Here is a 65137-nt window from a genome sequence, read left to right on the forward strand (position 1 = left end):
GTTATTCTCTTCAGCTTCAAGAGATACTTAATTTTTCTTCAGGAGTAAAAAAACCTGTACTTTGTTCCATATGTGCAGCTCTTACTGCAGTGTCGAGGCCTTCAGTCATATAAAATTTAGCCCAAGGTGTATTCTGCCACCAGGAGATGACATGTCTTTTCGTTTTCACAGTAACATGCAGCCTGTTGCAAGATGAAATATTTCTGACACAAAATTTTTTTGAATGAAGCAAGGATATGTTTTGAATTCTGTTCAGCACTGAACATAGCATTCCTTACAACCCATTTAGGCTCTCAAACTTAAAGAATGAGTAGGTTTTGCATAGCTTTGGGCACAAGGGTAAATTTCATGCAGCCTGACTGTCCTCCAACTCAGCTTTGTCCCTGGATCATTTCTGTTCACAACCAGAAGTGGTTTCTCTTCATGCCTTTATGAGGATCCTCCCTGTTAGTATCATTACCTGTCTCATAGGTGAGGATGTACCCTTTTGACACTGACTGTGTTCACGCTCCTTTAATGCCCTGTGTAAAAATGCATGTATATATCTGCATATATATTTTATAACTTCAAAATTACAAGACAAATCCATAGTTCTGTTGCAAAGTAAAGGAAGGTAAAACTAGTATTTCTAGTAATTTCTGTAGTCTGATCCAACCCATTTCTCTGTGAAAGTGTCTCTGCCCTATTGGGGAGCCCTGTGGACAGCAGAGACCCTGTGCAGACGCGTGAAGCTGTCTGATGCATCTGCAACTTTTCTTGCTGGAACTAATGGCAATGCAGCAAACCTGGCAATCAGGGTAGGTGGATTATCAGTTGCTTAGTCTTGCCTCCACTGAAGGCAGAACCAAAATTAATTTCGATATAATTATTTTTCCCTTATCTGTGTTTCTGCCTATGGACCCACATAGACTGTTCAGGTTTACGCAGGCAAATGGTCCAACATCAACAATATATAAATTAAAGCCAGAAGGGGCCATCCTCTAGTTTGACCTTTTCATACAGTAAGTCATAGGATTTTGCTGACTTCATGTATGTCTGATCTAGAGCAACATTTTTGGAAAAGTGATCAATCCCAATTTTCAAATATTCATCGAGAAGGACTCCACTGTAACCCCTAGGGAGCCATTCCTACGGGTAATTCCTTCAACTTCCACCTATTGGATCCTCATTACTTGTGGTTTTTTCGGCATAATGAAAAAAGTAGAAGGAACTGTCAAAGAACCCCCATTATGACATTTTCTGAGGTATTAAAAAATGATGATCTAATCTCTCTAAAATGTCCTTCTTGGAAAATTGAGAGATTAAGCTTTTATCAGTTTGGCAGCTTTTAGTCCACATAATACATGCCACGTTGATATCGTGTGCTTATATTTTGTTTAAAATGTCATGCAGTCTTAAGTCAACTTGCTTACATAAGTCTGCTGTTATTACATCAACACTAGTCTTTTTATCATCCAAATATATAATCCCGTGAAAAAATTTCTTTCAGCTGTTTCACCAAATCTGTTTTCTATAAATCCACATTGATATTCGAAGACTGCATTAACTTCTGTCGTTCTGTATTAACTGAGTGTATGTCACATGCATTCTTATTTTTCTGGGGATCAATGTCAAGCTGACAAGCTTGTAAGTGCACAGGTCACACTAGTTCAGCACTATTTCTCTGAATATCAAGACCTTTTAAAAGAACCTAGGTCTTTTAATGTCCACATTTCTTAAGGACTGAATCAAAAACCTCAGCATGAATGATCCAAAAAACACCTGGGCTGCACTCACATGTGCAGTTTAGGCAGATATGCTTAAATAAATATTTAACTTCAGTAACTGCTGATTGGCATTGTCACTTCTTTCTCTGTTGAAATGGAAGTATTTTGTCATCATTTGATACCAATACATTTTGTTACCCAAAGAAGAATGGAAACATTTATTGAACACTTTTGCCTAGTTTTCATAATTGCCCAGGACTAACATTTATATACAGTACAGGAATTTAATTATTTGTAAAGTTTGTGTTATACCTGAGATGCTTAAAACCCAGCATATTATTCCTAAGTCTGAAGCTCATGGAAGTTTCTTTGTGGCTTTGCTTTCCTCTTTAATTTTCTTAAATTTCTGTTTTTTAATGTGAATACGCTGATTTGCGTTGCTAACATTATCTCTGCTTTACTTTCTCTTTAAGCCAGGCTGATTTTCTTATCAGCTAGGCCTTATTTTTCATTAGGGCATTGGCCATTTGGGCACCTAGGGAAGTGTTCTAAACTCCTGTCAATGGTCATTCATGTCTTTCTACTTAAATTCGTTCTCATAACCAATTTAGTGCATAACAATCTTTGGCTTTGTGAAACTAGCCCTTTCAAGATTCCAAGTTTAGTGGTCAAGACATTGGTATATGAACTGTAATCAATGCACAAACACTTTTTCTGGAGCAGCCACTTCAATTGGAGCAACCTTTTCTATAATCAGCTTTATCTTTGGTGTCAAGATGAAGCCTAATATAGATTTTTTTTTCCACATTTTCCGTGAGTTAGCGAAGTGAGATACATATTTTTAGAAATTTTAGACATCACTTAGTACTGGCAGCATAAAAAATTGAGTGCATGTCACTCAAATCAAAGGGAATATGAATTTCTAATTAAAAACTATTTGTTTCAGAGCCATCACAGCTACAAGGACAGGTAGTGTCATTTTTTAACACAAAGTGTGGAATTTATGCGACCAAATATAATATTGACCCTGTAGATGCTTGCATCTGCTCTACTTACTGCCATCTTGCCTCCTTTGTAGCCAGCAAACGGGCACATTCAGTCCACACTCTTTTCATCCTAAATATGAAGTGGGTGAGGGGAATCATGCCTTAAAAGCAGCTGTGTCTCTGCCCTTGGCCACCAAATGAGCTGAATTCAGCACAGAGGAATTTCACCTAGAGCATTATTCCCTGTTTGGAGATCTTGGCCCATTCCACCAAACCATGGCAGGTTTTTGTTTACAGTGCAGGTGCTTACCATGGAAATACACTGGTATAACTGTACTGTACCAGGAGGGATTTTTGTTGCTTCAACTTTACCAGGATTGCTGAAGCACTAATTTCTGCACATGCACTGAAGATTTGACAATTTGTACTCCAGCACATGATGAAGTTCAGACTTCTCCCAACACTGTAACTAACTACACCAGCATGGCCTGATATTTACTGGAGTTTTAGTTACTGGAGTTTTAGGCTATGTCTTCACTGCTAATTAAGAAGAATAAAATAGAAGACGTTAATGAACAAAGACAATCTACCATTATACATGTGAATCCTCAGCCCCTACCCTTCTTTCTGGGCAAAGGACTGGTTTTAACTAGAATTAATTAAATAACTCTATCTGAAATTTCTGTGAAGAGAAGTTAGTCTGCAGTTTTTGTTGTCTAATCAGGTTGAGACAGAGTTAGGCTCTTCTAATTATCTTCCACGGTAAAGATAATTGTTTCATTAGGAGAGGGTCCCTGTATGCAGCTGGTTTGCAAGGCAGAGGGCTGGGTGGGATGTGTCTGCTTTCTCCACTAGAAAAAGTAGCAAGAAGATGCCACTGTCATCAGAAAAAGCAACACTATGGATATAAGGTGTGAGTAATCTGTATTACTGATACAGAATCTGTTCAGATTAACAGATAGGTGATCACACATTTCCATGGGCTTTATAACAGTTGATGAGCGTTGTAGGGCTTGAAAGGCCTCCAGAATCTATATCTTGACTTCATATTATTAAGAGGCTTTGAGTGAACTTCTCATCTCTGTATCTGAGTAAATCTACTAAATCTAAAGAGATACACAGTACATTTTAACCTAAAGGTGGTCCTACTACTAAAGAGATACACAGTACATTTTACACGATGCTCCATTTGGTGTGGTTAAAAACTGTGCTTGTTTCATGCTCATTACTTCGCTCTGCTGAACTGGCTATCCAAAGGTACAAGGCTGAGTCACTCCAGCCTTTCCTTTGCTCAAAGGGAATTTTCTTTTCCTAATCCTTTTGTATGTGGTGCTTTTCAATGCACTGCATGGTTATCCCTAGTGTTCATGCACACGGGTCTGGAAAAAGTCCCACTGTTAATTGTTAAAAACAAAGTTACAGTTAATTTTAATATTTCAGCTTCCCATATTGGCTGTTACCAGACAATAAAATCCCTCTTGTTCCTTTCACCTACTCTGACAAAGCGGGCTTTCATGTAACACCCAGAGCAGTAAATGGGTTAGACTTGCCTTCCAAAATCCACAGCCCTGTAGGTGGATTCTTCCTAAAGACTTTGATCTTTGTGGAGCAGCACTATAAGATGGTACAGTCTGTTCCTTACAGACTATTTGAGATAATAAATAATTCAAGAAGAGCTCAGGGCCTACAGATTTACCAACTTTCCATATCCCATTGAAATCAGTGGGACTACTGACTGGAGGAAAGTTTGCTTCCTTTGGCAGACCATGGTGGCTTTGAATTGCTGAAGGGTTGCCTCCTCTGGACTGAATTTCTGTGTAGTCTGTGCCATGCTCCTAGTCTCCATTTCCAGCTGGCTTCTCCCGATCTGGATCCTTGTACTATGTTCCTCATGCCCTGCGCTGTAATTGTTGCCTTGTTTCTTTTTTGTTGTCTTCATCTCCTTCTTGCCCCGTAATTCAAATTTTCTTGCTGGAGCCCTTGCTGCAATGATCAGCCCCATACCTGCCTCTCCTTACCTTGTACAAGGAGCCTGGCCCATAATGGAGCTGGGAGAAGCCACATTGTGTCACTGCGATGCAGAGATGGGGTCGAGGGGGGACAAGAAGGGGCTGAAGCAAATGACACATCTAAGCTGGGAGCATGTAACTTGTAAAATTGGACCCAGCAGGTAAACGTTGCACTCAGCAGCTCTGTATGCCCTGAAGGAAAATGTGGCCCTGTGCAGTGCAGGAAGAGCCAAAGAGGGCAAAACCTTCATCTCTCTGCTTGCTTGTATCTACTAAGTTGTACTGGTGGAGAATGACAGAGCTTGATGCACAGAAATTAGTAATTGTGGTGTTCCTGAGAAGAGTCACATGGCCAATCCAGCCATTTTGTTGATAAAGGAAAGTTATTTTTTACTTGCTTTCATGGTCAGTTTGGCAGCAACTCATTGTCTCAAGAAACCCATGAAGATTGAATCACAAATTTGCTGTGGATGAGTAATAACTGGCTAATGTCTAGGTCTTATACAATTTTGTTTCTTCTTAGGTTGAAAGTGCTTTACAGAGATGGCCATTTAAATCCGTTTATAGAGAAGAGGTCCAAGACACAGGGCAGTGAAGTGACTTGTTGAGCCCACAAGCTGTCCCAGAGGAAATCCACATCTGTGAATCTCAGCGCAGTGTCCTGCTCACATCGCTCTCTCTTGCAGCCTGTCTTTATTTATCTGGCAGTTGTATCAGACCTTTTTACATTTTCTTGCACATTACCATAATTACAGGGCTTTTTCTTACCTTTACTGTTGCCTGTGCTGATTTGGAATCCAATTAAAACAGAGTTGAAAGCAACTTCATGTGGCTTTCTAGATAGTTGTCATCACCTCCCTGCCTTCCCAAACAGGGAACTGAAGGAAAAGGCTTTAGATGTCCTATTCTTAGTAGCTATTGAAAAATGTCAGGAACACCACTGAGCTGTCTATGATAACAGGCTTCTTACACCAGCCCACACACGGAGAAATTTTCAGTACTGTGATTTCTGTAAGAGTATAGCTGTTTAAGCAAATATCTCAGCTGGTATAAAACTAACCTGGCTTGTGCAAAATGACATTTAACAAAGGTAATATCTGCAGCTATAACTGTGGTAATACTTCATAGAATCATAGAATCATAGAATGGTTTGGGTTGGAAGGGACCTCAAAGATTGTCTAGTTCCAACCCCCCTGCTATAGGCAGGGACACTTCCCACTAGATCAGGTTGCTCAAGGCTCCATCCAACCTGGCTCTGAACACTTCCAGGGATGAAGCATCCACAACCTCCTTGGGTAACCTGTTCCAGTGCCTCACCACCCTCACAGTAAAAAACTTCTTCCTTATATTTAGTCTAAACCTCCCCTCCCTCAGCTTCCACCCATTACCCCTCATCCTATCATTACAGTCCCTTGTAAAAAGTCCCTCCTCAGCCTTCTTGTAGGCACTCTTCAGGTACTCGTAGGCTACTATGAGGTCTCCCTGGAGCTTTCTCTTTTCCAGGCTGAACAAGCCCAACTCTCTCAGCCTGTCCTCATAGGAGAGGTATTCCAGCCCTCTGAACATCTTGGTAGCCCTCCTCTGGACTCGTTCTAATAGTTCTATAACCTTCTTGTGTTGGGGGCTCCAGAGCTGGACACAGTACTCCAGGTGGGGTCTCACAAGGGCAGAGTGGAGGGGCAGAATCACCTCCCTCGACCTACTGACCACACTTCTTTTGATGTAGCCCAGAATCTGGTTGGCTTTTTGGGCTGCAAATGCACATTGTGGGCTCATGTTGATCTTATCATCCACCAACACCCAAGTCCTTCTCCCCAGGGCTTTTCTCAATCAACTCATTACCCTGCTTGGGATTGCCCCGGCCCAGGTGCAGGACCTTACACTTGGCCTTGCTGAACTTCATGAGGTTGGCCTGAGCCCACCTCTCCAGCCTGTCCAGGTCCCTCCAGGTGGCATCCCTTCCCTCGCTCCATTATGTCAACCAAACCACACAGCTTGGTGTCATTGGCAAACTTGCTGAGGGTGCACTCCATCCCACTATCCATATCGCCAACAAAGATATTAAACAGTACCGGTCCCAGTACCGATCTTTGAGGGACACCACTTGTCACCAATCTCAGCTGAAAGCCTTCATTTTCCTAGAATTCAAGGCTGATGCAGCTGGACAGATAATAACTTTTCTTTACATAAACAAGTAACCTATTCTTAATGCAGATGTATTTGTATTTTACCAGTACTTGGATTTTAAAAATTTGACAGTATTTCATAAATATAACATTAACACTCATGCCATTGCCACTGACATAGGCAAGGCATAGTAAGAAAAGCAATTATTTGTTTCCTTAATGAATTCATTTTTGGAATGAAGCTCTCCTGTTGTAACTAGTGCATCATCATTTAAGATAAAAGGTGAAAATAAGGAGATTGTAGATATATGTAGGGAGGATCTGAGCTGGATAATTACACTGATTTGAGCTTGAAATCAGCCAAACGTTGCCTTGCCTTGCCTTGTCTTCTTTGCTATGCTGCGCTATGCTGTGCTGTGCTATGTTATGTGCATATGCTATGCTAATCTCTTAACAGCACAGCACCTCCTAGCAGTGAATTCTTTGACATGACTAATATGTAACATGCTTTTTCTGTTCCTTTCCAATTGAAGAAAATCTTCCAGGTAGTGGTTTAATTTTGAATGTCTAAAGGAGATACATCAATATGCATGAGTGTGGCTCTTCTTAGAGCAGATGGGGTCAAAGAAATGTGCTCTGCCCTGGGAGTATCAGGCAGAGAGGTTGGGCACTGTCTTTAGTTTCAGTGGAAGTGCACCTCAATGTTTAGTACTGTCTCCCAAGGAAGTCTGTTTTTTTTTTTTTTTTTTTCCCTGTCCAGAGAAGTTTCTAGTCTTACCTTAGTAAGTTTTATTGTGCTGCAGACATGAAATGTCAGCTGGAGACTTCATCTAGAAGAGGTGCAGGCTGCAGTGTGCCTTAGAGACCTACGTGAGATCTTGATTTCAGATTCATTACTCAGAGAGAGCCTAGGAGAGGCAGTGTGGGACAGTGAGGATAGTTTGATTTGGTTCTTAGAGCTATCATGGCTGAGGATATCTTAGATGTGAAGCTTGTGTGCTAACTGGAATCTGCCAAGTCCTGAAACAGTCACATCCAATGTATTTTTTATTTAACACACCTCATTATCAATATTGCTAATATTGTTACTATTATATTGCAGTCCAACAAGGAGGTAACAAAGCCAGATCATAGCTTGCAGGGAATGGAATCTTCTAACCAATCACAGAAAATTAAGTGATTTGGGACCTCTGACGCTTTCTTGTTTTCAGGAAGTCAAGTTTTCATTTCTTGCAGCACAATATGATCATACTGAGTTTCTGGAAAATTGAGAGTGGAATATATTTTAGCTTTAAAAGGAATTTACTATTGATATTGCATAGTTTTCACCACAGAAACTGGAAAAATATGAACTGGATGGAACAAAAAAAAAAGAACAATCATCCTTATATTTCATCATGAAAATACTTTATGTGTATCAAATAACTTTGCTACTTGAATGAAGGTAAACAACTGCTTAAAATAAGTGTTAGTAGAAACCACAAATCCAGAACAGCAGCCATGCTGTTCTTCTTGGTACAAGTGTTACATTTGCAGTGCATGGTAGGACTGGAGAATTTGGCACAGACTTTGTGTATCTGGAAGAGCGTATGTGGAAACATGCTACAGAGAGCAAAGTGTCAAGCAGCACAATTCAGCTCATTTCCAATTGCTGCAGTAAGTTCAAACCTTGGAGCTGAAAATACTGCTCCTGCAGTGCTCAGAATCGTTTCCTCCGAAAGATGAAAGGCAATGTTCAGGTTTTGGAAATTTCTTGAATTAGCTTAAGTAGTTTTGAAAGCTGAAATTATGAAATTCCCAAAGGCTCTGTAGCAGTTAGATCAAATTCAGTCTTCTTGATAAAACTCAGCATCTAATTTTCACTGGGAGGGACAGATTGTAGAAATGGAAATGTTTTGCTGTGATGAATTGATCTATCAGATTGTCCTGTCTGTAGCAGAGTTTTCTAAGTGCTTTTGTCCAACCGTATATTCAGTGCTACAAGAGAAAGATCTTCCACAAGTTTCTCTGACATGCTATTCCAGTGTAATGAGCTTTCCAATTAGTTAATACTTGCTAATATTCAGGCTCCATTTTTCTTTCCAAATCCATATGGTGATAATCCTAGCTTTATGACCTATGGCGCAAGCTTACTGAGAACTTCAGGGCTATTAATAGAGCTGGTCAAAATGCAGAATGCCCATCCGTGGGGATTTTTCCTCACTGTAGTACTTGTCTTTGCTCTGAGCTTGGAACTGCAGAAATTCTGAACATACCTTATTATACATAACATAAAATAAAATATTAAATTCATTTTATATTGTTTTGAAACAAGCCCTTTGACTTCCAAAGGGCTGATTTTGTCTTGTTTGGGCACCTGCTTGACAGGATCCCTTGGGAGATGGTCCTGAAAGGTATAGGGGTCCAGGAAGGCTGGGCACTCTTTAAGAAGGAAGTCTTAATGGCTCAGGAGCAGGCGGTCCCCAGGTGCTGTAAGAGAAGCCGGCGACAGAGAAGACCACCCAGGCTAAACAGGGAGCTTTGGCTGCAACTCAGGGAGAAAAGGAGAGTTTACAGCTTTTGGAAGAAGGGGCTAGCCACACACAGTGATTACAAAGATGCTGTGAGGCTATGCAGGGCGGAAATCAGGAGGTCTAAAGCCCAGCTGGAAATTAATCTGGCTTCAGCAATCAAGGACAACAAGAAATGTTTCTATAAGTATGTGAGCAGCAAAAGAAAGACCAGGGAGAGCCTCCATCCCCTGCTAGACACAGGAGGAAACATGGTAACAAGTGATGAGGAAAAGGCTGAGGTGCTTAATGCCTTCTTTGCCTCAGTCTTTAATAGCAAGACTAGCTGTATTGAGGGAATCCAGCCTCCTCAGTCAGAAGACAGAGACTGGGAGAACGGCCCCCCCCACATTCCAGGAGGAGATAGTCAGTGACCTACTGCATCACATAGACACACACAAATCTATGGGACCAGATTGGATACACCCGAGGGTACTGAAGGAGCTGGCTGGGGTGCTCGCCAAGCCACTTTCCATCATTTACCAGCAGTCCTGGCTGACCGGGGAGGTCCCAACAGATTGGAAATTGGCCAATGTGACACCCATATATAAGAAGGGTCGGAAGGATGATCCAGGAAGTTACAGGCCTGTCAGCTTGACTTTGGTGCCCGGGAAGCTGATGGAGCAGCTCATCCTGAGTACCATCACACAACACGTGCGGGACAACCAGATGATCAGGCCCAGTCAGCATGGGTTTATGAAAGGCAGGTCCTGCTTGACAAACCTGATCTCCTTCTGCGACAGGGCGACCTGCTTATTGGATGAGGGAAAGGCTGTGCATGTTGTCTACCTTGACTTTAGTAAGGCCTTGGACACCATTTCCCACAGCATTCTCCTGGTGAAACTGACTGCTCGCGGCTTGGATGGGCACACGCTTTGCTGGGTAAAAAACTGGCTGGATGGCCGGGCCCAAAGAATTGGGGTGAACGGAGTTAAATCCAGTTAGCAGCCAGTCACAAGTGGTGTCCCCCAGGGCTCGGTTTTGGGGCCACTCCTGTTTAGCATCTTTATTGATGATCTAGACGAGGGGATCGAGTGCACCCTCAGTAAGTTTGCAGATGACACCAAGCTGGGTGGGAGTGTTGATCTGCTCGAGGGTAGGGAGGCTCTGCAGAGACACCTGGACAGGCTGGAGCGATGGGCTAAGGACAACTGTAGGAGTTTCAATAAGGCCAAATGCCGGGTGCTGCACTTGGGCCACAACAACCCCCAGCAGCGCTACAGGCTTGGGGAGGAGTGGCTGGAGAGCTGCCAGTCAAAGAGGGACCTGGGGGTGTTGATTGACAGCCGGCTGAACATGAGCCAGCAGTGTGCCCAGGTGGCCAAGAAGGCCAATGGCATCCTGGCTTGTATCAGAAATAGCGTGGCCAGCAGGGACAGGGAAGTGATCTTACCCCTGTACTCGGCACTGGTGAGGCCGCACCTCGATTACTGTGTTCAGTTTTGGGCCCCTCACCTCAAAAAGGACATTGAATTACTCGAGCGTGTCCAGAGAAGGGCAACGAAGCTGGTGCAGGGTCTGGAGCACATGTCCTACGAGGAGCGGCTGAGGGAACTGGGGTTGTTTAGTCTGGAGAAGAGGAGGCTGAGGGGAGACCTCATCACCCTCTACAACTACCTGAAAGGAGGTTGCAGAGAGCTGCGGATGAGCCTCTTTAACCAATAAGCAATAAGACAAGAGGTAATGGCCTCAAGTTGCGCCAGGGAAGGTTTAGCCTAGATATTAGGAAGCATTTCTTTACAGAACAGGTTGTTAGGTGTTGGAATGGGCTGCCCAGGGAGGTGGTGGAGTCCCCATCCCTGGAGGTGTTTAAGAGTTGGGTCGACATAGCACTGAGGGATATGGTGTAGTTGGGAACTGTCAGTGCTAGGTTAATGGTTGAACTGGATGATCTTCAAGGTCTTTTCCAACCTAGACAATTCTGTGATTCTGTGATTCTGTGAAACATCCTATTTTTTGTTTGTAAATTACATGGTTTCCCCTTCTTGTTTTAATGAAACGTTGCTATATTCTGAATGAGAAAAAAGGATGAGCACTGTGTACTATAAAGAGGTGCAACTGTTTTCAGTATTGATGTCTTGGACCATTTTCCTCTATATTGAAAACATTTGATCCTAGCACAGGATATGGTTCTAAATGAATGAGATTACATGAACAAATTTGGTTTCCTCAAAACATTTTTTTTTTTCCTGGTAGCAGCCTGTCCCTCAAGTTTTTGACAAGAATTTGTCACAACCAGAATTAGGATTCAAATCTCTCCCCTAAGCAAAGCAAGTGTAACCTGGCAGGCCAGAGAAACATTATCCAGGTTTCTTCACCAGAAGTTGTGAATTTGAAGTCACTTCAGAAGCACTGTTTCTGCACATATTTTTTTATTTGTAGCTCTGAATCTGTAGGCAATCATAGCAGAAAATTGAAGCTAGCTCTGATTCCTGTCTGACTTACACTGCTGTTAATCAGTATAACTTCACTGAAATCAATGCAGTTATAAACAGAGGTGATTGGTGAGGTGAGGTCTGGGTCCTTAAAACCAGAAGCTAAGTTAACTTACAAGGGTGCAATAATATCCTGGGCCATGAATTAGCAAAGAAGGTAGACCATGGCTTGGGGTTATGAAGGATGCACAGGTCTGATATCTACTGCTGTAAAAGGCTGCTGGGGATAATGGAGGTGTAAGAGTTGCTTTCAGCTGAAATGAAAATTCCGTTATATTGAATTTCTGTAATTTATATATTCTAGAGTGTGTATATAAATATGTAATATCTTCTCAGATATCTTCTGTTATGTTGAAAGCACATAGTTCATCCCTTTTTACTAAATTCCGGTAGGTTAAACAATATGCTAACATTGTCTCTAGAGTGTCTGATTACAATAAAAATCTGTTTGGTCCAGATGGGTGACCAAAGGGAGAATAATTTCCAGTTCAGCAGCTAACATATTAGTCAGCATTTTAAAATCCATGGTGAAATATGGGATGAGCAGAATGAATGCTACATATCTCACATCTTTGCTTTCTGCTGTCTGAGACATACCTACTGATGATCAGTGTAGCAGCTCAGAAGCTGTATAAGCTGTCTGTGAAGTGAGAGAAACAGCAACAGCGTTCAGTACTGATACATGATCTGTAAAGATTTTAAAAATTGCAAAGAAAATTATCAGTATCTGGAGACTTCCTCACTGGCCTAATATTTCTGTAGTTACTTTCATATTAAAAGGAGAAGGGAATATTCACAGTCATTCCTGTGAGAAGAGAATCAAATCTGCTTCCTACTGCATTTAGTGACATTTTCATAACAGATGTCAGTAAGACCAGGACTGACACCCATAGTCATTTGTATGGAAAACATCTACCTGTGAGGCCAGATTGACGTAGTCTGTAACAAATTCCCCAAGTCCCCATTTAATTAATGAGTCCAACATTCATATAGAGATAATTGCGTGTAACACATTATTTGTATACCATTAAATTAGACTGAGCCATTTTCATCTGAGAACAGGTTCCAAACATCTGCTTCTAGAAAGCATTATTATTGCTTGTTTGTACAGGACTAACCAGGTGCCAGCTGTTTTACCAGCAGATAGGAGCCAGGTCCTGGCTCCAAAAAGTTTACAAACTAAATTGCCTGCTTGAGGACTAAGGGGGATTAAGGTGAATGAAAGACAGCAGTGCTGTTGAGACAAAGAGTTTCCCTTGATCCCATCAGATCTCTGATTTTTGCAATCAGAGTAAAAAATCTCATTCGTTGAATATATACTACCCTTACACAGGCTGAAGAATGCCAGGAGTATTCTCATCCGAATTTAGCCACTTGAAGGAGAATCTAAGCATGGTTGGTCTCCTCTAATCACTGGAGACAGACAGGCACTTCCAGGGAATGATCCATCTTATCCTGAGATAGGGGAAGAAGGGTAAGTTTAGGCTCCTTCTCTCGTCTTCTCTCTCCATTAGCATAGTGGTATCCTAATGACCAGCTTAGACTAGAGGCCTAACCTTCATACGGCTGAGGTTGGAGGAAACAAGTCCTACCCTGAAACCTCACCCTGTGAGCAGTCCTCTTGCTCAGTTGGTGCTCTGTGTGTGCTTGAAATGACTCCACTACTCCAAATCAGAGGCTGGAAGAAATCCTGTTGGGAATGACCGGAAGATCCCATGTCCCAGCACACACTACTTGTACCATTGAGACTCTGTTTACTGGCTCCACAGACACTCCACATGGTGCTACCATGCTCAGTCTGGCTGGAGAGGGAGGTCCTGGAGAGGGGTTCAATTTGCATTGCACTTCCAGCAGTATGGATCTCTGGAGCTTCCTATGTCCCTGTGGGCAGCTGCCTCTGATACATCTAGTGTGTGATCTTCTCGTCGAGCACAAACATGTAGTGGAAGTGTGCCTCTGGCACCCACTGGCACCCACATGGAGGAAGCACAGCTTTCGCTTCACCGCAACATATGGCAGAAAATATCACATGGTGAGAACATTAGAATAAACACATTGGGAAGAAAACAGATATGAAAGAAACATGTGGGAGTACAGCCATAATCCAGTGCAAAAGAGGATTTTGGATGGAACACAGAACAGACACCCAAATCAAAAACATATGGGATGCATAGCCTGAGAATGCAGGTAGCCATCCCTGCAGGAGCTGAGCCTGGAGAAGGCTCTCATCAGAGCCAGGTGGACCTAATTGTTGTGTTGTGAATGGGCAATGCGATGTATAGTCCATCAATTTGGACTTCAGGTGCTGATGGTATGCATTTTTGTCAAGTTTGCAGATGACAAAAAATTGGGGGTCCTGTTGATTCGCTGGCAGATAGGGGTGTAACTCAGAGGGACCTAGGCAGGCTGGAGGAATGGGCCAACAGAAACTTCATGAAATTCATCAAGAATTAGTGCCAAGTCCTGCCCCATGGATCGAAAAGCCCTGTTCAGCAACACAGGCTGGGACCGACTGCCTGGGGAACAGCTCTGTTGGAAGACCCTGGGGGGCAGTGAGAGGAACATGGGTCAGCAATGAGTCCTGGCAGCAGTGTTGGCAAACGGCAGCCTGGACTGTATGAACACTGGCAGAGCCAGAGGTGGAGGGGAGTCATTATCGTCCTCCACTCGGTATTTATTAGACCCACCCAATACAGTGCAGACACTGATAAACCAGCTGTTGTTCAGGAGAGGCCCCTGAGATGGTGGGGCTGGAGCACTTGCCCTGTGAGGAGAGGCTGGGGGAGCTGGGCTTGTTCAGTCTGGAGCAGGGATGGCTTGGACCTTACAGAAGACCCCAGTGCTTATGGGGAGATCACTGAGGAGATGGTGCAGGGTGGAAGCATGTGTATCCATGAGAACAGTCACTCAGAGGCACAGGTTGCCCAGAGAGGTTGTGCAGTCTCTGTCCTTGAATGATTTCAAGACTCAACTGGTTGAAGCCCTGAGCAGCCTGGTCTGACCTCAGAGCTGACCTGCTGTGAGCAGGAGGTTGAAGCAGAGACTGACCAGCTGGAGCTGTGATCATGCTCTGTCAGACTTGCTGGTCTTGAGTGACTGCTGAACACAGAGCCATGGTCTGTCCCCTGTGAGACATGAACGCACTGTGTGAAGACTGCTCGCCCTGGTCCAGGATGGCCATGTGTGTCTGACAGAGACTCAGGAGGTTTGTGGGGCAGATCAGGGGACTGAAGTCCATGTGCACTTCAGGTATCTTCCCGTAAAGGACAAGTTCCCAACTGGAAGGTGACCTTGGTTGATCCAATTAAATTGTTGAGTATTTGAAGCAAAACTGAGTAAACCCAAACACTGGTAGGGGAAGTCTTTGTTCTGCCACCCCATCTTCTCCTTGAGGAGCTGCAGTGACATGCTGAGGTTCATTCCTGGGTAACACCACAGTTGCTGAGAGGTAAATCAAACCTTTTATATGAAAGTTTGCTAATCCTGTATTTCTAAATTTGCTAACCACACTAGGGAAGCTCAGAGACATGACATGACCCAAGTATAGGGTGATCATGAAAATCTGATGTTATTCAACACATCCCCTGCACTGACTGTGGCCGCCTGTAACTCCTCGTCCTTCTGCACATTGTTATGAGACACACTGGCCAGGGTGATGTTCTCGTGTGCTTGATTAACTGCATCATGCACCTTCTACCAGGGCATTTTCCTGCTGAGATGACAATTTCCCTCCTGTATTCTCAGCTTCTATATCCATCTGTAGGAAGCCTGAGGAAGGAGATTTAACTTTCAAGGGTTATTGCTGTGCAAGGAATGTACACACTTTCTTGTAAAGTATGAAAAGCTGGGGGAGCTTGAAGTTCCTTTTCAGGAACAGCTCAGTAATATTTTGCTGCATTTGATTCAGATACAAAAGATAATTTTTCTTATGTCTTGAGTGACATATACCTTCTCAGTTTTTTTGGAGTCTGTTGCTAAAACACATGGCAAGTATCAAACAGGTAACTGTGGGACAGGAGCTGTGGAGGACCAGCACATTGTTTTTCAGTCTGGTTTTCTGCCAAGGACCAGTAATGCTCCTGTCTGAAGTCAGTGTGATCATGGGGCTAATGGCAGAAGTAGCTGTACATTAGTGGCAGAAAGCATTTCTGAGTTGGGCTCAAAACCAGGCTGCAGTTCAACATAACATCCAGAGAGGTCCTACAGGTCTGTCTGAGAAAGACCTTTAATTCCTGGGTCCATTTAGCTCTTACTCTCTAACACAAATTCTAGATGTTGCTTTTTTCTGTAGGTAATACTTGGAGGTGGGCAATGTCTTGGCTCATGATAAGAGGGGTCAGGAGTTGTACATTGCCATTGTGTCACATAGCAGGACACATAAGCGAGACCAGGCATTGCGAATGGAGGAAAGAAAGGTTAAATAGTTTTTAGAGAAGAAATGTAGTTCCTTCTGAATTCTTTATCCTGAAAACTTAACATGTAATGGAAATCAATACTGCTACTTTTGTACAAAAAAAGATGCAAACCCAGTGTGTTATGAAGAGTAGCTATGACAACTGTTAGGGTGATGGTGAGTGAAGGCAAATCTCCCATCATGCTGGATAAGACTGTCTAATTATTTTTTGTATACCCTTTCTCCATCAATTGTATTTTTTTCTACTAATAGATTCTAATATCTTTGGCTCTTTGTTTTGTTTTGTTTCCTACAGAGCCCAGCCCAGCACATAACTAGCTCTCCAACATCCTAGGATGAACTGGTGATTACTATTTTTGCTGCTGTAACACAGAATATAATCTCATATCTGTACATGTTCTGTGCAGGTCTACTCTTCCCGAGGTTTTTTTTCAAGGAACAAGGCTTCAGCATTTCCCCTGAAATGAAAATTTGCCAAAATTTCCATTCAGGGACTATTAAGATATTTTACTTCAATAGTATCACTTTGATTCATTTTGGTTTGCCTCTAATATTGCCATTCAATATTAAACACATTACAGCTTACTTAACATTAAATGCTATGTACTGTATAACCCATTATTAGCTTACTGTTTTATTACAGTAAACAATCAAACTGAAATACATCAAAACAACTCACTTGGAAGAAAAAAGTCACAGTAGTCACAGTGGAGCATTTGTCTTTGTCTAAAGAAAACCTGCAGCCATTTTTCTGTTGAAAGACTTAATGGAAATGGACATATTTCATTGAAATGTCCCACTTCCAGGTGCAGCTTTCAGCAGAAAACAATCTAAAAGCAATCAGAAATGTTTTGAGCAGCTCCTTATGAAATATTAGAGGATCTTGCTGACATGTACAGTAGCAACCTGGGTTAAAAAGACAGGTGCTACCCAGCATTGAAAAGGTCCAGCCTTAGGCAGAACTGAAATAAGAGTCCACATACACTGTCCTAATAGCGATGGGTTTGTGTAACCCCATGATGGGAGATGGTCTTCCAAGTCAGGCAGTGAAATGCCAACAAAACGCTGTTCACAGTGACAAATGACGGGTTCACAGTCCTGGTCAGTAGTTTCTGGTCTAAAATCCATCTTCTTTGTCCTGCTGTGTCCCACAGGCAAACTTAAACCCTCCCTGGACTGGCACAGAAATTAAATGAGAAAAGATATTAAAAAAGATTCCAAAATAAAAAGTAAGGATAAGTGGAATAAAGAGCGCTGGAGAAAATGAATTGGACTCCTACTTGAAGGCCAAATGCATTTGCCAGCTCAGGCTGGGGCTGAGATTTTCTCCCTGTGACACAGCTTTGCACAGAAGTCCCGGTGCATTACGTGACATGTTTTCACTCCTTCTGATGCCAGAAGCAGGCAGCTGAACCAGATGAACACCTGGTCTTTTTTGGTAGAGCAATTTCCATGTAAGCATACAATTTGAAAAAGAATGCATTGTCTCTTTAAGGCTCCCTAGTAAATAAAATAATTTGCTCTTCATGATGTACTTCTGTATTTCATCGAAAGGGTATTTTGCACCAAAAGTATAAATGCACAAATGCTAACAACTCTGTCCTTGTGACTATCCCTGCTATAATAGATCTATGATTAAGAGGTTGCTAAATTATTTTAATGTTTATTCATGCTTTCTGTCAATCGCCTCTGGTCTGCATTTTCAGCCCATTCTTTTCTATGTTCAAGCTAATCCTAGATGACTTAATTTGCACACAAAACTTCAGTCATTATCTCTATTTTGATGACCCAAAATAGCCTTGCTATGGCCACATAAATTGAATTCTGTACCTTTGTAAATAATTGTTCACAGTGGAAGTTGTTTGGTGAAATTCTGAATCAGACTGGTGTAAATTTTATTTCTGGCCTTAAAATCAATGAAGCACTTCATATATAGCTGATGTTTCATCAGATATTGCTGATCTTCTGTCCTCTGTGCAGGTTCTTGTAGCTGTTGCTCTGCTGAATTATTCTGGATTTCTGCTGCCACTCAAATGTAGACTTAAAATTGAATTACTGTGGTTCTCTCTCAGTCCTCTTCACTTTTTGTACCCTCTAATGGGGCACCAAGTCAGCCAAAGCTTTGAAGTGAATTTGCATAGACATTTTCCATAAGGTAAACACTACATAAAAAACAACTAGGACTTAACAATTCAAATGATTATCTGATCTCCCCATAGGCAGCTTTCCTTTAATTTTCTTCCACTTATGCATTTCTCTCTTTTTTTCAGTTTTTCTCGCTTAACTCTGCAAGTTTACCCGATGCTAAAAGACCCCTCCTCCTTCTCCTCCTCACCTTCCACCCACAGCTGGGCTACAGCCAGACTATCCACAGCTGCTCTCTTACCTGTGGAAAATGCATGGGATTCTGCTTACCTGCTGACTGACAGGAAGATTTTCACAGTAGGATCTATTGTATGTCAAGCGCAATAAAATACTATAAAGTTGCAATAAAAAATTGCAATGATTTAATCACACTGAATTTAAATTCAGCAGCCTATCCCACCTATTAGTTTTGGCACATTTATATTCTTGGGACCAGTTCCAGAAATTTTTGAAAATAACTGAAGATTTTTGATGGAATATAGGTTATGGTTTAAGTGTTGGCTTTCCAAAAGACATTAAGAAGGTGCTAATTATCAATCTTTTTCTTGTCTGAGCAGAACAGAAGAAACATGTCACTATCTTTGTCAGATCTACTTACAAGTGTGCTCCCTGAAAATGCTTCTACACCACCGCTATGAAGCCTAGCAACATATACTGAGAACTTGCATGATGAAAGGTAGGAATAGATTTTGTATTTTTTTGCTTTTCTTGGTAATTTTAGAACAAAAGTCTTCAGCTTTCTATCTATACAACTTCTAGATACCATAAAATTTATTATAAAAGCAGCTGATGCTGACACCTTTTTCATTCAGCTCTTAAAAGTAGAAAGGTTACATTTGCATGAAAGTACATTTGCATTTTCCTATTTACAGAACAAATATAACTATATATGAAGCAGAAATAAAAATGCCTTGTTGATTATTAACCTCTTCTGTATGTGATATGTGAGACTTTAATGTATATGGAGTTGTTTTTAATGGGACTCTTACAATTAGAGCTCTGTGGAATGCTTGAAAAACATGAAGGTAGGTATGTAGAAACATGGGCTGGAGCACACCTAACAGCAGAGTAATGTTAAGAAGAAACTTGTTTTTCACATTTTTTAAAACACTATTTACCTTTCTGTCGGCAGGATTCTGGATCTGACCCTTAAGTCTCAGCAGTGGACCTCTAGCGTGGAATTCAGTTGATTAAACTTGGGTAGCTATTGCTGATTTAGGTGCCTCGGGGTATCCAAGATTGTTGCATGGGGGGGGCAGATATTACAGAGGACCTGTGAAAGACGTTTGTCTTCTGGGATAGCTACTGGAGGTGGGATACTTAAGAGCAACTCAGGATGCTTTTCTGTAGGCAAGAGTCAAGCCCATGGTCAATACAGTCAGCGGAGTCCAGATAACCATGTAGGTGCCTATCTATTTTATGGTGAGCTGAATCTCTCTCTGGGCTCCTTGACTGACTTGATTATATCTCCACTGACAACAAAGGGAGCAGAGATACCTAGTGCACATGTAGATGTCTAAATTTAGCCATATTAGTCTGTGAGCTGAATCCTACCCGAAGAGTTCAAAACATAGCTGTGCCAGCACTGGTATACTGAAATTTCCATTGTCAGGTTTCATCAGCCAGCAGTGGAAAGTCTTTCTTTGATGTATGATTTTATTCAGAGCAACAGGTGAAAAACGTACCATGGATCTCTACTAACTGCTGTCAATACTTCATTTGTTCTCATCTGGAATATGGCTGCTGCTGTTTGCTCTTTATTCTGGCAATCCGCAGATAATTGTTTTTCTTCTTTCTCTCTCCACCCCCCCCTCCTCTCTCCAAACATAGAATCATAGAGTCATAAAATCCTTTAGGTTAGAAAAGACCCTTAAGATCACTGAGTCCAATCGTAAACCGAGCACTGCCAAGTCCACCATTAAACCACATCACTAAGCACCACATCTACACATCTTTTAAATACCTCCAGGGATGGTGACTCAACCACTTCCCTGGGAAGCTGTTCCAATGCTTGACAACCCTTTCAGTGAAGAAATTTTTCCTAATATCCAATCTAAACCTCCCCTGGTACAACTTGAGGCCTTTTCCTCACACCCTATCTCTTGCTACTTGGGAGAAGAGACTGACACCCACCTCATTACAACCTCCTTTCAGGTAGTTGTAGAGAGTGATAAGGTCTCCCCTCAGCCTCCTTTTCTCCAGGCTAAATAACCCCGGTTCCCTCAGCTGCTCCTCATAAGACTTGTGCTCAAGACCCTTCACCAGCTTCACTGCCCTTCTTTGGACACACCCCAGCACCTCAATGTCTTTTTTGTTGTGAGGAGCCCAAAACTGAACACAGTATTTGAGGTGCAGCCTCACCGGTGCCGAGTACAGGGGGGTGATCCCTTCCCTAGTCCTGGTGGCCACACTATTTCTGATACAAGCCAGGGTGTTAGTGCCCTTCTTGACCACCTGGGCACACTGCTGGCTCACATTTAGCTGGCTGTCAATCAATGCCCCCAAGACTGTTTCTGCCAGACACCTTTCTGGCCACTCTTCCCCAAGCCTGTAGCATTGCATGGGGTTGTTGTGATGCAAATGCAGATCAAGACTCCTGCCCAACATGGTGTCATCTGCAGACTTACTGAGGGTGCACTCGATCCCCTCATCCAGATCATTGATAAAGATACCAAACAGAACTGGCCCCAATACTGAGCCCTGGGGAACACCACTTGTGATACATCCTTCTCTCCTTTGGCTCTATTATTCCCTCTCTATCATATACATAAATGGATGGTAGTTGTTTTAACTTGACACTATATATTAACAATTATCAGGTGCTCATATTGATTTGGGCTATTGTTTACCACCCCTAGCAGAGTGTCACCCAGTGTTTTAAAATACCATTAGGCTGTCAGGGGAAGATGCTGGCTGACAAAGAGCAGGTTTGCTAAAGAAAAGTGCATTGCAACATCTAACAGAGATATGTGGAGACCATTAATCCGCATCCATTTTACTATAAGCTTCTTATTTCAGAGTATGCACTGTTCAGAGGAACACTAGGACAGATGGAGAAGAAAGGCTAGAAAAGCCTGGGGTATTTACTGTTGTGATGTAGACACAGCCTCCTACCTGGTGATATTGCTGTCGCACTAAATGTATTTTCCAGCTTAATGTTTGTTAAACAAAAACAGAGGCTCTTTTATTTAGCAGCTTATTCTGTGAAGCTTTTTGTTCGCAAGGTCTAAGGATGCTGTTCATGTCCTGGGCAGCATTTTCTCTGCCTCGCAGGAAATTGCTCTAGTGTAAAAGGCTGGGTACAAGCTATTCCAGAGATTGTAATAGCTGTCGTGCTGGTTTACACAGACACAGCGCTATCACTCTAATAGTCTTGAAAGCTTCTTAATAGGTAATGCTGACCAAACTCAAATGTTAGATCTCCCTGCATTATCATTACAGAACACTCTGCCATCAAAAAGTTTGTTGCAACAAGTGAGAATGAGATCAAAATACCACGTTCTGCACATTTATGCCCTGTCAGATATTTTTTTGCCTTTATACAAAATAATTCCCCTTGAATCTAGGCACATGAATATTGCCAATTTCATGCAGATTTATGAAGGTTTGATTAATTTCCATATAACTCAATTTCTTCTCAGCTATTAATGTGAGGAAGGAATTGTGATTGTGTACATAGACTCCGCTCAGCATGTGGTCCACAGTCAGCAGCAGATAACACCTCCAGCTGTTGTATCCTCCAAGACTGCTCCCACAGATTATTCGGTCTTTTCATAGTCTATTTGCCATAAAGCTCACCCATAAAGGGGTGAAAAACCTGGCTTTTTGAAACAGACACCGCAGTAGGTAGCAAGATTAAAAAAAAATCTCTGTAATGTAACACACAAGTAGTTGCACGTCAGTAGCGTCTGTTATACTGTTGTGAATCTGGAGAAACTCTGTTGACCTCAGTAGCATCTATTTTAACCTTACTCCTCATTAGGGATGGCTGGAAGAATTGTGTATTTGGTGCTGGATTTGGAACTTAAAAAACAGGATCCTTAGTCCACTGTGAGCAGCAGTAGATTATTTTATTCTTCCCCTCCTTGTCCAGTGTAACCCGATTTTGACCTCTGTGAAAGGTGAGAGCATGGGTCAGTTTTCCAGTTTCCACCTCTTTTCCCAGCTCACAATAACTCCTGCAAGTAAACAGGATGGTCGTTTCTCTGCTGCATGCCTGCTGCAGCTGAAAAACAAAGTGAAGCTGCGACACAATTTCTCATGTGTTACTGCCTGGTCATTGCATCATAGCAAGTTGCTGTCACTACAGATCAGATTCAAAGTGATGACTTGAAATTGTGTTTTCTTCCCCAGTATCTTCCTTCCAAGACCTAGCACATGATATTATGTGTCATTTATAGGTTCAGCAAAACAAGTCTGCCCTTCTTATTTGTAACACTTTTAACGGTCACCAGGGGTTGGGTAAATCTGCTGGCATCCCGTGTTCTGCAGCTGCCTATTATGACTAACTCAAGTTTGGTATGACTCTTGCTGGCTCCCTTTGTGCATTACTTTGTTTAAATTGGAGAGTTATATTACTTCTTATTGGCATAAGTTTACATCTTCAGAACACCATACGTTGACTGAGACTAATCCAATTTATTCCTTGCTGACAGGAATATGGGAGGGACTGTCGCTTGCTAGTCTCAGTATGAAATGTGATTTCATGCTGACTCTCCCCAAAAATGCAAAGCCAAGCAAGAGTGTTACAGAATGGAGATATTTTAAAGATCATGACAGTTGGGAAAATTTTGCATTTTGCTCAGCCTTTTTCAGAGTGATGGTTTTGTTGTCTTTACAGCCTTAGTACAGCCTTGTTGATTTATCATTCTTGTTGGATTTAACTCACTAGGATCTAACATTTGCAAGATTGGACACCCCATATGCTTCAGTAATTGATTTAATTGAAGGAGATTCAGCATGTTGTGATGCTGGAGTAGCCTTTTTGCGGCTTAAAAATTAGGTCAGTCTGTAAGTGAAAATTTAACTTGAAATATTCACCCTTATCACAAGAGTAAATTTGTCTACCTTCTAGACACAGTGACACCCTTCCTAAGAAGGGGACTTTCTAGATGAGCATCTCTTGTGTGGTCCAGGGCATACTTGATTTTCTTAGATGCCAGTTACTGCATAACTTAAACGGGAAAAGGGGGTTTGAGGACATTCTTCAGATCAGAAATAAGATGTAGATACTGAATTCCAGAACTGCTGTATTCTGGAAGCAAGCAATACCTTCTTGTCTGCTACTAGGAAAATCACTCTTAGTAAAAAGATTAGTCACCTGACTAATCAAGTGGCCTTCTACGATGGAGTGACTGCATCAGTGGACAAGGGAAGAGCTATGGATATCCTCCACCTGAACTTCTATAAGGCCTTTGAGAGAGTTCCCCACAACATTTTTGCTGCTAAGTTGGAGAGATACAGGTTTGACAGATGGACTGTTAGATGGATAAGGAATTGACTGGATGGCTACATCCAAAGATGGGCCAAGTGGACACCGGTAACAAGTGGTATCCCTCAAGGTTCCATACTGGGACCGGTACTGTTTAATATCTTCATCAACAACATAGGCCGTGGGGTTGAGTGCACTCTCAGCAGGTCTGCAGATGACACCAAGCTGAGTGGTGCAGTTGATAGACTGGAGGGAAGGGATGTGCCACCCAGTGGGACCTTGACAGACTTGAGACGTAGGCCCATGTAAACCTCATGAAATTCAATGAGGCCAAGTGTTCTCTTTCAGTACTTTCTTATCTCTCAGATACCCCAAAGATGCTTTTCTGCCATCTGAAAATCAGTTTTATTTAACAGTTGAGAAGAGAATTTCTGTCTACTGAGAAATACAGGGCAGATGTCTAACACTTAGTAACTGTATAACCAGTAGTTACCTGAAGGGGAAAAAGAAAGAGTACAGTTGATTTTTACTTAGTTTTTCACAAAATCTTGGTGTTTTAAAATGTGTGACAAAATGCTACAGCTCTGGAGTGGAGTGCTGTCATGCAGATTCTGTTCAAGACTGAAACAAACATTGAATCAAATTAATTTTCCCCCTCACTTTCTCTTGTATAATTAATTTTAGACATTAATTAAAGGCACAGTTCTTACTAGAAAGAATGGAATTCAACAAGGGGTGCTGTGTTGCTGTCAAAATATTGAGTACAGTAATGTTCAATCCTCTGCCCTATGGTGATTTCCTGGGCGAGCAAGTTAAGGTTTAGGGTCCTTGCTGCCTCCTGGAGTTCAGAGCTTATCTGTGGGTACAAACTGCATGCAGAGCCTGAAAGCTGTTCTGGGAGCTGCCTAAGCAGCTACTTATGTGAGGAGTCTGGTCTCAGATTATAGTCAGTGCTGGTGAAGTTCATCTGCGTGGACACCTCCAGTGCAGAGGTCACTGTGTTGGGCTTTGTTGGACTGTGTCCCATCTATGTTTTATATGGATTTAAATTATGGTACATCTACACTGTCAATAGACTTGCTTTGTATTTTTGTTCAGAACTTTGCATTTCTGTTTGTCCAAAATGTCTACATGCTAACTCGTGCCTGAGAATACTGCCTGGAGTAACAGGATTGTTCTCTGTGGGAGGAAATCAACACACAGGTGAATCACAGGATATCTAAGCCTGGAAGGCACCTCGGGAAATCACCTAGTCCAACCCCCTGCTCCAAGCAGGATCTCTGGGACCATATCCAGTTGGGTTTTGAATATCTTCAGGGTTGAGACTCCACAACCTCCCTGGGCAACCTATGCCATTGTTTGACCATCTTCACAGTAAAAAAGTGTTTTCTTATATTTAAACAGAATGTCCTGTATTTCAGTTTGGGCCTATTGCCTCCTGTCCTCTCACTGGGAACTACTGAGAAGACACTGGCTCCATCTTCTTTACATGCTCCCGTTGGATACACACTGATAAGTTTTCCCTGAGCATTCTCTTCTCCAGGCTGAACAGTCCCTAGTCATCCACAAAAAAGTGGACAACTTGTCTGCCAGGTCCTTGTTCACCAAGACCCCAAGGTCCTTCTCTGCCAAGTTGCTTTCCAGTCAGCAGACGCCCAGTCAGTACTGTTGCCTGGAGTTACTCCTCTCCAGGCGTAGGACTTCACCTCTTCTTTGCCTCTCCCTTTGTTGAACTTCACAAGATTCCCACTTGCCCATTTCTTGAACCTGTCAAGGTCCCTCTAAATGGCAACACAACCACCTTGTGCATCAACCACTCCTCCCAATTTTGTATCTCTATACTTGCTGAGAGTGCACTCTGTGCTGTCATCCAGGTCATTAATGAAGCTGTTAAACAATGTTGGCCCCTCTATCAATCCCTGGGGTGCACAGATAGTTACTGGCTTCCAGCTGGACCTCATGCTTCTGATCATAACCCTTAGAGTCCAGTAGTCCAGCCAGTTTTCAATCCACTTCACAGTCCACTTGTGTTGTCCATAATTCATCAGTTTGTCTACAAGGATGTTATGGGATATAGCATCGAATGTATTGCTGAAATCAAGATAACATCCATTGCTCTCCCCTCTTCCTCTGAGCCACTCATCTCCTTTTAGAAGGTATACACATAGGCACTGTTGTGTATGCTACGTGTATACTACATTATGTAGGTGCAAGGCCTCCTAGCTTTTTAAATGTACATCTCCTAGATATTGCATATGGGAAATAAGTAGGAACAGATCCAGATTATCTTAAAAAACTCTTAGGGCAACTGAGTTATCTTTGCAAAATGAGGAGGTGGGTTTTAATTTCTACATTTCTTTTAATTTCCTGGGTGGTGTTGGAATAGATACAAGAAAGCCCAAATGTTTTTTTCTGTGGCATATTACAAAGCCAGAGATGAAGATAAGTCTTGTGTAAGGAGTTTCAGTAGAGAATTAGGAGAACAGATTTTTTTTTCTGCTCTATTTTCAGTCCAAGAGCAGAAATTACAAAAGCTGTTTGGTGGGGTTTCTGGGACAACACTGAGAATGCATAAAACCAGAGTGTTTAGGAGAAGATTTGCAGCTTTAGAAGATTATTTTTATATCTGAACTCAGCCTAATTTATCTTCCTATTTTTCCTAATACCAAAGTATAGGCAGGAGAGATTATTTTCTGCTGGGAGTTCCATGTTATGATAGAAAAGGATGTAATGGTTCTTTTTATTTTCTAGCGTCTTACAGGACCGTAAAATCACATCTACATTGAGAAAATAGCTCAGTTTCTGAAAGAGGAAACTGATTCAACTGCCAATTTTTAATCCACCAGTACAACAAGCCAACAAAAGCTTTACATAAAAATTCTTTTCATATTTACATTTATTGAAATGAGTATGTCCAACCACTGACATACCAACTCCTTCCCTAGAAGTCCGTATGAAAGGAAATCAATTTAATTGTATTAGAATGAGGCTGGATTTGCAATCTGAAGAGCTTGGGTAGCTGGAGACTAATTTTTCTTGAAACAGTTAATTTCACAATAATTTCTGAGATTCCATTTTGCATTTGGTTTGAGAGTGCTTTGGAGCTTAGAGAGCAATTACTTTCGACACACTACAGAATGAATAGTGTACCCATCGGAATATAAAATCTTTCTCTGTTTGGAAGCATACTTGGCCCATGATTCATAAAAATACCAATATGTTACTATGTGTTATGTGAAGTTTGAAAATTACTGTTACATTGCCCCTACCATTTAAGGAATGTTTCTTGCTTTTACAGTATGAATAAGAATTATAGAGCTTTTCAACAGTGATTGTACTAGGCTTGACAGTAGCCTAAGGAAGGCACAGAGACAAAAGTCAGAGTCTCTTGACCTTTATAAACATTTCTGATTGTGATAGATCCAGTGAGGTTGTTTTTAATTCAGAAGAACATAGGATGCTCTCAGTTCACAAACTCCCCTCTGACTGCTGGATGCATTATATATACAAGGAAACCATGGCCTTCCAGTGTTTTCAGGCTAAAGCTAGATCTGCATAATGTATAATGATCAGATTTCTGGTTTGTTCATTGAAAGCCTCAAAATTACATTTCTGTGACACACAGAACCTACTGCAATGTATTGATAATTGTTTCCTGAAGTATTGCCAAAGATCACTTAAAAATGGACCAAATCCTGAAATTCTGAAATTTTCCCTCCCTCTGAAGTCATCCCATAGCAGGACCTACTTCAATTAATTTATGCAATTTATTTTTTGTAACAGGGTTTGGAAATTATGTGTGAATTTGGCCAAAATAATGAAATACAGTGTATCCCTTCATGCAAGGGGCTCATGGATGAAATCAGACCTATATTTTGAAGAAATTATGAAGTTAGGATTTAAGTTGTTTGATCCACCAAAAAGGAAAGATTTTATAATAAAATACTTGGAAAAAACAATGGAAGAGGACTAATCAGAAGGTACTGTTTTTATAAGCTCTGGGCTTTGCTTGCCATGTGCTTGGAACTGATAAAGTACAAGACCTAAGCAAAGAAATCTAAGTAGCTCAGGATCTGACATGTGGATTAGGAAAAACATGAGGCTAGATATACACACATTATTAAGAAATTTACAGCATTGGGTACAGATAGGGACAGTATCAGATAAGGTAACATAGCATCCAAAACTTGGCTCTTCTGAAGCCCTGGAATCAAGTTTGCCTGGGAATTGTCCCAGTTTGTTCTGTGGTAGGCACTGTTGAAAGTCAGGATTTTTAAACAATATTTTTAGTAAGGACACACCAAATATTATTCAGCAGAAACTTACAGTTTGTACGCAGGACACTGACAGGATTTAATCTGCTGCAGATAACTGCTTGCATTGCCGTAATGCTGTAAACAGTCTCTGGTTATCTGACTTCACTCTTGGAATGCTAATGCACATCCCAGTCACCAGGAATGTCAAAACAGATACTCCTTCTGCTACAAGCCTCTAACCCAGGAGGTGAAGAGGAAGTGCCATTGTCTGTCTGATAGAGAAAACCTATGACACAAAGCTGAGCAGCTCTGGCCTCATCCTGTGGGCAGTGATGGCACACACCAAGTGATGGATCACTGCAAGACACACCAGACCATTGCAAGGTGGCTTACCTTTCCTGGGAAGGTCTCAAAGAGGTTTGGTGAAGGTGGCTGTTACGGCTCTTGTGCCACTCAGGCTGCAGCAAGGTGCTGTGAAGGGGAATGAAATAGTGATCAGGTGGTCTGAAAGTATGTCCCTCACCTACACACCTTCTCTGGAGACTTCAGGGGTTGGATTTGAGAAAACATTGCTTAATTAGCTCGTCAGACTCCCTGAACCTGGAAGCAATTGGGTTTTAATTCACTTTTCATAATATGCTTTGTTTTTATGAACCTTGTGTGGAGCATTTACTATGTAAATAAATTATATTTTTGCTTTTTCCTCTTCTCCCCACACTGGGCTCATTTAATACTCACTTGGCTTGTATCTTAGAAGAAAACAATCACAAACCGGAAAGACCAGAGCTCTTTAGTTTAAACAAATCCCTTACTCTGGAACTGAAAATTTAGTTTAGTCTCAGCAAAATAACAAGCATATGCAGTCTTTGGAGGCATTTTTATTAATATATTAAAAAGCTTATGAAATCATTACTGCCTGGCTGCCTTAGTGTCTAAAGGCTGCCTAAAGATATAAGGTTAACTCAATAATATAGCAGTCAGGTATACACAGTTGGACTTAAGTGGAATTTGAGGTACCTCTCCAGAGAGCTGCAAAATGCTGTGTTGAGCCACCTCAGCTAATGATGATTGAGATGGTTTGGTTATTGAAAGCGAGGCAGCAACACAAGCATGGCCATATTATTATATGATGGAGTTCTCTCAGTCCTGGTGAAGGACTGTGCCTGACAGGGAACCTTGTGATGCTGAAGTACACCGACCAAAATATCTGTCACTGACAGCATAACTCTCTCATATCTATAAGTCATTGCCCCTGTTGGATTTAGCTTTGCACCTGAAGTTAGCTGCTTCATACTCTCTACCCTGCTGTTTTGCTGGTGTTTCCAGCCTCTCTGGTGGAAATGGTATGCACCCCCCGTGTCCAGCCCTCTGGCATGACAACTTGCATGCTAGCCTAACCCGTTCCATGTCAGTACACTGAAATGAGGATGTCAGTGTCCTAGGTACAAACATAAGCCATGTCCTCCCTCCTTACTCTGAGCGGTAACGTCCAGGTGACTACAGTGGATGTCATACCTTCAGCCAGGTGGGACTCATGCCCAGAGGTCAAAAGGCTTCACTGCAGTGTATAGACTCTTTGGGGACCTGAGAATTGGCCTAGAGGGCCTGCCTCTTGGGACAGGTATCCCATACTCTGTTTTGACTTTGTATGTAGCCTTTGTGTCTGATTCACTCGTGTTATTTCAGTTTTATTTGTTGTCAGCAAGAGGGATTTAGGGCCTTTGGACTGCCTTACCCTGGTCTGTAGGGAATGCCTAGACAAATGCTGCTAAATTCTCTCCAGGAGTAGGTTCAACTTATGTAGGTCTTGAAAGAACATCCAACCTCTATGTACAAACCACCCAGGAGAGACTGCTCATTAGCCTTTAGCTAGATACGACTGAAGGGTTTCAACCAATACCAACATTTCAAAAAAATATTTTAGTCCTTGGCTACTGGACAAAGCTATGCTATTCTGAGAGTTTAGTCATTATTGTATCAGTCTATTAAATATCCACTGCGTGAGAGACAGCCTCATGTTCAGAATACTCACTTGGCAAATCCAACAAATACTTGAGTATTTTATACACAAAGTGGAAGACTTTCAAGTGCAGAAAGAGAAAAACCCCTTGCAGAATTTCTTAAACTCCCCAGAGAAAGTGGCAGGCAGTAAGCCAGACCCCACTCTGAATGCAGCGCTAGGGATGAGGTTTGAATTTGAGGCTAACGCTGCACCCAGCCCCCTACATCTCCTCATTATCCTACAGGGTCTGCATCTCTACATTCATTAAAAATGACCCAAACCAAAATGAAGCAACTTGTTTCAGGTCAAACAAAATACCTTATTCAAATCAAATGGATTTGTACTGATTTTTTTTAAAAGGCATGTTCGTTTTTACAGGACTTTTTTCCCACCAGTTCATTTACTAAATCAAACCATCAGCTGCTCACACAGTTGCACTTTTGCTTCAGGTTTACTAGTGCACTGTTTTCACTGTTATTGCTGAGTAACATCACAGGGAAATCCAGCAGTAGGCTATGTGTTTATCCTTGTGATGCATAGGGGAAACGCAAAGATTTCTGCTACAGGATACATACAGGCTAGAGGGATGGAGAGACAAAACAGGATATTGCTCTCTTGCCTTCAGTTGGTTATGTGTCCAATTTTCCCCTGGGCTCTCAGATGTTGCCTCTCAAATATTCTGCACTGCGGATGGGCCTCAAATATTTCTCTTTCTTCAGTGACTGTGTGACAGATGGGGATTGCCAGAAGAAGTCTTACAGTAGACGTGCTCTCCATTTTTACATGCTCTAATGCATGCAAAAAGAGAGCCCAGGATTAAAATGCTCCCATAACTATGGACACTTATGCTGTTATCACGATCATGTCCCTTAAAGAATCAGGTACCAGGAGCGATGTTAAGAAGGACTTCAGACTGCAAGGTTAAATACTGAGAAATTAGGAAACATCAGAATAAAAGTTATTTGAGCAATCTACACCCATCTCTGCCTGTACATTATGATACAGTATTTACTTACATTAAATAAAAAGGTCAATAAAATGGAATTTTTGATGCTATGATTCTAACTCCTGCTTCATTTTGCATATTTTCACAAAACCATGAGGAGAAGAAATTCCCTCCTGTGGCGCACTGCTTGGCACAGTTTACCAGACAGGTGAATCCATGTGTCTTAGAGGTAGGAGGTAGGAATTTCCCGCAGGAGAAGTTCAGCTGCTAGAAGAAAAGCCCCAGGTTTCACCCCAGGTTTGACACTGGGACCTCACCCCATGTTTGACATAGTGAGGGGAGCTGGGCACCTGGGTTGCACTTCAGCTGTGATAGAAATGGTCTCTTTTACCCCCCTTTTTTTGAGCGACACCCGTGTCAGATTGGCCTGTGGTGGGCGGTGGGGTGATCGCAGAGGATGTCCTGCTTAACCTTGGCAGCCCAACGGTTACAGCAAACCTGGAGCTTTTGGAGAATTTAGCTGTTAAATTTTGCCAGAGTGAATGGTGATTTTCAGAGGCCCCAGACTCCATCAGCTGTGGGAGTTTTTTTAGTCTCAGCACAGGGCCACCCTCTTTCCAAACATCAAGGGTCTGCTCCAGGATAGGAGAGTGCTAAAGCTCCAACATGAAACATTTTAATATGAGAGGGGAAAGTTCCTTAGCCTCTTTTTAAACATGATGTTTTGGCTGAAAGTTTCCAAAGGAAATCAACCAAGGATAGAAAGATTCAAGCTGGGTGAAAAAGTTGGACAAAGTCATCAGCAACTGAAAATAAGGCCTTGAAAGAGCAAGTCAGAGGATGTTTTTAACTGCATCTGTTGCTATCTGTGCTGCCTGTCAAAACAAGACCCTGTTTCATCCCCCCATGTTTCTGACAAGTAATGTGTGAGGTGTTCACGGACCAGTTTTGCAGTCAGAGGGAAATGCAGCGGCTTTTGAGATGGTCGCAGCACCGGGGACCACAACATCTCAGATCAGGGAAGGAAGACAGATACATTCATCAAGTCTATCTTTAAGGTAAATTTTAAGTAGGCAGAAGTTAAATATTTAGTTGGAATGTAGTCAGGATTCCAGCCCTCTGTGTAAAACAAATACAATCAACTTAAAATGCTGAAAGAGATTTTTACTTCTCTTTTCATATTTTGTTAAAAACTATTAAAACATATTAGAGAAAATAATTCAAACTTGTAAAAATCTTTATTATAAGAAAGGAAAATCCCATAACAGCTGTGGCTGAGACAATACTTTTGACCATTTCTGAGATAATTAAGCTAAATATTCAGATTGTATGTATGAGTCCAGGAAAATACTTTATCATCTGCTTTTTTGGTGTTGCTGTAAGGGTAGTTATTTATGGTAATTTACCAGTGATGAGTGGAAAGCAATGCTTCTAATCTTAATCTTCCTTCACTATTCTGCTGAGCATGCTGAACTGCAGATAGCACACTGTGTTATATTAATCATGTGAAGGGATTTATGGTCACTGTTCTCGCTGATGCTAATGGAAATAATGTACATTCATAAATCCTGGAAGCTTCTAGATTACAGCATGCTTACTAACTAGCAGATCTGGCTAGAAAATATTGAGAAATACACAATTATTTTCCTAATTTGCTTCAGGCTCAAGGTTCCATGGAAGAACATCTGTGAGCTGAAGATGCTTTGGTAAGTATAACCAAATTATGGAGTACGTATGGCAAGTGTTTTCTGTACATGGTTCAAATTCCACAATAGCAAGCCCTCTCCAGTGAAAGGCTAAAATACCAACCTGACACCCCATCCCAAAGGTATTCTTTGTGAGACAGGCAATGAAAGAGCAATGGGGACAGTCAGATCTCCCTGGCAGCCAGGCCAGCAACTGCCAGGAGGTTACAGTGGGTCCTTGCCATGACCTCACCCATATATAAACTCATACACACCTTTCCTACATTGCCAAAGATGCTCACAGGAGATAAAGATTGGATGCTGATCTCAATCATGATTTGAGTGATTGCCCTTGCAACCCAAAGAAGGTTAAAAAGGGGATGAAGACAGACTAGACAGCCCTAGGTTCAAGCAGAGCACTGATGCCCTGCAGCCTTGACTGTGAACCCCCCAGGCTAAAAGGAGATCTAATAGTATCAGATCTATTGCACACAGGTTGTGTAGTTAATTTCACAAGTTCATAGACATACTGGTGGGAAGGGACCCCAGGAGGTCTCAAATCCAGCCTCCCATTCAACAGCAGTAGATCAAGTTGACTGTGGCTTTGTCTAGCAAAGTCTGGTAAGCTTCCAAAGATGGGGATTCCTAGTCTCCTGGTACCTGGTTCCAGTTTTGTACTACCCTCCAGCTGGATGAGTTTTTCCTAATTCTTAGCCTGAACTTGCCAAGCTACAGTCTGTGGCTTTATCCCTTGTTAGACATCTGCCAGTACCGAGAAGAGTTTGTTCATCATCTTTGCAACTGCCCCTTCAAAGGGGGCTATCAGATCCCCCTCTTAGCCTTCCCTCTACCAGGCAAAGCAAGCCCAAAGTCCTCAACCTTTCTTTGTAGGCCAAGAGCTCTAGCTCCCTTGACCATCTTGGTAGCACTCAAATGGACCCTCTGCAGTTTTGCAATATCCTTCTTTAAACAGGGGCCCAAAATTTGTCAAAAAGTGCAACAAGTCTAATCCACTTTTTACTGCAGTGGTGTCCTGGTTTTGGACAAGTGGTTTTACTGCAGAGGATTTACTGACATCCTGGAGTCCAGTATGAGTGCTCATGCAACACAAAATCTGATTTTATTGTGTTTGTGATGTAGAAGCACTCTGTTCATGTGCACATCAATTGGGCATGGAGTCAGATAGTGCTTAGGGTCTTCTAGGTTAGAATTGTCCTGAAGCACAGTGTCAGCAGATGCCTGAGCCTCTAGAGCATCCTGGAGAATGGGAATGGAGCTTGATTAAACAGAAGTGTATTGAGTGTAGATTACAACTGACATACATGAGCTGGCTGCATTCCTATGAAATCCTCTGATAACAAAAGTTTTAAGATTGCCTTTTCCTCAAGAAGATAAGCAGATCAACATATATCTTTCATTCAAGCCCTAAACAGTATCTTTATAGCAGTCATTTTAAAAGGCTGTAAGTTTTGTACAACTAAGCCTGATTAACTTCTTAAACATATAGGTTTTTTATGCTATATGTTATAACAAAAAAATGGGATCCAGAGTTTTCTTTGGAAAGAAAATAATTCTGCTGCAACTGCAGAGGGATGAAAAGAATTGTTTTAAATTTATGTATTAATTATCATTTCTATATCACTCATCTTTGAACATCCAAACCTTTGGAGTCCTGAAATTATTTCCTAGAACTTAGACAGATGTGGTAAGAAGAAGGTATTTTCATCCTCTGGTCCCAAGGCCAAGTTCTTCAGTGCTGCTGAAAATGCATTTTTCTTGGCACAAATAGAGACATTTTCTTTGAGCAAAATTAGGATTTTTTGGCATACTCCAGCTGGCAGCTTTGAGAAACTTTACAACATCTGAGGAAAAAAAATGAAATGAGAAAGGAAAACTGAAGCATCTGACACCATATCTGGCCTTTGCTTATGGGCTTTATTTGGAGGATGCTGGACTTCTCCCCCAGCTCTATTGCACAGTCCATGTGTTATTCATACTGAATTTATCTGTTAAGGCCAGATGTGACTAGGGGCAGCTCTGTACTTTTCCAACAGCCCACCTGCATATATCCATCTCCCCCCTGTGGGATACAAAAAAGCAGTCATGCACTACACTGTGTGATTCATGTTTTTTGGGTAGTTCTGTTATCTCTGTGGCATACGATTCCTTCTTCATGAGGGAAACTGTGGCCAGTGTGTATGTGTGAGCTGCTGAAAACTTTTGGGTGGAATTTATTTGAAGTAAAGCTAGAAGTCTGAGAGTTAGCTGGTCTAATAAAGTTCATTACATGAGCTCCCTTCACAGTCATGGGACAGGAATAGGCACCTTCAGAGGGTGACTCACCCTCCCTGTTTCATAGGCTCACCCCTGTTCCTCTGGACTGACTCTGGAGGGAACATCACTAGCTCTCCAAGGCTGACAGCTGAGTGACATGGCTCAAGTTAGGTCCACTGGACCTCGCTTCTGGGGATTAAATTGAAATAACATTCTCTTACAATTCAGTACTCTATTGGGGTAAAAATTCATGGCTCTTTCTTTGTACATCTTTTCTCAAAGTGGTCTGGCTTTTTCCCTTATTCCTCCAACACCCAGGCGCAGGCTTAGTTTTAACAGGTTAAGAGACCGCAGCCAAAAAATTGTGGGTGACAATCAATACAGATTATTGTTGAGGGTACAGTCATAAAACTGTATCACTAGGAAATAAAAATAGAGGCTGTAGACATTAAAATTAATTTTTATGAAATGTTTTCCAAAAAATAATTTATTAGACAAGTAACACTGGTCCAGTTTTCCTGATAATTCTTTGTTATATCATCCAGCATTCCTCCACTTACAGTTGTGATATATCACTTATTTCTTTAGGACTATTCCAGCAAATAAGAAGACCATATTAAGTCCTAACAGAACCTCTGGGACACAAAACACTGTCTAAATACTTTGAATTCATTCACCTTTAAAAACATAAAATAAATCATGAACTAATCAGGTTCTTCATTGAAAATCGCATGTAAACCATACATATCTTTGAATCCATTTTCTTGATATGTCTTCCTTATTACACCAAGGTTTTCCAGCAATTCTTTCTAATCTTAGAGATGCAGCATCAACCACAGTAATTGTATTTCTAAAATGCAGTAAAAAAAAATCCTTAGAATGTTAAAACTATAAGCATGCATTGTCACATGTTTTATTACTTGTGCATATTTGCAATCGGCAAAGTCACACAGGTAAAGAATATTAATGAGAAGAAAAAACCCCTCCATATCATTCACACATCTGGAGAACCAATTTTTCTTTCAACCAATGATGTCATCTTCCTAATACAAAATGCTGAGGAGGGCCAAGGCATAATGCAATAACTCATCTCATAGTCTTTATAATTTTTCAGTTGTCTGGTTTGTAAGATTTGTAATTGTTTTTACTGTACATGTGCCTGAAACAGATGCAAAAGCACATTTTAGGAAAGATGACCGTCAAAAACTCTCAGAATTTCACAGGTTTCAGGTGGGAGTATTTGAGCAACTGTGCCTGTCTCAGTTTCCCCGGGCAGCAACAGCCCCATCCACTTTGGCAGGGCTTCAGGTGTGAGTGTACCACTCTGCACGTGGCCCAGTGAGTCAGGAGGACTGAGTATGTGGAGGTGTAACACAATGTTCAGTGAGGATATAGCATAAGAATATAGAAGGTGTGGGGCCTCTAGAAGGTAACATGATTATTAAAAAAGAAAAGTCTTGTCCATCCTGCATGCTGTCTGCATTCCTAAACCTACCAGCATACATCTTCATCCAAAAAGATAAAGCCATCCAACAAAAACTGTGTGGCTCAAAAGAAACAGTAAGAAGGCTATGAAAGGAAAAAGACTAGAATTTACAGCATGAAAAGATTACCTAAATGAGGGAACAGAGCACCCATAAAACATGGCAGGTCAAGTATAAACAGAAAAATAAGAGAGCTACAGAAGAATTGAAGTGCGCCTTGCAAGGGGGGATAACAACAAGCTCTTCAAGTAGCTCAGAAGCAGGAATACAGTAAGGAAACTGGTAGGACCACTTGATGACTAACATGTGAAAGGGACACTCACAGATGAAGCCAGAGTAGCAAAGATCAGTGAATTTTTTTCATCAGTCTTCACCATAGAAGTCCTTCGGCAGATTCTTCAGCAAATAGGTCAGAAGAGCTAGTCAGGTTGAGATCAAGATCCAGGGTGTAGGAGTCTAAACAGGTAAGCTACATGTTAACAGGTCATGAGAACTGGATGGCATTGATTTAGGATTGCTGAAGTGCTCCTATACAAAATTAGGGGACTGTGGGCCGAGGTGTGTGAGTTCTTATGACAAACAGCTGCTGTGCCAGAGATCTTGTGGATTTCCAGTGAAACTCCTATCCACCAAAGGGCTCCAAAAAGGGAACTATCAGTCAGTGACTCTGACTTCCAGCCCTGGTAAGATGGCAAACTCTAATGCAGAACAAGATCATTGAACAAATGGGTTAACATGATCTCTTGGGAGAAACTCAGAAGAGCCTCCATGAAGAGGTGAACGCCTGATGGTGTTCTGAGAGGGTGATAGGAAGCATGTGGATAAAGGGTGAACTCATACTTGGGTATGCCAAATGTGGCTTTGCAAAAAGCTTATGATTAAGTTCAACACCAAAGGTTGTGAAAGAGGTTATGTTGCTGTGGGACCGGAGAAATGTCCTTTTTTGGATTGAAAGCTGGTTGAAGGGTTGGAAACAAATTGTAAGTCTTAATGGTCACTTTCCAGGATGGAGAAGAGGCAGCAGTAGGGTCCTCTAGGGTTCACTGCTGAGACAGGTTTTATCCTGCATTTTCATCTGCAGCTTAGCAAAAGAAATGTGCAGTGAAATGTCCAAGTTTGCAGATGATATGAAATTTTTTGAGTGAAATTAAAAGTTGATGGTGAAAAATTCTAGAAAGACCTCACAAAATTTGGTTAACTAAAAGGTGTCAGAAAAGCTTTGGTATACACAAATTTGAGGTATCATACCTAAGGAGAAACAATTCAAACATGCACGTACAATGCTGGACTTGGAAATGGTACTTACAAGGTGGGCAAGAGAACTTGAAGTACTCATAGGCAGTTCTCCAAAATCATTGGCTCAGTGTTTAATGCACCCAAAAAAGCTCAACAAATGTTATTCCGATCTACAAAAAAGATGTGAGGGAAGACCCAGGGGACTACAGGCCTGTTAGCCAGACCTCAGTTCCTGGAAAAATTATGGAGGAGATTATACGGTGTACTACTTTTAAAGAATAATGCAATCATTGGGCACAGTCAACATGGATTCACAAAGGGAAAATCCTGTTTAATTTGATACCCTTTTATGATAAGGTCACCTGCCTAGTGGATGAAGGCAAGGTGGTGGATGTAGTTTTTCTGGATTTTAGTAAGGCTTTTGATACTGTCCCTCATGACACCCTTCTGGACAAGTTGTCCAACTGTGGGATGAGTGGGTTTATGGTGCGCTGGGTGAAGAGCTGGCTGAAGGGCAGAGCTCAAAGGGTTGTAGTGAATGGGGCTACATCTGGCTGGTGACCAGTCAGCAGTGGTGTTCCTCAGGGCTCAATTCTAGAGGCCAGTCTGTTCAATACATTTAGCAATGATCTGGATGCAGGAGTTGAATACACCATTAGCAAGTTCGCTGATGATACCAAACTGGGAGGTGCTGTTGACTCTTGTGAAGGACAAGTTGCCTTGCAGAGGGATCTAGGTAGATTGGAACATTGGGCTATGATTAATGGGATGAAATTTAACAAGTTGAAATGTTGTATTCTGCACCTAGGATGGAGTAAAGCTGGGCACAAATATAAATTGGGAGAGGGGTGGCTGGAGAGCAGCCCTGCAGAAAGGGATTTAGGGGTGCTGGTTGACAGCAGGGTCAATAGGAATCAGAAGTGTGCCCTGGCAGCCAAGAGGGCAAATCACATCCTGGGGTGCATCAAGCACAGTATGACCAGATGGCCAAAAGAGGTGATTATCCAACAGTATTCAGTGTTGGTGTGGCCTCACCTTGAGTACTGTGAGCAGTTCTGGGCCCCACAATTTAAAAAGGATGTGAAGGTCTTTGCATGTATCCAGAGGAGGGCAACAAAGCTGGTGAAAGGGCTGGAAGGCATGTCCTGTGAGGAGTGGCTAAGGACTTTGGGCTTGTCTAGTTTGGAGAAAAGGAGGCTGAGGGGTGACCTCATTGCTCTCTACAGCTTCCTGAGGAGGGGAAGTGGAGAGGAAGGTGCTGATCTCTTCTCTCTGGTATCCAGTGATAGGATGCATGGCAACGGTTCAAAACTGCACCAGGGGAGGTTTAGATGTGACATTGGGAAGCAATTCTTTACCAAGAGGGTAGTCAAACACTGGAACAGGCTTCATAGAGAGGTGGTTGATGCCCCAAGCCTGTCGGTGTTTAAGAGGCATTTGGAAAATGCCCTTAATAATATGCTTTAACTTGGTCAGCCCTGAATTAGTCAGGCAGTTAGATTGAATGATCATTGCTGGTCCCTTCCAACCGAATATATCTATTCTATTCTATTCTATTCTATTCTATTCTATTCTATTCTATTCTATTCTATTCTATTCTATTCTATTCTATTCTATTCTATTCTATTCTATTCTATTCTATTCTATTCTATTCTATTCTATTCTATTCTATTTCTATTCTATTCTAAATTGGAACAGTAGTAATACTCTCAAAGCACTACTACTAATACTCTCAAAGCACTACTAATGTAATGGCACTATATACAATTTGGCACTATGTACATTTTACCACAATAGAAAACCTTTGTGAACCACATTGTGAAAAACATCTGCAGTTCTGGTCTCTGCATCTGAAGAAGGACATGATGGAGTTAGAAAAAGTGCAGGGAAGGGCAAACAAAATTGTCAAGAGAGCGAGAAAGACCAAAAGATTAGGACTGTTCAGTTTGGAGAAGATAGCTGTGAGGAGATTACCATCAGGGTACAGTATCATAAAGGCAGCAGATAAGAATAAATTATTAGTCAGATGCCATAAGTACTTGGGGGGCTCATTGAAACTAGTAGGAAATTGTCTTAAAACAGATCTTGGTTTAGATTTTAAATATCAAGTTTTTTCAAAACAGAAATTACTTCTTTACAAGTGAGTAGAGATTTTTTTGACTTTGTTGCCCCAGGAGGTTGTGGAGCAACTCAACCAGAGCAGATTCAAATAGGAGTTAGGCAGATTCATAGATTACAGGTCCTAAACAAGTACTAAAGAGAGAAGACAGGTATGTACCCTCTGACATCCCTCATCTAGATTAGGGATTGGTAGCAGATGATGGGGAAATAGGATGGGAAAGACCACAGAAAGTGGCCAGATTTCTGTGCTCTTGAAATAGCTTCTCCTATTGCCATTGTTGTGACCAGGTACTGTTCTTACCCATGACCCTGTATAAAATACAGGTATTTTTATTTATTAAGATTTATTCTCATTATAAAACTTGTAACAATATTTATCATCCCTAGAAAAAGGCAGAGTCTGAAAAAGAAATTCTGCATGTTAAAAATATCCATGTTCCTAATCTCACCCAGGAGCTGAGGACTATGTGGGGGAGAGTTTATTTTTCAGTGAAAGGAGGCATGCCAATCACATATAAATTAGCATAAGCAAAGAAGGGGGAAACTTGGGGCAAATCTAACTATTCCTCAGGTACTAGTCTAAGACCTGAAGCCCACGATGAAAACAACATGCAGACTGCATGCTGGCATCATAACACAGCTGTAATTACAGCTGTCACACAGCCAGTGGAACAAAATATCCTTCAGTATTTTGTATTTCTCTACCAGGACTTTGTTCTGACAAGAAAATGAAACCCAACCAAAGAGGAGGTTTGGCTTTGTCCCACCCATGTCCCTTCCTTCCCTGGTTTGGCTTCATCTCTGCTGCATCCTGTGGAGCCTGTGTCCTCCTCTGTCCTAGTACTCCTCCGTCCCAGGCACCCCTTGGGGCAGAGCACTTCCAGGCAGCTCGTGGGAGTACCTGTGAAGATCAGGCTTGTGACTGGAAAGTGTTTTGTCCAAGTGTAAGCCAGAGAAATTGTTCTTGACACCTGGACCTCTGCTGAGGGCTGTGAGCTGGCAGCTCCTGCATTAGCCACCTGTCTGACCCACTCTCTCTCCATTCATCCTATCCACCTCAATGGACACTCTTCAAGGCATAGTTTGTCTTCATCTGTACAAATCCCAAAGCCAACCTGGCACATACCTCCCACAAACTTGCCTGCTATGTGTTTTAAATTTTGTGGTTGGTACTTGCTTCTGCCATTAGATATGTTTGAAAATCTTGCCTTAAAACACATTTTGCAGTTAAAGATTTTTTCCTTTTGTTGTTCCCACAGGATTTCTCCCATCCCAGGTGTTCTCTGATTTCTACTGGAAGAGGGATTAACGCTTGGACTAATCGCTAGATGGTGTCACTTGATGTAATGGTGTTGAGAACCACATGTTATTTGCACACACTTATGCACTTTCAAGGCTGTATGTGTAGCATTAATGTATGAAAGTTGTTCATATAGACATTTTCCAGTCTTCCCGACTCAGCATGGACAGTGTCATTCAGCTCTGCTGGAAACCTCTAACTATTGGTATTAAATGATTTTCATACAGAGAAAAATGCAGGCACTAGTGACTTGATCAGAGTTCTTCCACAGCGTCTGTGTGTATGTTTCTGTCTGTGAGGCTGTTCATTGCTGTACATATATATTTGCTGGGCAAAATAGGGTCATCAGGATTTACAGCAGATAAACACGTGCCTTAGAATATGCTGATTTTATTTATATGTTGTCGTTTCATTTTTTTTTTCTTTCATATCTTGATCTGAGGCTTATTAAATTGGTATTAGAAAACACTACATGGCAAACATTATCTTTATGGCTCTGTGTCCAAGATGCTTTAATGATGAAGAAGGAGAAAGAAAATGGAATGAAGGCATTCTTTAAAATGATCTGTTTAGTTGCTATAAACCTCCATACGCTGTTGGGAGACCTGGTAAAAATCCCTAGAAAACCACTAGGAACTCAGAAAATGTTGGAATGTGTTTGCCCTCATAGGATACACCCCTCTTGTCTAGAAAACTCCTAAAGTCTTGACAGAACTGAAAATAGAGCTTGACAGTTCCTATTTTGGAGGTTGAGAGAGCTGGGAATGGTTTGTTAGGTTAGAAAGTGCATCAACAGCATTAATGCAGAGCCTGGCTTATCTTCACAGCAACAGAGGCCATTTTTGTAAAATCACACTATCAGCACCAGCATACAGGCAAATTAGAGGAGTTTCAAATATTCTGGGGAAAAAAATCACCTTTAATTCATGTTCAGAAGGAGTTGCTCCACTGCTGATGTAAAAGATGGAGTTCACTGTCTTTGGGATGGAAATTGTGATGAAGGGCTTTGCAGAACCATGTCTTCTTCTTCACAAGAGTTTTATGAGAGCCTGCTGATTCTTGCAGATGCTCCAAAAATGCTAACTGAAGAAGATCTGCACTCTGCTTGGCTCTGTATCATCTCTGAGCAACTTGTGGGAACTATGGCTCAGAGGACCATGATGAGTCCCTAATGGGTAAGACTCTCTTCTTAAATATATGGAGTCAGACTGTGTCTGGGTTGCTGAGATGCTTGTGACAAATGTGTAGAGCTGATCTTGCCAGGGCACTGAACACTCTGAAGGGAGTCAGCAATGTATTTAAGCACAGAACTGTTTCCTTTGACAAAATTATTCAAGTTTTTAAACCCACAATTAGATCCCTTTATGGACTGAGCCAATGTACCCTACTTTGGCCATCCCCCCTCTCCAAAGATCTTCCAAGAACTATCAGTGCCCCTAAAAAGCATGGTGTTTTTGCTGGATCAGCATATATGGGGGGAGATATTGTAAGTATGGGGGCAGGATCTGGGGGATCAGGGCAGGGGGATGAGCGGGACGTGAATTCTGGGTCCTCCTAAGCTTGAGAGGGGAATGAATTGAGAGCTCTTCTTAAGAGACATCAAGTTGCTGGGCAGTAATCACCTTGGTGGGGCACCCTCCACTGCCAGGAGCCCATGAGAAATTAGCTTGTCATTAGGGCACCTGGCAGAGGGGCAGGTCCAAGGGTCATAGACCAGGTTTTTCTGATCACTTTTTACAGCCTATGTACCTTGCTTGAGGAGAAGTTACCAAAGTGCTATCCTGGATCTCATCCTTCATCCTCCTGCATGTCCAGGATGAGAAGTACAAGTCATCTGAATAGCTTTCATAGGTCCTTTTCTGAGACTAGTAGTAGGAGCAATTCTCATGGTACACTGAAGCCTATCCATTGGGACATTTCCCCTTCATCATGAAAGTGCTAATTAACCCTAGCTGGGATAATTGCACCTCTCAGAGCAGCATGTCCTCAGTGTCAGGTACGTGCCAAGCTGGGGGAGGATCAGCCTCCACCAGCTTCCCTGACATCTTCCAGTGGTAGGAGTTGGATGCTGCCCAAGCAGGCCTTTCCCAGCCCTACATCCCCTCCTCTGACAAGGAGGGGAATGCCATATCCCCTTTCAGGGTTGTGTCAACCTCCCCAAACTGCCATACATCTCAACTGAACTCCTTTTAATCTGTTGTCCTAAAAGTTTAATAAAGGTAATGACAGTTGTCTGCCCCAGGCCATCCCTGTAAGTCAGCAAAGAGTGCTCTGATCTTGTAAATTGTGCTGTAAATTGCCTACATATCTCAGATTTTGTTAGTTTATTTGTTTCAGTTTTCCTTTGCAGCTCTCAGCTGGTGCCGGACAAGGGAGACCGGATCAGACCAGACCGACCACGGATTTGAGCCAGCATGGCAAATCTGGAATAATTTATCTTTTTTTTTTTAATTTTTTTTTCAGTACAGCAGCAGCAAGTTTGCTTTTGAGCCAGCACCTCACAGTCCCTTGTGACTATCACAGATATAAAAATCATGTGATGTTGCTTGGTAACACTCAAATGTAAGTACTGTACATGTCCCAGGGACTGCACTGTATTTAATCAAAAGTAACAAATACTATATAAACACACCAAATTCAGGGGCATCTGCTATTAATTCAACAGAGCAAGGGTAACAGTGCTGCTCATAAATTTGAAACTCTCTACATATTAAATAGGAATTGCTGACAACATAGCACTTACCATGCAATCTGTAAAAGCGGAGAAAAATATGATTCACTGGCCATTGATAAATCAAAGAAATTAAACCTATGGAGTAAACCCAAGACACAGTGAAGGCAGTCTGTCAGAATCAAACAAAAGAGCATCCAAATTAACCCAGGCAAGATCCAGACTCAGGCTATAGCCACAGATCAAAACATTCCTCTGCATATAAACATCCTGCCATGGGGGCTGATCAACATCTCACATTAGTAATACTATACTCCCTGAGAAGGGCTTTCAAGGCACACATCAGCACAAAAGATGTGAAGTTCAAATCCAACAATAAGAAAACAATTAGAAACAGACATCTCCTACTCAAGGACTCCACCAAGAATGGCAAGCTTTTTTATTAACACAATAATCCCTGCAGTGGCAAAGGAGAGAGCTCAGAGAAGTCAGAGAAGAGACAAAATAGTCTGCAAAAATTACAATAATATACTAGTGGACCATATTCTATACATGCATAGCAAGAAACAAACTTCTACTTCAGGCGCTCAAGAGCACCTTTTCTCTACCCAGGTTTGCTTCAGCTCCTAGATTTTTGCTGCAGCTGTTAGAGAAAACATGCCATAGTTACTGTGATGTCACTAATCACAAAGTGTTAAAATAAATATTACTTTTAAATTAAAAATAAAACTGTGCAATGGCTATGCTGCTGGATCATGTTCTTCGGTCTTCCTTCTTTCTATTTTCTGACAGCTGCTCCATCAAGTAAAGGGCTTTACCTGCATCATCCCAGAATTGCTCCTGTTACTGCTGTTGCTGCAGTTACTTCAGGCCACTCTGGAATTAATTTGATTTTTCAGCATTTACTCTTCTCATGTTTTTTTTTGTTTCCTTGGCAAATGTATTCCTGGTGAATTGACACTGAAGAGCAACCAAAGATAGATGTTTGCTTTAGAGGTTTCCTGTGCAGGAGTACAGTCCAGGAAGAGACACGAGACCACTGAAGATGGCTTAACCACAGGTGAGACCTTCCTCACCGGGAGGCCCCCAGAGAGTGGTTGCAGTGGGACACATTTGCCCCATCTTAACAGCAGCCCTGGGATCCCCCCTGCTAGTGCTTTTGGTGAAATGCAGCATTCACAGCACTTCTTTTAGATAGGGAAGGCAATTACATGGGAAGGTTTATTCGTGAATGATCAATCATCCCTAAAAGTTCTGTGTCTTTGCTATCAACACTTTGATGTGCTGTGTCATAAAAATGTTGGAGAACATTGACTAAGATCCAATAGCAGAATTTTACTGTTCAAAACTATTTCTTCAGAAATACTAAACAAGAGGAAACCAAGCTAGAGGAGGAGGTATTCATACCAGAGAGGTGAATCCCTGCAGCATTTTTCCTGCATGAATACTGTCTGTGGTTGATGGCCAGGGTTACCTGCCACTCTCCTCGCCTGTGCTCAACAGCCTGAGAAGAAAGGAAAGAATGGGTGTGGGAGGACCATGCTGCCTTTCATTTCACACCATAAGCTTTTTCTTAATTTCATTTGAGAAAACATAAATCTCCCTGGAGTGGGTTGTCAGCGTGAGCTGGTTTGGGGAGGGGGTTATAGAGAGATTGCCTTGGGGTAAAATCAACCTCCCCTTCCTGATTTGCTCCAATCTTTGGCAGCTCCTAGGAACGTAAACCAAGTAATTTTGTAACTGTGCCTTAATAAAAACAAGTTATAGAGAAAAAAAAAGAACAAGTTTTAAAAGTGGATAGGAGTCGTGATGAGTTCCAGACCCGGTCCTGAGCGGCAGGTGGTTAACGGGAACCTTCCGAGGAGCCATGCTCAGAAAGGTGCCCCAGGGACAGTCTTTGCAGTCATATCTGTTAGCAATAATTTCTCCAGCAATTCTCTGAGGTTGTGAAATAAATATAAGCTCCGATAAAATAGATGATGCTTGTATTTAATGATGACTGTGCTCAGAAAGAGCTTGCAGTGTTGTCAAGAGGGCCATAAGGTGAACAAAGAAAGTGAAATGTAACCTGAAGAACATGATGCAGCTATGAAGCTACATTTGGATCGATTAAATGGATGAAGAGAGGAAAAAAATCAATGCAGGTCCTCCACTCTGGGATTTGACTGTGAATGTGTTACTCTTAAATCCTCCAAAGACATGTGCCAAGCAAATTCCCATAAGAGCATTTCCATCTTTCACTGACTGCCCTCAAAATGAAGCCCATTCAATGAACTCAATCACAAGGCAAGATTTTTGCAGTGGCCCTAGGTCCAAGAAAATCAGCTTGCTGTAACTTCCAAGTACAAAGCACAGATATCAGCTCTTGCTGCAGGTCCTGGGTTCATTCCCAGAGTTACTTGAGATTCTGGTTTCTGCACAGAGGTTGGGTGCTTCACCTGCTCTTCTGCAAAATAGTAATCTATGAAAGAAACAGTGAATTTGGGACACTGTGAATAAAGTGTGCTTATATAACAGTTTTAACCAGCATGATCCCCTTATGACACGACTGTTTAGACACAGTCTGATCTGCTAAAGGTTGTCTCTGTTAAGAGGAGAAAATGATCCTACCATAAGATTTTAATGTTGAACCATTCTGTTTACTTACTGAGATTAATGAAGCTCTGTTTCTCCAAACATAGAGAAATCAAATAGCAATTAGCCATTTCTTTGCTCTGAGTTTCAAGCCTCTGTCAGTCAACCCTCAGCCCTAGATGTCTCCCATTTAGCTTGTTCTGGAACCTATAACCTTCCACCATTTTTTCACATTTCCTTTGGGAAAAGTAGCCAGTGACATTTCTTCATTAACATGTCATTTTGGTTTAGAGAGTTGTGCTACAGAAGCCACTGTTATTTCAGCTATATGAGTTCATAATGGAGCGTAACTGTTCCTTGATGGTATCATGAGTGGATGTCAGCAGTTTGTACCCCATCCATAACACTGATTCACTAGAAATGGCTGAAATAAATATAATGAATTAGCCATAAACTTTGTCAGTCACTAACCCCGAAGAAGCACTGTAACAATCACAGAAGTCAATCACTCCATCACAAATGACAGCAGTACCTGATTAAGGAAAATCAGTGAAATATTTTGGAAGTCTCCTCAAGATGATCCCAATTCCAAGCCCCACTACCCACAGGCTTCTGAACAATAGATTTCAACTGGGATGAAGAGTCAAGTGTTACAGATGTATAAACCAAATTTTAAAAATTGGTGCAGTGCTAATTTTGGTGGTTTCTACCTTAGAACTTTGTCCAGATGCAGTACATTTAATTTTTAAGTTATTTTCCTTATTCTGTAATTATTTTGCCAGTCATGCTCACTTCTAATTTATAGAGCTGGTCCTAAGTGTTGGGATCATGTTAGACAATAAAATGGAAGCATTAGCCTTCTTTTTCACTGTGCCCTCTCTTTTTCATCAAAGAGAAAATAAACTCTGTAAGGAAACCCATAAATTTTTTTCAGGTATTTTCAGATGCTGTGTCTTGTTCAATGTTTTTGGTTGGAATAATGATTCTTTAAGAGAAGGCCCAATCCATTTGTGTGTTGTGGGATTTTAACTAGACACCTTGAAGAAACTGCTTTGAATAGCAGTGCCCCAGCCATTGCAATGGGGGAGCAGCAGGTCTTCCAACCAGGAGAACACCAGTGTGAGACACACTGCCCAGGACTGACAATATACTGTGTGGCTCCTGGAGAGCCACTGCAGACTGCCTGGGGCTGTAACTCTTTATTTCATCTGTATCTGATGAAATGTGAAATTCACTTTTGCAAGGAACCCCTTATAGCTCAAGTCTGGTTTATTCATTTGATGCTAACCTGCTCGGAAGGGTCAGTGCCTTATTGCTATGTGGAGCAGAGGAGGTCAGTGTGAAGGCCATGCCTGGTTTTCAAGGCTGTGTGATGGGGTTCACTGGGACCCACCAGTGGCAGAGGCTCACACATGTTTCTCTGAAGCATTGGCATGACACATGTCTACTGAGAGCATCGCCATCTCTGTGGGAGTGCTAACTGTTAGGCCAACTATGTTGACATATTGTAGGAAATTTAAAAGCAGATCATGCACAAGGCAAGGTTCACCCCTGCAATAGAGCATCAGAAAGAGCCTTGAATTTTCAGGACATAGCTGTTGATCAGAAAAGCTTGTGGTGTTCCAAACCTTTGGAGTTTGCACCTTTTCCAGGCGCTCACCAAGCTGCTCACAAATGCTGACACCCGTGCCCATATGTATGCCTGTGCAGCAGGTAGGAGCACATGCTAGAGGCTACCCTTAGAGCAGTGCCATAAATATTCTTGAAGAAATGGTAAATAAGGGGATCATAGAGGCCTGGAAGATGGAGACAGGAGAACAGTACTTGGGAGAGGAGGCAGAGTGGAAAACAGGGTCGTTCACATGAAGAAAAAATGGTTTGGAGACAAGCATGAAGATGAGAGGGAGTTGGAAGATGAGAATTCTGCTATGGGAAGCAATGGGGAACTGGGGAAGGCCATGGACAGGCTGAATATCTTTGTAATGCACAGTAGTAAAGAAAGCCTGACTATGCCTCTCCTAGGAAATTAAACAGTCCAGGGAACATCTCTGAGCATAGCAGCTTGGCTCTCTGTACTAGCCCTAGCTATTTATCAGGGGTAGTTTGCAAATGGCTACAGTTTTGGAGGTTAACAGATCTACCTGCAGGTCACTCTGGGCCAGCTGGTCTCGCCTTCATCGACTAGTAGAGATACAGCCCTTTTGTATATGATTTTTAGATCATGTGCCATCTCAAGAGGTCCTGGGCATGAGTGAAGTACCTGCAGAGGTGTGAAACATTGTCCTGCTTCATTAGACAGACAATGTATACTCTAGTCTCACAGCTCATGTGATGTGGGTTGGGTGGATCTTTGCAACGTGAAGCCAGGTTTCATGGAGCAGGCAATAAAGCCCTAGTCAGAGCATACACATCAGTTCTGGTCCTTGCTGCCTTTGCAGAGTGTTGCCTGGTGTGCATGCAGTAGATGCAGCATCAAAATGATGCCACATTGTCTCAGGGATTTGTCCAAAGAGAAGTCCTGCTTCAAAGGACTTAGATCTTACTATTTAGAATAGGTTGAAGAAATCAAGTTGGGAAACAGAGGGACAAAGGCTGCAAGGTGATGGATGAGAGAATCAAAATCCAACGTAAAGATGTGTTCAGAGAGATGAGAGGAGCCTCAGAAGAGCCCAGAGCCACTGAAGCATACACAGAGGAGCCGTCAATTATGCTGAAGGTTCACCGAGGTGAGAACAAGAATGTGAAGCTCACCAAAGACCCTGGCGGTGGTCAGCCTCAATTCTGCAATGCTGACAAACATAGTAATTCAGGGTATCAGTAAAAAGCTGGTAGAGGCATTAGGAGGGCAGGTCTGGAAGAATTTACAGATACAGGGAAGGGAGAAGGCAGGGTGTTCACTGCATATGCTTTGTGAGAGGTCCCTAGAGGGGTTTTGAGGAACAATGAGAAGATGCAAAAAAACATTTGTCTGATGATGTTGAAGAAGGAAGCCTTTCTCTGTAACAGTAGTTATCTGAAATAGCAGTGTGCTACTGCAGAAACTATTCTGTCCCTACAGTAACACATAGCCATTTGTTTATCCCTGCCTTCCTTCTCTCCTTCTCTCCTCTCCTTCCCTCCTTCTCTCCCTCCTTCTCTTCCTCCCTCCCTCCCTCCCTCCCTGCAAGCATGTATGAACTGGAACACTGCAGGTCTAAGGCAAGCAGATGGTCTGCAGACAGAAAGAGATGCTCAAGCTGCCTGGCCCAGAGGCATCACTACACATCTATTCAGACCAGGGTTTATTTTGGGCTTGGCCCCCTCCTTGGCAAAGTCCCAAGCTCCTACTGTGACTCTGCCAAACTGTGAGCTGAGTCTCCTTTTTTTGACAGAACTGGCACATGTTGTTCTTCATTCACAGTCTGTTTTTTAGAGTAGTTTCTACAGCAAATAGCCAAAGGAAACAACATTTTATCGCATAACAAAACAGCACAGAAATAGTGAAATGAAGGTGAGAAATGCATTATCAGGAATTAAATTAATAATTAAAAAAAGAGGTTTGAGAGCAGGTTAGCTCTTGCCTTTGTGCTATTTTTATGACTCCTACTACTGCATTGTCAAGCCCTGGCATAGCACCGTGTCTGGAGATCCAGCCTGTGCTGCTGACTGCAAAACAAACACTCACTTTGGAATGCTTTTATCATTTTGTAAATCATCTTTCCCTAAAGAAAATCAATGAACAAGTGACCCAGACAGTTGCGTTTTGCTCACTCCAACAGTGCTGCAAAGCCTGGAATGCTAAGGTCTGGCTGTGCGTGACACTTGCTGCTTCCACCATGCATTTGAACACTGGTTAAATGGAGTGGGAACAAACCCACCTCCCCCCAGCCTCTCAGCAAGGTGTGTAGCTGAGGACTCCTCTCTAAGAAAGGCACCTGCCATGCTGCCAGGTTTGAACAAGCCACAACCACTCAACCGCTGATGCCCATATTTCCAGCATTGAGGTCTCCAGCAGCCCTGCCCAAAACACAGACATCGCTTCCATGTTCAAGAAGAAGACATCAGCTTGTGACATCAGCGGTTCCCAAAGCGGTTGCATATCTCCTGTCAGTCTGCATTGCTCCCACACCTCACAGATGGTCCTCTAAGTGCCTCCTCCCAATGGCAGCTTTTCCTACAAGGGTAGCCATGGAGCAGACAGGTTGTCCTGTGAGACTGGGGGCTGTGTCTGTGCTTGCATATGGGACATGCCCAGTACTGATGTTGAGGCCAACACTGAAGCAACAGGATGCTTGCAATGAAATGGCTTATTGGGAATGCCTTCTGAACTGTGTCCAGTGACTGGCTGGCATGGGTTAGCTGTTCTGCTCCAAAATGATGCTAGGATTGTGCTATCAACTTAACAAGGTAGACAGCCTGGGGATGCTCCCAGGCACTCAGGTACAAACCAGCTGTCTAGCCAAGTGAAAGGGACAGCTGTGCGATGTTGTCCCTGAGTAATGGGGTAACTGGCCCCTCTGAATGTGTGTTGGGCTAAGGCTCTGGGTCTTTCAGAGCAGACCAGTCCCAGGTTTCCTAGTCTTGGTCATCCTGAAGTTCTGCCCATCAGGAAAACAAAGGTGTCTACAACGAAAGTAAGAACAGGCAGAAGGAGAGAGAACATTGTCCCTCCCCAGCTCATTCCTACCTACAGATCTTGTTCTCAAAAGAGAGCAGCACTGGCATGGTGAAAGGAATCCTTTTCTTGGGAGATCGTGTGGATGATGGATCAATGAATGGATGGAGAGCAGGATGAAGACCAAGTGAGAAAGAGTAGTTACAAAATACTTAAAGGCTGTAAATACAAACATAAAGGAAAGATAATGATAAGGAAAAGACTGTCTTTCTAGGACCATCTTTTTATTTAGCAACCAAAAGGCATACAGCAATACCTTCTGACTGTAGGGATCCCCACCCCAGTCTCAGCAACTCTGGCCCCACTCCTTTGAGATCCCACAGAGAAATGCCCACTTCCAGCAGCTGCCCTGCGTGTGGCATCCAGAGCAACCACCGCACATTTTAATTTACTTGAGTTGGCTAACACAGAAACTGCTTTGCAGGAGTCTCTCCAACTCAGTTTCATGCCTACCTCTGTTAGGAGTGTGTTTGGTCTTGGTGCCTGTGTAAAGCACAGCCTGCAAGCATCCAGCAGATGACCTTGGGGTGGTATAACGCTCCTGGGCTTTGTAGGCTGGCTGAAGCTTGTCATACACAGCTAGGAGTTTCCTCTCACCACTTTGTAGTAGCCATTAGCACACTCGGTTTGCCCAGTCTGACTTATGGGAGGCATCTTCCTACCTGATAACTATCTTTTAACCAGAGACCCCAGATAACTTCCAGCTATGACCATGTAAACCAGTATTAAATGGAAGCCACTGCCCTTAAAGTCATGGGAGCCTTTTTACATGTAACAGCAAATATTCTTAGTTTAAAACTTATCTTCCCTATGATTATATGCCCATAAACATTGTTCTTCATAAATGCAGACACAGACAAGTAGTGGTTTTATACAGGCCTCTAACACAAAACATCAAGAGAACTAAAATTAAGGGTGTACTTTCACCTTCACACGTTTCATAGGAAAAACTAACATAAAATAAAGTGAGTACTTTGCAATAAGCACTGCACAGGTCAAACATAACATGTTTTGTTACAAACTGACCTTGGCTAGACTAGTTTTTTAGAAGGTTTCAAACCTCAATGAACTGAAAAATTGCAAAGGCAGCTGGAGAAATTTTAGCCTCTAATTTTCCCTAGAAGTCTCCCTGGTAGGAATTCAAAGTTCACATTTTTGCCCATGGACAGGGTGATGTATGTGGGAATTCATGTGGCATATGCTCTAGTTCATTAAAATAGTAATAAAACTTAAATCTTTCTGCAGTCGTAAAAAAATACTTCTCACCTGAATCACCACTGTAGACGGCTGTGAATGTTTTCAGCTGAATTATACTTGAAATATAAAATGATATTAAATCAAAATAATTTTCAACCACGTTTGATGTGTACAGCAATATATCAGCCTTACTGTGTCTGTCATGAATTTCATCCATATGTTTCCTTTACCTCTCTTTCTTCTCTTTTTATTTCTATTATTAATTATTAAGCCCCACAAAATCTAAGACAGTAGAAACAAATGTTTTGATTTCTTGGGACATTGCTTACTTACCTGAAGTTCTCCCACAGTGAGAAAAATACACTCTTGTCTTCTCTGTTTCATGGCTCTCAGCTTTGAATGACCAGATTGCGTTTACTTGTGGTTGCAAGGAACCATGTCCCATCCTCTCTTTTCTAGCAGTTATGCAAATAATTTAATTGGTGGTACCAGGACTATTCCAACAGATAAGTGCTAGCCAGCACAACTTCTACAGAAAAATATCCTGTGGTTAGTAGTTGGATTAAACTGAACTCTCCTCATATAAGAAGTTATTCAATGATAAAATCAATTAATGACCTTATTTTCTAACTTTGGATATTGCAATTGTTGTTTCTGTGAAACTACTCCAAATTGATAAAAAAAAATTAAAAACATTTTTACTTGCGTAATTCAAACCTGAAGTGAATTTTCCTTAACTTCAAACTCTGCATACATTTCTTGCTGGAAATCTTGCCAGACAAATCTCTTCTTTTAGTGTTTTTCTTTATTACTAACTTACAAATTTCAGAAAGTAAGAAAGTGTATCTAAATGTTAACCTCAACTCTAGGCTCTCACATGACATTAGTATAGTTGTTTCTGTGGAGAAAAATAATATAGAAACATAGTACAGAAGAAAGAACCAACACAATGGCTAACTCCATGCTTGTGCAATTAAAAAACCCCCAATAAACCAAGAGAAGGTAGAGCATAAAATGAACCTCTGTTTGCAACAGGAGATGTCCCATATCTCAGTGAGCCTGTCCAAGGTGGCACAGAGCCTTGCAGTCTTCCACTGAAGCAGTGCCATGCTGGTGGGCTACACGATGGTATGAAGTATCCCCATGTTGCTACCAAGTAGCCCATGGTCAGAAGTAGACCAAGCTTTCTGTAGTTGACGTGAACTGCCACTAGTGTAAGTAACCCATGGCTGAGCTTTCCCCCAAACCTGAGAACCTGCCAGTGCTTCAGACAGATGGTCTGAAACGGGAGGACCTGAACCTGCCCAGTCCTTTGCAGCAGGCTGTGTCCAGGTTCCCATGGCCTCCGGACTGGGGAGATCTTGTGAGCAGGCACGGCACATCACAGCTCAGCTTTGGGGCCCAGACAACTTTACAAAAAAATAGAATTTTACTGAGGGACTGGGCAGAGATTGTCCCACTGCTGAGCTCTTCCACTGTCATCCTTGGTGGCATTTGAAGTAACTTGTACAATCTAGATCACAAACAACACAAGGTGAAGCTGAGCACCAGCTAGAAAGGTAGCCAGGAAAGGAAGCAAGAACAGCAAGGAGGAGGGCCTGGCTGTGGTTCAGGATCTGGGGGAAGGTGGAAATAGTGGTAGCAGCAAAGGCAGACTAAGATAACAGTAAGGACACCTGGCTTTGGTCAATGTTGCTTTGAGGCAGTACTTTTCCCTGGGGGATCAAGGAGGGAGTTCTTTCCCCACCAGAGTTTTTGACCAGAAAACTCCCCTGGTTGGTAGAGAAGGTGGCAGCTTCCATGCTGGTGCTGGGGCTGGATATGGTGGTTGGCAATCAGGTGCCACTCCCATGCCAGACATACTTCTCTGCACAGCAGGAACACATCAGGACAGAAATGTGTCCAGATGCCTAGAAGTCAAGCCCAGAGCATCTGCTTATTTATCTCAAACCCTGAATGTTTTTGCTCCTTCCTCTAGCATGCATGACCAAAGCCACATCCTCCAGTGCATGCAAGCATGCTGCAGTCCCACTTTGTACATTGCTCTACAGAAATGTCAGAAATATCAGGACTGGCATTGCTGATTGTATGTTCAGGGCAGAGCTGCTGTGCTGTAGTGTTGTGCACTGAGGTGTTGTGCTTGGAAAAGACTAGGATGTGAGAAAAAAGAGGCATTGGCTGAATCCTGCAAACATCCCACTAATCATTCACAAGGCTACCTGGCAAAAACCCACTAATAGCCTATAGTCTAGTAAAAAGTCACTCTACATCTGTCTATCTGCACAACGGACGGCAAGAAGATCCAAGATGCATATTGTCTTACAGAAGATGAAGATTTTGTCTTTCATCCTGGGGGATGCTGCTTTTCTCTCCGCCTTGGTCCTGAAATGGTAAAGGCTTAGCTGATGCTTTTCAGGATCAGGCAGGTCCTCTTTCACCCCAGGACTGGATAGCTGTTCTCACGCCTCTGCGTTCTCTAATGAATTTCTTTGTTTTTATGAACATGTTTCACAAGTGCCATCATGCTGGGTCTTAGCATGTGTCTGGGCATGCAATGTAACAGCCACAGTGAAGCTGAACAAGCAGCTTGGCAGCGAAACAAGATCCCTGGGACTGTGTGCAACAGGCATCCCTGAAAGAATGGGAATGAACCTCATACTGGGTGAGTGGGAATGTATTCAATTGCTGGGAAACAAGCTGAATTGAACAAATGAAAATTGTTCCTTCATTTGGATAGCACAGGCTGCCAGCTTTTCTCGATATCTGCCTGACAATCAAGTCCTGCACCCAACATCTGTCATGCCTCATGTTTTCCAGTTTCTTGACTTTCACCCCAGCCTTTGACTGTGCTTCTTGGAGCCATCACTGGTTTCTCCAGCTTCTGCCTGATATTGTCCTTTGATTTGAGAGGTGGATGCCATTTCCAAATCTACTGCCACAGAGAGTTGGCAAAAGTTGAGCCTTTCTCAGACAAGCATTACTAATAGCTTCCATTTCTTATAGCTGCTATAGTAGGAGGTAAGGGTCTTGCATCAACTGCAGAATCTTCTCTCAAGTTGTCTGAAATGTCTCAGCTCTTCTGAACTGTGCTAAAGTTAAAATCTTGCACTTAAGAGGTTCATGCATAAGGATGATCTTGGAAAAATATGTCAAAGGCATAAACCCACGATTTTTCCTACATCTTTTCCATGCATTTTCCTTCAGTGTACTGTTTCATCTGTCTCCTCATACAATCTGCTGTAGAGTAACATTGGAATGGAAACTTCTGTAACGTGTTTCTAACACAAAAAAAAGCAGCTTGCTTATACTGGTACTTGACATATCAATGTGCATATCATCCAGAGAAAATGTCAATAGTTGGGACCAGCAATTTCATCAGAGGGAATGAAATTAAAGTGAGCAAATGTAATGGTAACATGCTGGTGAAGGTTGTCGTAGGTGAAAAAATAACTTAAACTGTGAACGCTAACAGATAGCAGATCATTGGATACGTGTGTCTGGGCATGTGACTGTCCAAAACTGAATTTTGAACACTGAAGCAGAAACTTGCTACTTGCTAGCTGTGACTGGGATGGTCTGATTGCAAATTTTGATAATATATAAGCTAAAGAAAAGCAGCACAATTTGAATACATTGAATTACTTGAGCGTGTCCAAAGAAGGGCAACGAAGCTGGTGCAGGGTCTGGAGCACATGTCGTACGAGGAGCGGCTGAGGGAACTGGGGTTGTTTAGTCTGGAGAAGAGGAGGCTGAGGGGAGACCTCATCGCCCTCTACAACTACCTGAAAGGAGGTTGCAGAGAGCTGGGGATGAGTCTCTTTAACCAAGTAATAAGCAATAGGACAAGAGGGAATGGCCTCAAGTTGCACCAGGGAAGGTTTAGATTGGATATTAGGAAGCATTTCTTTACAGAACGGGCTGTTAGCGTTGGAATGGGCTGCCCAGGGGGGTGGTGGAGTCCCCATCCCTGCAGGTGTTTAAGAGTCGGGTCGACTTAGCGCTGAGGGATATGGTGTAGTTGGGAACTGTTAATGTTAGGTTAATGGTTGGACTGGATGATCTTCAAGGTCTTTTCCAACCTAGACAATTCTGTGATTCTGTGGTTCTGTGAATAGTCCAATTAACAAAGAGCCATGAGACAGAGCCATCGGGTAGGATGCTGGTCACCTGTAGGGCTTCTGCAAATGGACAATTTAAGTTGGGAAAACTGGGGACTTGGGGTTCTGGAGAGAAGATCTGGTCCCAGAAAAGAAGGGTCCTGTCAAGAAGTGATCTCAAAAAGAAAATCATCGGAGGGAAGATCCTGGAAGTGAGGGAAGATCCTGGAGATCAGGAAGATGAATGAAGATGAGTGCCAGGGGTGCCTGAGGACCTTGGCCGCTGACACCCAGGGATGGTAGAGGAGACCAGCAGCACAGCAGGACCTGACCCAGCTTTCTGCCTGAGCATCCTGCAGCAACCATGACCTGCCTGCAGGAGGGACGTGGAGGCCTGGGGGAAGCGGGGAAGTGAGTGCAGGAGATAATGACAGAGGGCAAGAGCTTGGATTGTGTCTGCTCTTAAATAAACTCCCGTACCCAAATCCACTATGTGATGTTATTTACTATGTCTCACTCCTGATAAAGCTGTAAATAAATCTTGAGCATAGCGGAGAGGACTCCATAGATGAGTAATGCAAAGAGGTTTTATTTAAACAGGCATCTGCGGAACAGAAAGGGGAGAATGTCTGACCGGACATTTTCTTTTATAAATAAATTTTGGGTTGTTTTGAAATGGGAAACAGTTGGCCCAACAGCTGTCAGTTATTTGACTGCATAAGATTTGCAAAGTGGGATGAGCATATTTGGAATACATTTTTGCTACACTATTAAAAATATGTTGGCAGGGAAAGAGACACTTAAAACTACCTTTTAAAAGTGTACAGATTTTGTTTTCTACATCTGAAAATGTTCTTATTCTGAAAGAGTCCTGTCTGAATCTAAAGTAAGTTGTATGGCAAGCAAATAAAAGCAAGGCAAAGAATGGCAATTCTGTGTCAGAGAAAATGTAGGTGTGTGAAATGCAGTTTCCTTCTGACAGGTCAGAGAAAGCAAGCTGCTCCCACAAAATGAGGCACTCCTTGTTTTTTCTGACCAGCTTTACAGTCAAAGTGAGTCTAGAGTTTGAAAAATATGATTATAATTATTTTTGCTTGGGAAGACCATGTAAGAAGATATGTAAAAGGTATTGCATGCCACAGAAAACTCACAAACGTGGATAAGGAGGCAGCTGGGGTAGCTAGCCACAGCAAGCAGGAAGAATGCTGACAATGACACGATTGTGGCTGGCATGATGAACAGCACTTGCATCTCCTGGGTACACACATTTCTTAACTAAGTGCTCCAGAACATCATTCCCAAGGTGGATATACAGAGCCTAAAGCCATACATACACTATGAGAAGGAAGAGACCGGGGAAAAGGGCTGAGAACCAGCCCATATTTAGCACGCAACCTGGCATGGTGCTAACCTGTGACATGAGAGCTGTCCCCAACAATGTTTGGCAGCTCCTGGTAAGCACCTGAGACATGCTCATTCTGTGCTCTTTGAAAAGCAACTCAGCTAGAAGCTGTCTGACTGAGGAGAGGGAGGGTTATGCAAGTGTAAACCTCTGGCAACACAAAGTACAAGCCCAGCAACCCACCCAGCACACACCACCTCTGTCACCTGGAGCTGGCAGGACCCACGGGGAAAGGTTTCACTATGGTTCATAATAAACATGAAGAAGTTCTCCAAGCTTATGTCTTGTTCTGGATTACAGCATCTGTTTGCATGAACTCCTGACGCCTCAGCAGCAGTGAGCACAGCATCACTGAATTTTGGAAGGCGTCTGCAGAGAAACGCACTTGTGCTCTGCTGTGCCGTGCCACCTAAGCTTTTTGTCTCTGAGGTGTACTGAGGGGTCTCAGAGGGAGTTACTGGGGCAAGTATGAAGGGAGGTTTATACAGCCTGGGTCAAAGTCTGAGGAATGCACAACTATTTACTGCTTCTGGTCCAAGTCCTTCTTTTGTTGTAGTTGAGAAGACAGTGAAATAGTTGCTGTAAAGTTATTTGCATCCTGTTTAACAATCTGCTTGATGTTTTTTTTCTATTTTCCTCTTTAAGCCAGAGGATTTGTGCTTGTAAGTGAGGAAAACTAGATCTGAGCACCAGAAATCTGTTAAACTTTCCTAGGTTTTAAGGTGGCTCAAACTGATGTTTCATTAGTGACCCCAGAAATCTGCACTTTTCTGGTTTTGCTGTTAATGGGAGGGGTTGGAAAGAATAGTTACCCAAAATAAAGATCTTGTTTCTGGCTTTATGTGTGACTTAGTCTTGTCATTCCTGATTTTCAGATGGTTCATCCACCCTCCATGTGCTGGAAGCCCCAAGACACCCCCCAGGAAGCTTCAGCTCAGCAGTGATGAGCTTAGGAATTTTTCCATTTTGGTCAATAATTTCTCCTCTCTCCTCCTCCATCATTTCCCACAGCAAGGCTTATGTCAGACACAAAGAGCACTTCTTCTCAAATAACTCAACCTCATAGAAGGAGGCAAGCTCTCTTTTTTTTTTTTTTTATCTTACTCAAATATTTCATAATCTGAATGTCTAATTTACCCTGTGCTTGGAGAAGGACAGGAAATATCAGGGGAATGCAAACAAGAAGACAGATTTTGCAAAGCCAACCTTCAGGCAGGCTAGCTTTCTCCATTTAAATTAATGTCCTATCTCCCCTTCTCTCACTCCCTACATCCAGTGTACCCAGAGTTTCTCTCCACCCTCAAAATGTTTTTGCACAGCTGTGTGCCAGAGCAAGCCCTGTGCGTTGCTCTTCTCCTTAAAACACTGTTTAAATGCTACCAAGCTGGTGCACAGGCTCTGTACTGGCACTGTGATTTCCCTTGCCCCAGTGCAGGGGAGCCCTAGTGAGTCTGCCAAGCGTGTGCTCTCGGGGGCTTGGGAAATGCATATTGCTCACAGAGGGAGCCTGTAAATCTGCTGCTACTCATAGATGCTTTAATAAACTGGATGAATGACTGATTAAAGCCTTGCCCAGCCCTGTTGGAGACTGGGTTTGTTACTCTGCTCCGGTGGTGCCTTGGCTGAAGGAAAGTACCTCCTGCATCTCCACGGGGAGCCCCAGCGTGATCCACCCTGCAAAGGTGTCACGTCTCGAAATGTCAGCAGGGAAATGAGCAATGATTTTTCTGGCACTACAGAGACGGTTCTGCATGTACTGCCTCATATCACAGCAGGACTGGGCAGATGATAGACAGGGCTGGTGGGAAAAGCTATTTTCTCCTGAAACTCACAAGGCCAGAGAAAGCTCATGCCACTCCAGCCTGCTAGTGTTTTGCCAGCTCCTCAGATAAAAATCAGCTCCTTGATTGTGGGCTTTGAATAGTCCTTAAAAGGCATCACAAGATGTAAGAAGATTAAGGTGCTTCACAGCTTTCTCTTGCTTGCAAAGCTCTTGGAGCAGGGAATTTTCTCTCTCCCATAAGCTGTCCAGCATCCATGGTGGTATAACATCTTCCCAGCAAGCAAATACATGGAGTATCTTGGAATCATTCATTCTAACAAAACCTGCTGTACATCTTCACAGACAGATTTGACACCAGTATCTGCCCTGAAGGCAAGATCTCGTTCCTCTTCACACTTTGAGCTTAAAAATTAACTCCCTTCTTGATGCTGTCTTGACAGAGTGTATCATCCTGGTAATCGATACTGTCTCTCTCTTTATGCAGTTTTATAGTAGAGAACTCTGTTGGATTCAGTGGTTCAACATGAATTTACTTCCACTTTAGTGAGAGGAAAGCTCCCCCTTCATTTTTGAAAATGTGGCATCTGTTTCTTGATTTGGCACTGCATATGGTAATTAATGTTATCAGTCATTTTACTTATCCATACCACTGTATCTAGGTGTGCAGAGACACACACATGTCCATATGCAAGTGAGATGCATTTAAACCCATGCTTTTACTCGCATACTCATGTGCGAGTAAAGCCCCATTAGCATTCTTTCCTCCTCGCTGCCCCTCCCTCAGCATGTGGAAGAGGTTATCTCCCAGACCTCTTGGCCATGCCATAGGGTAATCATAGAACCATAGAATGGTTTGGGTTGGAAGGGACCTTTAAAGGTCATCTAGTCCAAACCCCTGGCAATGAGCAGGGACATCTTCAACTAGATCAGGTTGCTCAGAGCCCTGTCCAGCCTGGCCTTGAATGTTTCCAGGGATGGGGCATCTCCACCTCTCTGGGCAACCTGTCCCAGTGTTTCACCACCCTCATTGTGAAAAATTTCTTCCCTATATCTAGTCTAAAACTAGATATAGTTTCAGTTTAAAACCCTCTTTTAGTTTAGTTTTTACTTTAAAACCATTACCTCTTGTCCTAGCACAACAGCCCCTGCTGAAAAGCTTGTCCTCATCTTTCTTATAAGCCCTCTTTTAAGTACTGGAAGGCTGCAATAAGGTCTCCTCGGAGCCTTCTCTTCCCCAGGATGAACAACCCCAACTCTCCCAGCCTTTCTTCATCGGAGAGGTGTTCCATCCCTCTGATCATTTTCGTGACCCTCCTCTGGACCCACTCCAACAGACCCATGTCTTTCCTGTGCTGAGGACTCCAGAGCTGAACACAGTACTCCAGGCTGGGTCTCACTAGAGCAGAGTAGAGGGGGAGAACCACCTCCCTTGACCTGCTGGTCACACTTCTTTTGATGTAGCCCAGGATATGGTTGGCTTTCTGGGCTGTGAGTACACATTGCTGGCTTATGTCCAGCTTTTCATCCACCAGTATCCCCAAGTCTTTCTCCTCAGGGCTACTCTCAATCCCTTCATCCCCCAGCCTGTATTGATACTGGGGGTTACCCTGACCCAGGTGCAGGACCTTGCACTTGGCCTTGTTGAACTTCATGAGGTTTGCATGGACCCACCTCTCAAGCCTGTCAAGATCCCTCTGGATGACATCCCCTCCGTCCAGAGTGTCAACTTCACCACAGAGCTTGGCGTCATCTGCAAACTTGTTGAGGGTGCATTCAATCCCACTGTCTATGTCACTGATGAAATATTAAACAGTACCGGTCCCAGTACAGACCCCTGAGGGACAACACTTGTCACCGATCTCCATCTGGACATTGAGCACTACCCTCTGAATATGTCCATCCAATCAATTCGTAATGTGGTAATGAAGTAAAGATTTTGCTCTGAATGAAGACTTGTTTTCTGGAGGCTGTTCCAATGCCCTGTGGCTGGTCAGCTGAGGCCAGCCTGGAGGTGGACATGCTCTCCACTGCCTCTGAAGATGCCATGGGTGAAAGGCAATGGGGCAGGATACTTATTACAAGCACAGAAGTTCATCCTTCACAGGGAGAGTAACTGTGGGAGATACTTGCACATATGTTTTAATTACAGCTGGCAACATCTCCCGTTGACAAGTCACAGTGTTTGTGGCCAGCACAATGAGGGCAATCTCAGTGTAAGACTTCAAAGCAGTTCCTACCAGGATCTAGTTCTGCTTAAACACCCAAAAGAGTAAATTTGGTTTTTTTAATACTGAAACAAAATATTGTTTATATTTACACATGCAGGTGCACTTCTCTTGAGGTTTAAAGCCATGCTAAAATGGGAGAGAGTTGGTGCCTGAAATGAGAGCTATGTCAGTGTAAAAACTGTGATTACAAAGATTGCTGGAGGTGGAGTTTGAGCATAGTCTACCTGCTTCTTAAGAGTAACAACAGACAATCCTTCCCAGCAAGTTAGCAACTAAATTCACAACAACTGATTTCTTCTCTATGACAGTTCTCCCCTTGGCAAAGTAAAATGGACTGGAACCAAAATCCCCCCACAATGGCCACCCTGTCCCTGTGCTGTGAGGTTGACTCTCACATCCTCTAAGAGCATAAGGACATGATTCTTTTCAGCAGAGCTGAATCCTTAATCAGAAAAAGAGAGCACAGCGTAGTGGCTGTGGGCTTCATGAGATGGACAGAGCCAGAAACAGACTGCAAAAAGGCAAATGTCACTCCTGTCTTCATGAAAGGTGAGGAGGAGGCTGCAGAGGACTGCAGGCTGGTCAGCCTCACTGCAGCTCCTGGGAAGATTATGGAGCAAATCCTCATGGAAGCCACATCCAGCATCTGAAGGAGAAGAAGGTGATGGCAATACATCCCCACCAGGCTTACCAAGAACAAATTGTGCCCGACCAAACTGATTGTTTTCTATAGTGAGATCTCTGTGGTCAGGAGCGAGTTGTTGGAGATTTCAGAGAGATCTCAACAGCCTGGAGACATGAAGTGGCAGAGCCCTCATAAAATTCAGTAAAGTCAAAGTCTGTAGCTGGGAGGGAATAACCCTCTACCACAGTGCAGGCTGGGGGTCCACTGGCTGGAAAGCAGCTTTGCAGAGGAGGACCTGGGGATCCTGTGGACAAAAAGTTGAACATGAGCCAGCAGTGTGCCCTTGCAGCAAAGTCCAATGGCATCCTGGCTGCTTTAGGCAGAGCCTTGCCAGCAGGTCAAGGGAGGTGATCCTTCCCCTCTGTTCAGCCCTGATGAAATACATCTGGAGAGCTGCGTCCAGTTCTGGGGTCCAGTACAAGATAGACATGGACACATATGAGTGAGTCCAGAAGGTGCTACCAAGCTGGTGGGGGACTAGAGCACAGGGCTATGAGAAGATGCTGAGGGAGCTGGGCTTGTTCAGCCATCAGAAGAGAAGTTTGAGGGGGACCTAGTTGCATCGTTATCTACCTAATGGGGGGTTACAAAGAAGATGGAGCTGGACTTTCGTGAAGATGAACAGAGAAAGTCAAGAATCAACAGAGGCAAGTGCAACACAGGTAATTTCTCCTACATAAGGAGAAAAACTTCTGAGCAAGGATGAAGATGAGAACAGGGGCCCAGAGAAGCAGTGACACCTCCATTCTTGGGGTGTTTCAACACTCATCTGGGCAACCTGCTGTAACTTTGAAGTGGACCTTGCTTTGAGCTGGTGGTGGTGAATAAAGGTGAGAGTTCTTCCAGCAAAGGGAAAAAGTTTCAAGAATTTACCAGGAAGATACTATAGCAAATGGTTCCTATAGTTCATCAACTGGTGTGCTAATGATTTCACTGGTCTCCATCTTCTCAGTAATGCAGAAATTGTTAGGGGTTTGTTGTGATTCACTTGGCAAATGTTGCCAACAGAAAGCAAAGTATAATGCTGTGACTATGTTACATGGAGCTTCCAGGTCAGCTGTCAATCATGTTTTGTTTTTAAGGCAAATTCCATTTCCTGAGAAACACATTCCTTTATTTACTTTTCTTTCCCCACCTGAGTGGGGTGACACAGGCTCCTATGGAGTTTTACATGGTGTCTGTTATCACTAATGGACAAAAGTCAAATAACACAAAGGGAAGGGCCATTTCTGCTTTGTATTTGGCTCAATCACTGGTTTCCTCAGCAGTTAGAATAACTAACACATGAAGGAAGGATACATGCAGTGAAGCCCAGTGATTTCACACGTCTGACACAACCAGGTTGCCAGATTTGCCCTTGCATTCAGAGAGTGACTTGATGATGATGGCTTTGAAAATAGACTTTGAAAATATGGATCTAGCTCTGGTACAGCTTGAAAAATTCCATATCACAGGGACATTCTGTACTGATGTCAAGTCTGCTCAACATCAGCATGGGGGCGTGAACGCAACTGCAAAGCCTGTCATCATGAGCCGGGGATGTATACCCAGAGCATGATGCGGAGCTGGGGAGCAAACCTCCTTCACTGCTGCTGAAGCAATGTTTCTGCACTACTGGGACTTGGTACCAGCGTGCTCTCAGCTGTCACCTCCCTGCCTCCTCCCCTCACCTCCAAAATTAAATTGACAAATCACCAAAACTAAACAAGTGCAGCCTGACTTGCTTGTATGGAAATAATTAAGCATCTGAATGAAGGAGTGCATTAACTCTCTGGTGTCCAGAGGTGCCTGTTAAGTCCATCTCCTGCAGATGAGAATTTCCTGGGGACCTTCAGGCTGAGCATGGTGGCGCTGGGCTCTAACCCATAGGGCTGAACAGGACCTTGAGCAGGGCTGGACCTCCCTTTCCCTTTGGGGAGGACCTCAGTGCAGTGCTAGACAACTGGAAGACATGATCAATAACAATGCAGACAGGATACACATGTTTAATAAACACTTCTGTGCTTCATTTAGATGATATTTAGCACCATGTAGTGTTAAGGAGTTATTTTCTATCCAGCAGTAACTGAAAGGGATGTTAAACAGTAACTGCTAACAAATTAAAAATCACTGATCAGTATAGTTTATATCCAAAAGAGTGTCTGAGGTGCACTGGCACTGCAAGAGCAGATGTTACCCTTTAATAAATCCTGGACACTAAGGCAGGTTCCAGCATATGGCCAGAAGGATGAGACTGTAGCAGTGTTTAAAAGGGTGAAATAAACAGCTGAAATAAGACAGGTTTGCTAACACCACATACCCCTTGCACAAAATGATGGAATACCTGCCTCCTCCTTGCAGTCTCCAAGCACACAGTAAGGAATACAGAAATACCAAAATCACATAGACAAAATAATTTATGTCCAACATTGTTAGCCCTATTAGTCATCCAGGAGCTGCCCCTTACTTAGCAAAACAAAGAAAAGACTGCAGTTTTCCTTCTGGGATTTGTAATGGATCCAAGGGGATTCGTAACTATTTCAATCTTCTTCTTATAGGATACCACTTTAAGCAAAGGCCATCACACAATATAACCTTAAAATAATCTTGATTTAACTTGTGTTTGTTAACATGCATTATTCTGTGCTGGTAGTGCCACATTAGCTAAAGTGGCCAAAGCTCAGTATTTTGAGGAGCATTTTTTCCTGGATGGCCCTGGTACTACCTTCTTTCCAAACACTTGTTGCATCTGTTGTTTCTTA

At 42.6% G+C, this 65137-nt stretch overlaps 1 long non-coding RNA gene across 2 annotated transcripts; it reads left to right on the plus strand.

Annotated features, from left to right (window-relative positions):
• The first annotated feature begins 5220 nt into the window (after nt 1–5220).
• On the plus strand, nt 5221–44488 carry LOC141920290 (uncharacterized). Of its 2 annotated transcripts, none has more exons than XR_012622285.1 (4): nt 5221–5342; nt 18928–19046; nt 42171–42280; nt 43456–44488. It is a non-coding gene; the product is annotated as an uncharacterized LOC141920290 (long non-coding RNA). The 2 variants fall into 2 exon arrangements; XR_012622286.1 differs by having other exon boundaries at nt 43443–43460.
• The last annotated feature ends 20649 nt before the right edge of the window (nt 44489–65137 follow it).

Source organism: Strix aluco, chromosome 2 (assembly GCF_031877795.1).
Source record: "Strix aluco isolate bStrAlu1 chromosome 2, bStrAlu1.hap1, whole genome shotgun sequence".
NCBI classification, from domain to species: domain Eukaryota; kingdom Metazoa; phylum Chordata; class Aves; order Strigiformes; family Strigidae; genus Strix; species Strix aluco.